The sequence below is a fragment of the Stigmatopora argus genome, chromosome 10, assembly GCF_051989625.1.
Source record: "Stigmatopora argus isolate UIUO_Sarg chromosome 10, RoL_Sarg_1.0, whole genome shotgun sequence".
Taxonomy (NCBI): Eukaryota; Metazoa; Chordata; class Actinopteri; order Syngnathiformes; family Syngnathidae; genus Stigmatopora; species Stigmatopora argus.
Genome location: NC_135396.1, coordinates 1,497,101 through 1,558,048, shown reverse-complemented (window position 1 = coordinate 1,558,048; position 60,948 = coordinate 1,497,101). Strand labels below are relative to the sequence as shown.

The following is a 60,948-nucleotide window of genomic DNA, read 5'->3' as shown; positions in this document are numbered from 1 at the left end:
TTGGGGGGAATTTAATCTACAGCTGTCAGGACGCCGGCGATGGCCGCCTTTTATCCGACGGATTCCCCCCCAGGCACCAGACACTCGTCTCTCATAGGCACGCACGTATGTGGAGAACCAATGAGAAGCGGCCGTGAAAGGATGTACGAGTGTTTGTTAGAAGAGCAAATAAAAGTCAAGAACAAAGTGGGGATTTTTTTTTTTGCAATCCTGCATTTGGACTGACTTTGTCAAGCTAGATGAAAAGGAAAATACTCGAAAAGGCTTCAATGGTGTGATGACAACATGCTTTTGTTTTTAAATGCGGTTAAAAAAAAATAAAAGACTACACAATACATGTAAGAATATCAGGGATATTGGGACTTACCGTGCATAGTGGAAGTAGTACAGCACCCCCAAAGTGAAGCAATGGGACATTCAAATTGAAGTTTTCAAGGGAGCGGCGTTTCACAACACACTAAAAATGACAAGAAATCAATCACACATTGTAACATTCCGAAAGAAAAAAATTGTCTCATCTCATTTTCTGAACTGCTTTATCCTCATTAAGGTCGCTGGGGGTGCTGGGGCCTATCCCAGTACACCCTGAATTGGTGGCCAGCCAATCGCAGGGCACGAGGAGACAGACAACCATGCACATTCGCACCCATATCTATACCCATGGGCAATTTAAGAGTGTCCAATCAGCCTACCTTGCATGTTTTTGGAATGTGGGGGAAACTAGAGTACCCGGAGGAAACCCACGAAGGCCCTGGGAGAAGATGCAAACTCCAGACAGGTGGACGTGAGCTGGATTTGAACCCAGGCTTCCGCTTACAAGTTTCAGCATGGATTTTCACAGTTAAAAAAAAAAATTATATTTTTTTTTTAATTAATAGCGGGGAAAAAAATCGCAAAGTAGTGAATTTGTGTTAAGTGAAGACTCAAAAATCGAGGAATTACTGTAGCAATGAACATACTTGAACTCCCATCTCTGAACCTCTTGGCCAATCATCTTAAAGCCTGGCTGTTAGACAAACTGTATGTCTCCTATGTTGTCATCATTTATGCTACAATCTAACATATATATATATATGTTCATTAACATGAATATAAATACGTTCATTAACGTGCTGTCCCTTATTAAATAAATCAAACTCAAACTCTTTGATTCCTGTTGCTAAAGCCTCATGAGAATTGCTTTATATTGTTAATATAGGTGACAGTTTTAAATGCTTTGAGATTTTTTCAATGCAAAAATAGGTTGGGAAACACTGAATTAGGAATGGAACGGTAAAAAACGGGATTACATCTTTTCACCAATCTAGAGTTTGACATTTTTGACAGTTTATTTCAGTCACCTGTTGCTCTCTTTTGTAGAAACGTCATTGGTTAAACGGCCTATTCTGGATGGGCTGGAACAAAAGCGGGCCTTGAGAACCACTTTGAAGACCCCTGCAATAGTCAAGAGGAATGCTTTTGAACACATCTACTGTGGCAATTAAGATAAACACAAGAGAAAAAAATAAACATATAGCTCTTTTGATGTGTTCCCACATCTGTGCTTTGGTTACTGAATACCAGCTATGTTTTAATACCAAATTTACTGTACGACAGCTGGATTAATCGTGGATTGATTGGTCATGCCTACAAAGTGTGGCGCAAGCATGACCATGAAACCTCCACTTTTGTATTATTTTATGCATTGTTTTAATTTTGCTTTTTCACATGATATCTACTTTTGGTTAACAGTTAGAGGCATACATGTTAAAAGTTCCTGTCCATATGTTAGATGGATTTACATCTTTAATGCCTATCAGCTGCATGTATTTTATATCGAGTAAGTGCATAAACCCTTCATTTTAAGTCTATCCACCACCAAATGATCCATTTTTAGGGAATAAAAAGCTTGCTTTCTCCCACATTAACTTCTAGGACTCTGGAATTAACTCGTAAAAGGTTTTAAAATCCTAATGTTTACTCTTGATTGTAGTTGTATATACATACTAAGTTTTTGGGGGATATGTTAATATAAATAAAATGACTTGAGAAAAAAATAGTGTGTCTTTATTAGAGGTTCAACTCCTCATAAATATTTTATTCATTAACTGATTGTTTTGTTTATGTTCCGACATTTATTTGTGGGGTAATTTATGACAATTATTTGCTAACTGTGTGAATGTGGTGTAGGGTAGTAACTATATACATCATAATTACACACAGGGAAAGAAAAAAATGTTTTCTCTGTTTATGAAACTGGAATAATGTGAGCCATTAAATAATCTTTACAGATTAATGATGAAATACTCAATGATTTCTGTGTTTACTTCCAAGATGATAAACTGTTGTATATTTGTGAAGGAAGATAATTATTGCTCACATAGAGCGGTGCAATACTGCCACTTGGCGGCCATGTAGGGTACGACTACATAAAATATATGATCTCCGGCCTGCACAAACATTTTTAAGTAGCTTTAAATCAGGGGTCTCGAACTCAATTTACCTGGGGGCCGCTAGAGGCCGAGTCTGGGTGAGACTGGGCCGCATCAGGATTTCCACAAGAAAAGCACTGATAAAACATTCAGTTCTATGCTGAGAGCAGCGGAGGAGTGTGCGCGCCGAGCGGAGTGATCGGCCTCACGGCTTCTCCTCCGCCCAGCTGATTGGAGGAATGAATGAATGAGTGAGCGAGGCACTGGACAGCCCGGCCGATGTCCCGCCCTCCAGAGCCGTATACCTCACCGTGATTGGTTCATTCAGCTCCGAACCAAAGTTCCCTCTAATTTTTTGTTGGTCTGAGCAGAAAGACAACCTCCCTGAGCGCACTGAGTACCAGTGTGAGCGACATCATCGGTCCTCGGATGATTCGCCTAAAGACGTTTCGCCGACGGACGTTTGACAGACGGGCAGGTCGCCGAATGGACGTTCCACCGAACGTTCATTCGGCCGAACGGAGGTTTCGCCGAAACGGGATTCGAACGCTCGCCCCGCCGGATCGTGTGTGTACAAGTTTTTCAACCTCGGCCCGCGGGCCATATACGGCCCGTTAGGATTTTTAATCCGGCCCGCCGCCGGTGTTGTCCAAATTATAGTAAAAATCAATGTTCGTCTACCATCAATGGCAGTCCGGGAATAAGCACTCTTGGGCAGGCAGATGTAGCAGAACCGAGCCGTAAAATGACAGCAATCGGGTCAAATCCATCCTAAAACAGCATTTAAGGATTAAATACAAATACTGGATGATATCGCGATGGAGGCAAAAAAACGTCTATAGACGTCCATTCGCCAAACGGCTCAAAATGCTCTCAAATTCGGTCAAATCCAGCTGAAAACAGCGTTTAATGATTAAATACAAATACTAGTATTTGTATTTAATCATTAAACTAACAAATACTAGTACGACCTGTCCGTCTGTCAAACGTCCGTCGGCGAAACATCTTTAGGCGAATCATCCGGTCACGACATCATCATTGCTCGCTATCGGCACACCAGTATCACACCTGCCACAAGCAGGTGCATGTCAATGTTCCCTCTAATTTTTCATGTAAAACATGCTGTAAAACAAGAAAAACATGAGTGGACAGAGCTACTGCCACTGGCTGCCACTTAAACGGCGCCATCATGGGGAAAGAGGTAAAAAAAAAAAAAAAAAAAAAAAAAAAAAAAAAAAAAAAAAAAATCGATCTTTCATATTAAGACGGGGGCCGCAAATTATCGTTCCGCGGGCCGCAGTTGGCCCGCGGGCCGCAAGTTTGAGACCCCTGCTTTAAATAGAGTTATTTAAGCGATCGGGAAATATACAGCACTCAACTAAAGTACAAATAACACATCTCAAGATATAGATAGCTTGTTTGAGTCCAGGGAGCTCAGAATAGAAAACAATATTGTCCACTTGTCTATTGTGTTAAACACTAGAAATGTTTGTTTGTTTAGTAGTGCAAGTAAACACACTCGATTAAAAGGAAAATAGCGCATAACGTTATCTCAATAGATCATTGAATGAACCGATTTCGGATGAAATTGCTCACCTTTCAGTTTGTGCACTAAAATATTGTTTGTTCAACACAACGAGTTAACAAACAGCTAACAGGAAGTTAGCTCAATGTGAATACATACAACTACGTATGTGCTAATTGACTGCTGTAAAAACATGGTCATTTTCTTGATTACTATTAATCTCCAGCGTGTTGTTATTTTAAATCTCCATCTTGTCGTTATTTTAAAATAAAACGATTTCCATGTTATCAAGTTAGTATACGGCGACACTGGGAGAGAGGTAAATGACATTTTACTCACCAAAACTTAGTAGATTCTTGTTTTCCAAGATGTTTGTGAAGCCATCGATCTTCGAAAAGTGATTCTAAAAAAATGGGGGGTGAAGTTTAATGTTAGCTTGACGTTTGCATCACATAATTATCTATGTTACCTCTTGATTGTTTACTAGATTTTAAAGAAAGCACTTCAATTTACTGCCAGCTGTGATCGAGTGTTAATAGGGCTTCGAATTAACATACATTTGCCATCTACCTAACATAACTGCTTTTCCGAAAACGTTTAAATTAAAAAAGCAAATGCTCTCGTTAGCGTACAGATTTAAAGTCAAGTCTTGATGTTTGTGTAAGTGTAATTGAACTGAAAGCACTAATGTCGACTGCAGTGTTGCATTAATACGCTAGAGGGCGTTACAGTACTGTGAGGGTCGCAGAGAAAGGAAGATGTAGTGTTTTTTCTACAAAAAAACAACTCGACACCTCGCTAAATTAAAAATAAATAAAATATACAACTTTTCCACTTACAAAATGAAGCTCTAGTCTGTTTTATTTTGAATGAGATTTCACAAAATATTGTACTCTTTGTTATCACCGCCAAGTGTCGCTGTAGAGTCGCATTGTGATTTATGTCACATTGGTCGTGACCGGACTCTTAATTAATTAGCATCTTGATCTCATCTCTTTTAAGATCAAACACCAGGTACCCCAAGTGGACTATTTTATCTTTCTATTTTCCATTTATTTGTGGTTATTGTCATTTACTGACGTGGAATTTCTACGATAAATAGCAAATTATCTTTCTGTTTAATGTAAAGTCACCAAGATTACTATAAGGTGTGTGTCCTGCAGATTTTCAAAATAAGAGTCGCTTGCTTCCTTAGGTAGGTATGTGTTTTACTTTACTATCAACAACAGGAAATGTATGTTTGTCAGTTTTTAGTCTTGCTCCCACCGTGTATACTACGGCGTGTGCGTAAACAGAGGGCTCTGTCTGCTCATGTTGGCAGCGAGGAGGAGCAGGGCTGACTGCGGACAACGATCCAACGGACTGTACGGACCCCCTGCCGCCGCTCGGATGACGACATGGCGTCCGAATCGACCCGGAGATTCACCAAGAACCTGCTAAAGCCCGGGAGCGCGGCCGAGATACGGCAGACAGCCTGCAACGCTGTCAGACACTCTGCAGTGGCGGTGAGTAAAACAGCCGGTGTCAATTGTCAAAACATGGTAGTAAAAACAGAAGGAAAAAAAGACATTCAAACGCAAGAACACGTGATCTTACTTTAATGGAACTATAAAGTCGAGCTGATTGCTGATTTTAGAGGGGGACATGATGATTACACATCCGAGGGCAAACCGCTGCATCCCATCCAGATGTACGAGAACTGCCATTGACATTCATCTTGCATCTTTCTATGCAGTGCAGGCATCAGTGCAGCAATGCTTCGTCTCTATTGATCCCACGGGGTGCTGGGTGGGTGGGCAGGGGGGGATCCACTGTCTTTAAATGGTTAATATGTCTCTCATGCTCTCATCTATATCCATTCAAAACCCGCACAATGGTTTACGGCGTGACCATGACGACGCAGTGTGGGGGGAAAGGTGTTTTGGAGATGAATGAAATAGTGGCTTGGTAGTAGCTTAGTCTGGAAAATGGAGGAAACATGACAGCAACCAATAGGCTTCATTTACTACCATCTTTTCTATTATGGTTCCATATTATGGGGAAGGTGAGGTTCAGTGGGCGTGCCACGCCTGGTAGATCGCGAGGAGATTTTTATTGACGTAAAGGATGAACGATGGGGAGGTCTGGGTAAATTAAAAAGAAAAAAATAAGACAAGCTGGACAATGTGAGTGGTCCGTGTTTTCGATTTGCTGGAAGGACACAATCGAGTGAGGATGGGGTTTTTTTGTGTCTGTTCTTCAGATTTGCATGAAGAAAGGTCACTTCACTCCACTATGCTCACCGCATTCTGCTCGATGGAGTGTTAGTGTGTCAGTAGGACACAGTGGCGTGCGGCGTGCATAATTGATTGCAATACATGTGTGGACGTTATGGTATTTGGGGGAGGATTTGTGGATATTGCGGTTCTAATATTTTCAGATTGTGGCAACGCCCAAGAGATCATTTAAAAAAAAAACGGCGTTACGTCTACTTACAAATTAATTCGTTCCAGAAGTAGTTTTGTAACTTGAATTTTTTGGTGAGTAGAGATGCATTCTACATGTAAAAGCTCTAATACAAGGGTGTCAGACTCGGGTTGGTTCACGGGTTGCTTTAACGTCAACTTGATGTCACGTGGGCTGGACCATTTTAGATATAATATTTAGATTTTTTATTATAAATTGATTACAAGAACTGGATTAAAAGACCTGAATATTCAGTTTTTTATAGATCTAAAACAATGTTTATTTTACCTTTTTTTTTAAATATATTTTTAGATTTTACAAAATGATTTTTGAACTAAAAACACAGAAAAAAATGGATTAAAAAAATGACAATTATTGATTTAAAAGGGGGAAAATCAGGAAATGTAAAACACATCTATACTCTCCATTTTAATTAGATTCTAAAACACAAAGTCGGCACTCATGATTTACTTTCCCGGGCCACACAAAATGATGCGGCGGGCCAGATTTGGCCCCCGGGCCGCCACTTTGACACCTGTGCTCTAATATGTTACAAAAAAACGTGTAAAAATTCTAAAAGTATACCAATGTTGTTTAAAATATGTGAGAAACACAAAAAAAGACATTTTTCAGAGGTGGAATTGCCTATATGGAGAATAAAAATGTCAATAAAATCCTATATTTCCAAAAAGTTGGTCAAATAGCACAAGCGAGGTTTCCTCTGAACCAAGTAGGCTATAAAAAGTCTACCCACCCCTCTTCAAATGTCAGGATTTGCAACATAATATATTTTTTTTCAGAAAATAATGTGAAATGTCATGAATACACACTTTCCAATTTACTTGATTTTAGTTCTTAGTTTTAGTGTCTTAAGAAGGCGTCCATGTTGACAATGAGAATGTAAAAACTCCCTCGCAAAATAGCTATTGCTCTCGCCGCTCTGCTCGCGCTGGTCCACACTGTTGCCATGACAATCTATTCTTTTGACTGCAACTGCCCAGTTACACTACTAATACTTCCCCACTGGTACGGTACCAAACAAGTTATGAAAACTAATCCTCACGAACCCAAATGATGCCAAATCTAGTACTCAACAACCTCACTTTACATTGACATCTTCTATCCACCAATGACTGCTTCCTATAACAAACCAACATGAACTTTTTCCAAGACCCTGATACTATGAAAACAGATTTTAAAATCATCTTAGAAGTCCGAGATGGTCACCGCGATCGGAATGTGGGTTAAATGTGCTGGTATGATGCCGCTACCATCCACAAGCTCAGTCTAAGCGGGCGTGTAAAATGTCCACGGGCGTTACGCATAGATGTTTTGTGTCCATGCGTTAATGCATGGGCTTTTTTTCCTGCTAGTGAAAAGAAAGCAGGTCAGCAAAAGCTGGCCCTTTGGCGTAACAGTCATTGAAGCGTGATGCTTTCATTCTCACTCTCATTGACCATCTCTTTCATTTTTGCTCATTCACTGATTTTTCGGCCTCTTCTCTTGTAATGCTACCACAAATCTCTTTCATCCTCCTATTTTTTTTTTGCTGTAAAGGCTAGGATTTCTTTATAATGCCTCTTCCTTGGCAGACCACCCATCTTCCAATGTTGGGATGTCTTTTTTGTGTGGTCTCAGATACTTGTAGGAACAACTTGACAGGTTGTAAAGTTAGGTGCCAGCCATATTAACCACACGAGCAACGGTACACGGTCGATTGGTCGCCGGAAGGTTATTGATGATTACCATTTAAATCGTTGCTCAAATTCTCTAAATACAAACTGCGAATGACTATTTAGTCATACTTAATGCCCTAGTATTTATTAGGCTAAAGAAAAGCTCCAAATTTCCCGGAATTTTATTGTTTTTTTGTTGGAGAACTTGTTAAGACCCTGACTGACGTCGCTTCTTAAAGGGACAACGCATGTACTTCCATACAAACTCTTCTACACTCACACGTCGGCTCAGTGAAACTGCTCATGGCCATTGTTGGCTTTTATTCATGCGTAGACCGTGTTGTTTTACCTTGTTTTGTCGCCGGTCTTTTGGTCGGCCGTTGTCGCGGTCGGGGCGACCAAAAGACCGGCGACCAAAAGACGGCGACCAAAAGACGGCGACCAAAAGACGGCGACCAAAAGACGGCGACCAAAAGACCGCACATGCGAGCCACAAACCCGCACTTGCATCCCATAATCTTCATGCAGCTGGGCCGCCATGACGGCTGCGCTTAGCCTACGTTTTTCTCTGTTAATTGGGATGGAACCACTCACTGCCACCGACAGGTGCATTTTTCAATATGGAGGATCTCATTTAGCTCATGTGTAAAATGTAGGTTTGTAAAACACTGTCATGATGCTAAAATGCTCATTTTTTTGTTCTTTTCTCAGGTTTTAGTTCAACCCATATTAAACCTCCTATGACAGGATTGAATTAAAATGATAGATATAGATGTATATTACATTTCCTGATTTTCCCCCCCTTTTAAATCAATATTTTCAATTTTTTAATCCATTTTTTCTGTGTTTTTAGTTCAAAAATCATAAATCATTTTGTAAAATCTAAAAATATATAAAAATATTTTCTGTTTTCCACTTTAATATGGAACATAAAGAAAAAAATGGTTTCCTTTTGAAATCAATGAAGAGATTTTTCCTTACTAAGAAAAAAAGCTCAAATAAACATTGTTTTAGATCTATAAAAAAAACTGAATATTCAAGGCTTTTGATCCAGTTCTTTTAATCCATTTATTTAAAAAAATCTAAATATTATATCTAAAATGGTCCGGCCCACATGAAATCAAGTTGACGTTAATGCGGCCCGCGAACGAACCCGAGTCTGACACCCTTGTCTTATGACGAAAGAACATAAATAGAAACACTTTTCCGCAATGTGATAAACGGCCCTTAACTTTTTGATTTGATTGACATTTACACAATAATAATACATGATCACTTGGGCAAAAAATGAAGCAACACTTTAGTGGTTTTCCTCAAACTCCAATTCCCCAAACAGTCATTTCCTTGACAAGCACTTTGAATATTTTCCCACGCCAATTCCAACCAACCAAATCTGGTAGTCTGACGGTCTCAATGTGTTAAATTCCGGTCGTGTGAAAATTTCAACATCACTCTTAAAGACCTATTTCCTTCCCTTATTTTCAGATTTTTATCAACGACCTGAAGCACACAAATAGGTCACATCTGCCCAACATGTGCGTCTATGTGTGTGTTTTTGTTTTTTCTGCTGATTCTTAAGCTTTGCCGGGTCTGTTGACGTGCAATTTATCAAGCATCTGCTTTCTGATCTTGTAAATGGACTCCTTTGGTGTTCCTTTTTAGGCTAATATTTTTTTTTTGGTTGAGCTTGAGCTTCATTTTATTCCCCCTCTTCTTAGATTGATCTAAAACAGGGGTGTCAGACTCGGGTTGGTTGGCGGGCCGCGTTAACGTCAACTCGATTTCATGTGGGCCGGACCATTTTAGATAGAATATTTAGATTTTTTTTTAATAAATGGATTAAAAGAACTGGATTAAAAGCCCTGAATATTCAGTTTTTTAAAGATCTAAAACAATGTTTATTTTAGCTTTTTTTATATATATATATTTAGATTTTTTTATATAAATGGATTAAAAGAACCAGGATTAAAAGCCCTGAATATTCAGTTTTTTATAGATCTAAAACAATGTTTATTTTAGCTTTTATATATATATATATATTTATATATATTAAGATTTTTTTTATAAATGGATTAAAAGAACTGGATTAAAATCCCTGAATATTCAGTTTTTTATAGATGTAAAACAATGTTTATTTGAGCTTTTTTATATATTTTTAGATGAAACAAAATGATTTTTGAACAAAAAACACAGAAAAAATGGATTAAAAATGACAATTATTGATTTGAAAGGGGGTAAATCAGGAAATTTAATATACAACTATATGCTTCATTTTAATTTGATCCTAAAACTGAAAGTCGGCACTCATGATTGACTTTCCCGGGCCACACAAAATGATGCAGCGGGCCAGATTTGGCCCCCGGGCCGCCACTTTGACACAATTATCTAAAATGACTGGGCTACCTGTAAGATGTCATTTTAGCGAGACAGAATTTGACCAATAGAAGGCATTTTCCATACGAATGGAGCGTATTTGGAAAGGACTTTAGCGTCAAGTCGACTCTTGGCGACTTGTCTACTCGTCCGTGGTCAACCGGGACGCTCCTCCCGCCACGTAAGAGCGACTTTTACGAGACAGACGAACGAACCGATGCTGAAAATCAATTGGCCCAGAGGAGAGGAACTGCTTATGTTAACAGTGAGCTTTGCTATCTGTGCAGCGGTTACCACGGCAACAGAGGAAGGTCAATTAAGATGGAATTCTAACAGGAAGCCCCGCCGTCACTCCTCAAGGATGTCGTTCGTTTCCTTTGTTCCGTCGTTTTATCGCACTTGTTGCAATTTCGGTTGCTTTTGCTCTTATTTCGTCTCATTGCATTTTGTAAAATTTCCATATCTTTCATATTTTGTGACCATGGTCACGCTCAGACATGCCATTAAACCGTGAAAAACAAAAACTGTTTGGAGTATAAAGGCTTGGGGTTTTCTGCCTAAGGCCTTGAAACATTTTTTATTGTGATATTTCCAGAAATACTCATATTTTTTCATATTTATTCTTGTCAATATCTCTTGTTTCTGTTACGTAAGCGTGGCGTCGTAGTTGGAAGCAATCATGGCGACCAGGACGTGGAATGCTCTCACAAAAAACTTTAAAACTTGAGGCAGGAATCTTTAGAAAATAACAAGGACTTAAAAATCAAATCGCCGCCTCGTGGTGTAGTGGTTCACTCGCCTGACTTTGGTGCGGGCTCAATTCCCGCTGGTGGCGGTATGATTGGGGTGCGGATGGTCGTTTGTCTCTCTGTGTGCCCTACGACTGCCTGGCGACCAGTCTAGGGTGTAATCTGCCTTTCGCCCAAAGACAGCTGGGTTAGTCTCCAGCAACCCCCGCAACCCTTTCGAGGATGAAAAATGAAGATGAAAGAAATCAAATCACAAAACCAAAACCCGACAGAAGACATGGCGAGACGAGAAACATGAGACATGGCGTGGTCATTTAGCATGGAGTAAACAAAGCAGACCACCCGACAATGACTCACAAACACACAGGGTTTAAATAGACACACACAAACTGATGACCAAATCACGCACAGCTGGTTAGAAGAGGAAGGGAAGGCTGGAGAGAGCACACACACACACACACACACACACACAAACACACACACACCACCCAAATCCGTAACAAGACGTGACAGTTTTAATCTAGATTGCCTCATTCAGAATTTTTTAAATTCATTTCTCCCGATGATTCAGAATGATGAAAGAAGATGAATAGTTTTTTGACGTCTTGATAACTTTCGAACCGGGAACGGCCATGATTGAGTGTATATCTTCTTCTCAATGACTCATTCACACACAGACAAAAAAACAGAAAAATATCAACGGAGAGAAGCGCAAGAAGAAACAACAACAAAGCCGGCGCTGTCCAACCATGAATCGGCCCACTGTTTGACCGCACAGTCATCGTGACCGTGCACGGCCGAATGCCTTCGCCAATATTCAACCTTCGTCCACCGACAAAGGAAAACGAGGTCACTGCGAAGTTTGGCGAAGTCGCTAATAGCTCTGGTCAGACTCAAGCTTCTCCTTTGGGCCTGGTTGTCTGCAAGGTCTCAAAGCCACCCCTAAAACCTCGCAGGATGCCACCTCGTCTCTCTTCCCAGGCCTCCGAGGAGAAAAGGGGGACGTCGGGTGGGACCACTCCACATATCTGCTCCAAGAATAGTTCGCCGACTCTCTTGTGTGTGAATTGAAGTGTTGTGTCTCACTCGGCATTCCAGAGTAGGAGGCCTGAATATGCTAGTGCCATTAGCGTCTGCCCCCTCGCTGCCTTTATTTTGCCCTGAAGCAGCAGCCATCACATGCAAACGTGGGTTTTAGGATGCTTCACTGGGAATATTGACATTAGATTGATGTGCAATAAAAATGAAGTGAGCTAAGAAAAAGTCACCAGTGTTTTTAGCTCACTTCATTTTTATTATATAGCAATCTTTTTATGACTACTTATGTGAAGTGAGCAAAATAGAAAAAAAACTGACCACTTTGGTCACTTTTTTTTAGCTCACTTCATTTTTATTGTTCACAGTAATCCCTCGTTTATCACGTCTTCACTTATCGCGATTTTTCCCCTGCTATTAATTATTCTTCACTGCTTATCCTCACTAGGGTTGTAGGGGGTGCTGCAGCCTATTCCAGCTGACTTGGCGGGGGGGACAAACTGAATTGGTGGCCAGCCAATCATAGGGCACGAGGAGACAAACAACCATTCACACTCACACTCACACTAGGGGCAATTTAGAGTGTCCAATCAGTCTAGAGCACAGGTGTCAAAGTGGCGGCCCGGGGGCCAAATCTGGCCCGCCGCATCATTTTGTGTGGCCCGGGAAAGTAAATCATGAGTGCTGACTTTCTGTTTTAGGATCAAATTAAAATGAAGAGTATAGATGTGTATTACATTTCCTGATTTTCCCCCTTTTAAATCAACAATTGTATTTTTTTTATCCATTTTCTGTGTTTTTAGTTAAAAAATCATTTTGTAAAATCTAAAACTATATTAAAAAAAGCTAAAATAAACATTGTTTTAGATCTTTAAAAAACTGAATATTCAGGGATTTTAATCCAGTTTTTTAAATCCATTTATAAACAAAAAAATCTAAATATTATATCTAAAATGGTCCGGCTCACGTGAAATCAAGTTGACGTTAAAGCGGCCTGCGAACCAACCCGAGTCTGACACCCTTCTAGAGCATATAATTATACAGCTTTTGCGTATTTTCATAGTTTCGAGACCCCAGCATAATGTTTATGACTCCAATGGCGGCCATTCTTCCTTTTATTAATGTGGTAATGAATGAAATTCGTATTGGCATTCTATATTTAGTCACTGTGTGCTAATTGTTTTGTTTTGTTAGATAGCCTCATTGCTCATTACTTCTTTTGTGAGTGAATTCAGTCACATAATACTTGTTTAGCTCACATTTGGCTCACATTCAAACTGCACCATCAATAAAAGGAATGAAGATGCGAAAAAAAAAAAACTTAGAGACCGAATATAGTTTAGTAATTCTCTTCTACGTTAAAATTATTGATCGATTTCCTTCTGAGACAGTTCTGAGACCCCAATTTTTCCTTGCCATCCCCCTGCTGCCGATGTAGCGCTTGTACAACCTCAAGCCAAGTCGGGAACTGTTAAAACAGAACCGTTAATCCCTTTTTTTTACCCCTTTAAGATACGCTTCATGTACGCTTTGATCAGTCGCATTCACTCAAGAGTAATCCCGTCCAGCCGGACCTGTCCCTTTTGACCCGAGAGCACAAGTTATAAAAAAAAAAAAGAAGCCACTGAGACGAGCTGCCATTAATAATCTTTCCAGGTCGAGGGAAAGCTTCCCTGATAAAACCATTAAGTCCATGTCAGCGGTTCAGAAAAGATGAAAGAAGAGTTGGACAAGCTGCCAACGTGTCGCACAATTGGGAAAAATAGCATCGTTAATTATCCAGTTGGGTCATTCTGCTTGCCAGACATTTTTCAGGTAATGCAAACATACAATTTTTTTTTTCTTCTTCAGTTCTGGTATATTCAGGGAGACGGATCATGTTCTTGACTAATCCCGTTAACAATTAAACTGCCAAAAAAGACATTGTTTGTGGGTGTTCTTAGACTGCGAAACTAGCCGAACAAAAGCAATTCAGTCTTTTCTACCGCGCCAAAGCTTTCGCATTTATTACTATACTATTTTAGCACACTTTTGTTTCAGAAGTTAAGGAGTGTTTAGGGCAGGGGTGTCAGACTCGGGTTGGTTCGCGGGCCGCGTTAATGTCAACTCGATTTCATGTGGGCCGGCGGACCATTTTAGATATAATATTTAGATTTTTTTTAGTAAATGGATTAAATGAACTGGATTAAAAGCCCTGAATATTCAGTTTTTATAGATCTAAAACTATGTTTATTTTAGCTTTTTTTAAATATTTTTAGATTTTACAAAATGATTTTTTTGAACTAAAAACACAGAAAAAAATGATTTAAAAAATTACAATTATTGATTTAAAAGGGGGAAAATCAGGAAATTTAATATATATCTATACTCTTCATGTGAATTTGATCCTAAAACAGAAAGTCGGCACTCATGATTTACTTTCCCGGGCCACACAAAATGATGCGGCGGGCCAGATTTGGCCCCCGGGCCGCCACTTTGACATATGTGGTTTCGGGCATGATTCACGTAACAAGTTCAGGATGAGGACAAACTTTTAAAGCTGATAGAGCAACAGGAAACGGCAATCATCGGGGACGATTTCCGAGTGACATGCTTTGGAACGAGAGGAGGGGATGTGGCTTGTTGTAGTTTGATTTGGCTCCGATACCCCCAACCACTTCACCTAGTCCGGAAACGAGCCGTGTAACTGTCTCAAGCGGAACAGATGCCGGTCGGTGTTGAGAGAGGAATTATGCTATTACATATATTCTTATTATTATTTATATACTACAATCTTGAGATTTGATGAGCAGATGAAATGAGCCCAGCAGGATGAAGTGAACCTTTCATTGCCTTTGCCGTTTCTAATTATTCCCTGATGAAAGCCACTGTTAAACGTGCACCTCTGTCTCTCATTTTCGCATTTTCGGGTTTTATTTCAGTGGACCTTTATCATGCCGCCTCATCTACTTCCAAATGTCGGAACAATACACCGGGGGGTTTCGACCAGTAGAGATTTCAAGGGTGGGATGCCATGTGGGAGAGTGAATTAATCAAGCTGCAACCATGTGACAGTAGTTATGCGTCTCTCTGCTGCTACCGCTGCTACATGCATGCAGTTTGCTGAATAGAATTTTGTCTATGGCTTTTTTTAATGGCTTTCTTGTTAAGATGCTTATTCAGGACTTGAACAGCAGGATGGCAATAGAATGCACAGTATGTTGGTGTCTTGAGGTGTGCCATTAATTAATTTCAGACGCACAAAAGAACATTTTTAATGTCGAGAGCATGGCGCTATTCAGTTTCGTGTTTAAAAAACGTGTTTTCTCGATTAATTTGACTCTGTGGAGCAGTATATGGCAAACATACGCGTATACTACTTGGACATGTTGACACGTAAACGATGCTCAGCCCACCTTTGAGTTGTCATATCAGCTGTCTATATTTGTTCAAATATCTGTTAGTTTTATAGGCACCGCATCTTCATTGCTATTCATGAGCTCACATTTGGTGTTTTGCATTGTTTGTTCATTATAAGGGAGACAAACCGTCCAGTTTTATGGCTCATTTAAATACACAGTGTCATGTTGGCTTCAGCAGGGAAGCACAGACTTCCCTGTCCCCAGCCACTTCATCCAGTTTTTCGCATGGCATTCCCGAGCCAGCCAAAAGACAGTCTCCCAGCCTTGTCCCACTGGGACATGCCCGGAACTCCTCAGCTGGGACGCCCAGACTTCCCTGTCCCCAGCCACTTCATCCAATTTTTCGCATGGCGTTCTCGAGCCAGCCGGGAGACATAGTCTCCCAGCCTTCTCCCGGTGGGACGTGCCCAGAACACCTCAGCATGGAGGCACAGACTTCCCTGTCCCCAGCCACTTCATCCAGTTTTTTGCATGGCGTTCCCTAGCCAGCCGGTAGACATAATCTCCCCAGCCTTCTCCCTGCGGTACATGCCTGGAACACCTCAGCAAGGAGGCATCCAGGGGGCATCCTAATCAGATGCCCGAGCCAACTCATCGAAGGAGCCTCTCCTCCCCGCACGACCGAGCCACATTTTACCACGTTAAATGATGAACTACACAATGGCTGCTGATTTCCCTCTCCAAATAATTTGAAGTAGGATCCTCTCCATTTGGTGCGACATTTTTAACAATATCGCCCTGTCTTCCTCACACACCCTTTCCCAGCAGTTGTTACTCACAAGTCTCCACCCGTTCTCCCACTTTCGTTCTCTCGTTCTCCAACACGTATTCCGCCGCAGGTCTTAAGTTCTCGGTTAAAGACATTTTAATAGCTTCCTTTTCTAAATAAAGCGGCTGCCAGCTCGCAGATAGCATCGCTGGCTCTCAGCGCCTCCTGCAGAGTGTTTTAAAGTGACAGCGTGCTGTGTTTCGCTCTCAGCACTAGATGGCATTGATAGGGAGTGTATGGCTTCCAGTTGCCTCCTCAATTGAAAATGACACAGTCATAAGACAGTAAATGACCAGAAAAGGTGGAAGAAACATTTATTTCAAGTTGGACTTGACACTGAGCTTTCAGGTAAAGTAGCAAGCCGTGTTTTTTTAGAGTGCATATCAACACGAGGAGGGGAGATGTGGAGAAAAAAAATATGCTGTGTTCTTTGGATCTGCTCCAAATTGTCAGGAACTCTCTCTCCATTGGCCGATGATTTGACTGGCCCCCAAAGACTTTAGATATGTATACAAAATGGCGTTCACAGATGGAGATGTAATCCAGTATTGGTTCCTTAAGAGTCAATTGGCAGTCTGGTAAAATGAGTTTTCCGACATGCCATGACCTTTTTTTACATTTGGAATGGGAACAATGGTGTTTTATTGATATCAATGAGCTCGACAAGATAAATGCAAGGACACTGTAGAGACATTTTTCTAGAAATCGAATTAATCTGTTAAAGTGCTGAGCTTTTCTGCATAGTACAATTAAGATAGAGCTGACTGTATACAATTAACATACAATGTTAATTTTTTTTGTTCCAATGTGGCATAGCCAGTTCCCAAAAGACATAATAACATTTCCTATCATTTGAAACATTACGGTAATTCCCTATTCCCGCCCATCTACAACACGACCACTATATTATTGTCCTATCATAACCACAGCATCCCATTTTGTTGCTTAATTCCACATGAAAAAGCAACAAACTATTTAAAACCATACAATAGGCAACTTTTTTACGCTTACCCTCTCTACTCCATCTTTCTCCCCGACCTCGTGCCTTAAAGTGACAGCATCCCTACTGCACCGGTCACCATGGAAACCAGAAACAGTGTTCTCATCGGGGCCCCGCGCCACATCAAACGCCACGTTAGTCCGCCGCCGCCAGCTCTTCGGGGAACCAACCATACCCCGGCGAACTGCTTACCACGGCAGTTTCCGGGACTTTTATTAGCCTCACGTCGCTCCTTCTCCTTTGAATCCTGTAAAACGACACGCATTTATCTATTGTGTAAATAGTTCCACCGCGTGGCCCACGACGCTCACGCACACCCGTAAAGGCGGTCCGCGTTGAGACAGACGGGGGATACGTAGACCGAGGCCGCACAGCTGGGAGACATTAGCCCCGCAAATTGATGGCAGCACCCTGATGATGTCATCTTTTTGACTTTGATAAACATATATATTGTGCATTTTGGAACCCTGGCCAAAAGCAACGAGGCTATTCAAAGACCCGTGTGTGCATTGGAACACACACCAATGTGTGTTAATACCTAGATAAAGAGGGGAATAAAAGAACAGCTGTTTTCATTTTACTTTTTACTGTCAAAAGAGTAATTGCTAGTTGCAGACTCAGTTGTTTTATTCATTATTTTTTTTAAGTATGACTTTAGACTAATGGTTATTGGCTGACATATTTCCTTTCCCACCCCACACAAAGAGACATACGGCGGTAGAGTGTATTACTTGTCGATCTTTAATAGTAATTGTTGCATGGATATGAACGAACAAAACTTTTATTTGATAGACCGAAGGGGGGCCATGAACTGGTCGAGGAGGACCAGAGTATTTTGGAAAAGTATAACGTCGCACTCTCACCATTTCAGTGAAAAGCTCGGAACAGGAAATTTTAATCTGGCTCAGGTTTTTCATCGTAGGATGTCGTAGGCGGGATGATGATAACTTTGTCAGCAATGTCAATACAGTGAATTGTCTCCTCTAAAACCTGGATACAATTCAGGAAACCTTACTAGTGATATATATATATATATATATATATATATATATATATATATATATATATATATATATATATATATATATATATATACATATATATACATATATACATATATACATATATACATATATATACATATACATATAGATGTATGTATTTATATATATATATATATATATATATATATATATAAACATACACACACATGCACATACACACATACACACACACACATACATACACATACATACATACACACATACACACCCATACACACGCACACATACACACATACACGCACACATGCACACATGCACACATACGCACACATACATACACACATGCACACACATGCACACACATATACATACATATACATATCATCAGTTATTTGATTCAGAGGTGTGTTTTTACTTAATACGCATTTTTTTTGCGTAGTCATGGATACAAAAGATGCAAATGAGTAAAATGACACTTTGGAATAAACCATTAAGTCTGCTTCTGTAATGCTTTCTGCAGGTGATCTTTTGTAAATACATTTACATTTGTCTTCCCAGCGGTTGCATATACCTGCTCTCTTTTGCATAAATATATCATGTATAGACACATGAAGAACAATTAGAAATAAAAATACACGTGCTAGGCAGGTGGGGTGCTTCGTCACTACTTGTCTAATTATGGCCCAAGAAGATCTCCATGGATACCTCAGCAGGAAGCTAACAGCGTGAGAGCGTGTGGCTCTCTACGCCATGTGTCACTTGCAAGAAGAAGAAAAATGAAATTTATACATTTCATGTCGAAGCTGCAAAGGAAATTCAATAGAAGAAAATTTCAACAGTGCTTTATTGCAATTTTAGACAGCACATTAGGGCTGTAGCTTCAGCACTAAATCCGCCCACTCCTTATTTTCCCTCCTCGTTCTGCTCTGTTGCTCACAAATACTTTACAACCAGCTGCCCAGAGCCTCAAACAATGTTCACATTGCCTATTTTTTTTAGTCTGGAGCCCAGTGAGCACGCTCAGAAAAAAAAACACACACTGCTAAGTTTAATATATGCACATTTCGGGGATGAAAAAAAAACCCAGCTCAGTCTGCAGTAAAAGGGCGTGTAGTGGTTCGTCACTGCGCCACCTCCTAGGCTTCCCGTGAAAGCCAGGAAAGAAATGCAGTGATTGGGAGGAGGATTCATCAAAGAAAGTGCAGCAGAATGATCAAAACCGATGTCATTTTTTGAAGGAACCGTAGCAGCTGCCGCTAGTCATCTGACGCTTATTTGCATTCTGCTGTTTGTCTGGGTGAGCTGTGATGGGCTGAACTGCACACTGATGCAGTCACTGTGTGTATTTGTGTGTCTGTGGATGGGTGGGTGTGTATGTGAGTGAGAGAGAGAGAAAAAGAGAGAGTAAGAGAGAGAGAGAGAGAGCGGTAGGGAGAGACGACACTAAGGCTGCTCGGGTGCTTTCCAGTCATAGCCACGGGAAGAACGGGAATCAGGGGGCTAGGTGCTGGCCAGAAAAGACCAGAATGGAGCCTCCAGGACTTGACAAGGCTTAAACAGGTCTTACCCCGACTCGGCTGGACCGGCGGCTTTGACCGGACTCGGCGTCCCAGTACACCAGTCCCCTGTTGACCAGTGGCTGGCACTTGCTGATTGACAAGGGCTTATTGCCCGGGGACACCCGTTCTGCTTATTATGGGCTGCTCTGCCAGCGTCGTCTTACTTCTACGCTCAGTGGGTGGGGCAGACTGCGGCCACATGTGTTCACGGCAGAACCCGCCGTCAATGGATGCTGCAACGCCCACCCTGGAAGGCTACACCACTGCCAGCTCACCTCTGACCATCATTGTCATGGTAACCGCCTCTGATGCTCCTACGCCTTATGCATGTAGTATTTTCTTGTCACACTATCTTCCTGGTCTGAGTCCATTTTTTACCTCACACAAATTCAGTTTTTGTCGTCTCATTATAGAGCAGGTGTTTAATTTTCATGATTTTTACCTCAGTTGGGTTTTGCTATAGCGCAGAATATTTCAGTTTTTAGGATACACGAACTTAGCACCAAGTGGGGTAGAAATCTAAGATCATTTTAAGAATACGTATAGTTCACCCCCCAAAGGTGGTCATGCATAGATGTGACAAGTGTTTAATTTATTAACGATCGCTTGTTGGGGATGTACAACTAGTTTGGATTGGATGTATATCGGTATTCAATTATTGATGCCTTATGCCACATGTGTCAAAGTGGTGGCCCGGGGGCCAAATCTGGCCCGCCGCATCATTTTGTGTGGCTCGGGAAAGTAAATCATGAGTGGCGACTTTCTGTTTTAGGATCAAATTAAAATGAAGAGTATAGATGTATATTACATTTCCTGATTTTCCCCCTTTTAAATCAATAATTGTCCTTTTTTAATCCATTTTTCTGTGTTTTTAGTTCAAAAATCATTTTGTAAAATCTAAAAATATATTTTAAAAAGCTAAAATAAACATTGTTTTAGATCTATAAAAAACGGAATATTCGGGGCTTTTAATCCAGTTCTTTTAATCCATTTATCAAAAAAAAATCTAAATATTACATCTACAATATCTCTCTTTTGGTGGTGGGCTCAAGCGAGAAAAAGGAACCAACGCTTCATTATCACAAAAGTTCTAACCTCACCGCAATTGCTAATTCGGTAGGTCGTTCGGGGCGTTTCGGCGTCTTTTTAAGGTACGCCCAATTTGCAGGGAGAAGGTTAATCCCCGGCAAGTCATGCAAAAAAAATGTTAAAAGATGCATTTTTCAAGCGGAACTGTCCACAATGAACCCCTGTTTACCATAGAGACCAGACAGAGGCCCAAAGAGACGAAAGGTTTATGGTGGGAAAGCAAGAAACAAACTAGCCTGTAAAATTCACCCTGTGCCAAAACCCAAACATTTTTTGCTGGACTTGCAGAAACCTGGGTCTTGCTTGGGGTGAAAAAAAAAACAAAAAACTAAATCAGGCCAGAACTGGTGGCTCCAGGCAAAGACAGATGGCTGACATATACAGCATTGTACTGGAAAGTTGTTCCTAAACAACTGCATGTCGTCCAAAAGTCATTAAGAGAGCCACTTACATTTATTGAATGATTCAGGCGGTTAAATCATCTTCGCTGCATATGTTGGGAAAGCTGGAGTTTTCCCACAGAACCCAAATTCCTCATGTATGACCCCATCGCTACCCCTCCTTCCCCCATTTCCTCCCCGTTATACCTCAGCTGTGCGGGGTCATAAGCGAAACGGAACATGCACAGGGAAAAATATATACCCTGAAAATGCGTGACCAGACTGTAGCTTGAGGAAACTCCAGTGGCAGTAGCACCGTTTGCTTACTTAATAGTCACAGTCGATAAATTCCAATGGGAATTATGGGCATAATGTGAAATTTTCATGTGGAGAATTTTAATTTGTGTCTAGAATCCATATCGAATACTGGATAGAGTCAAACTATGCACCGGTGTGTGTGTGCTAGCGTGCCGCATTCAATAAAGTGCTGGTTTAATGTGACTGAGAATGCATACCTGTCAACCTCTGCCGATAACTGCCCTTATAAATGATTATGATTCCCCTTACAAACCCCCAAAAAACCTTACAAACACCGTACGACTCGTACGGTGTTTGTAAGGTTTTTTGGGGGTTTGTAAGGGGAATCATAATCATTTATAAGGGCAGTTATCGGCAGAGGTTGACAGGTATGAGAATGTTATCTTGTCAGGTTATTTGTTAGTCGGACACGCTGGCTAACGAAGGAATCTGCATTTTGAGTGCCTGGATATTAGTGGTAGTTTTGTCGAAATTGCGTGTGTTTGTTTTGTTGTCTTTAAAGTGTACTACTAGGTGTGTCTATGTTACACCCTGCATTTTTTCTTGAAACAGGGAGAAATAATCACAATAGTGATTCGTTGTTGCGTCTTCAATCCAGCTTTACTGGTATCTTTATCAACGCAAAAACCCATAATATACAATTACACCCATATATTTATTAGCAACACTTTAGAACCCAAAACAAAATGTACAATTACACCCGTTCAATATACGGTCATAACTTGTTTTATCTTTTCTTTTTACAACTTCGAGAAGTCCTTCTCAACTATTCAACAGGGTAAACAATGAAATATCAATAACATAAATTCCTTGCTATGACCGTCATATACACTCTACAGCAAGGGTGTCAGACTCGGGTTGGTTCGCGGGCCGCATTAATGTCAACTAGATTTCATGTGGGCTGGATTTTAGATATAATATTTAAATTTTTTTAATAAATGGATTAAAAGAACTGGATACAGTCTCACACCTCGCACTGAAAGTGCCATTTTGAGAAAAATTCTCAAGCGCTAAGAACCATATCAGCTCGGTGTAAAATGGATGGCTTTCTCCAACCTTGCACCGAATAGGCGAGCGCTATAAAAAATGGCCGACACACATTTGATGTCGCGAAACCAGCGCAAAAAGATGATGTAAAGCAGATGGCTGCTAACTTTTCTCATGTGTACCTTCTTCATTCATCTGCTCAAGAAACATCTCCTAACACCTCCTTCCTCAAGACAGCCAATAATAAATACGATGTTTAACGGTTAAGACAGACCACCAGGAAAATGCATTGGCTTTCTCTCCAATGTTTCCATTCTTGGCTATCAATCTGAATCCTTACTGTTTGACCTATTCTTCAACAGTCCAATGCTCCCCTTGTTCCCAGTCCCTCGCTGGGAAATCCCTGATCGGCAAGCTGGCTCGTGTAGAGTTGCATATGTGCTCTCCTCACAGATGTACTTCATAAATGGCAACGTCATACTGGCCTAAAGGAGAACGGTTCATCTGGTATAGAGAGAATATTACATTTTACACTTATTACATTTTTACATTATATTTAGATATATTTTCTGCCTGAACAACACGATTCATGGTGGACTTGCAACATCTGCAATTTTTGAGGAATTATTTGATTTTTTTTAAAATTTGGCTTAACTGTATTAGAAAACAATAATACCTCGCCATTTTGCGCTTCAACTTTTGCGGCTTTACTACATCGCAGATATTTTTCTGGGGACATTTTTTTGTATTTTTAAATTTTTTTTTTTATTATTTGCCTGAACATCACAGTTCATGGTGGATTTGCAACATCTGCAATTTTTGAGGAATTATTTGATTTTTTTAAATTTGGCTTAACTGTATAAGAATACAGTAATACCTCGCCATTTCGCGTTTCAACTTTCGTGGCTTCACTACATCACGGATATTTTTCTGGAGACATTTTTTTGTATTTTTAAATTATTTTTTATTATTTATTATGAAAATCCACTCTTGCTACTAGGACTCAACACTGGAGATTTTTTTTTAATAGGGGTGACCCTACTTTGCTGTTTTATCGATTATCACGGCCATGTCCGGTCCACATTAACTGCGCTAATCGAGGTATTACTGTAAATGTACAGTGTAGGCTAACAACCCTGCACCAAAACTGTCTGCAATTAATGTAGCGTACTGTGTAAACTGTGGTTTGCGACCTAGAAATGTTGTTTCCTCTATAGACGGACGCTTCTGTTCTGAGGTTTTATCAAAGGAAGTAGCATTTCTGTGTACACAAATGAGACAAGTGATCGCACTTCTACATTCATGCACATATTTATATCCACCATTGTAATTCTTTTTTAGCTCATTTTTTTAATGTAGCCCTTCTTTACACTGAAAATTATCGGTCGTTTCGATGAGTATTTCCGTGCCTGTCAAACACCTGGCTTGAAATTTGATTTGCCGGGGGAAATTTGGAAGGGTGTGTGTGTGTTAACAACTTAACAGCTTCCTCTAAAACATCCACGTGCGTTGACACGCAACGTGGTGGCAGTTCTGCTTGTCTGCTTGATCAGTTGGACCTTTTTCAAGTTTGATTTCTAACATTGGGATTATTTAGCCATCACCATGAGCTTCAGGAGCAAAATCACATTCAGGAGGAAACCCAAGAATAAACGCGTCAGGTCGGATTTTGCCAGGTTGAGTGTTGTATGTATTCACTTTATATTCCTCGCTATTTTTTTCTCCTATGCTGTTGTTTATGACATTTAAAGTCTTATAAGGATGATGACCGGCGTATGAGCATTTCCAAGCCTTTTATGGTTGTCGGTTACGATGATTAGATTAGATTAGGTAACTTTATTCATCCCGTATTTGGGGAAATTTCACTGTCACAGTAGCTAGAGGGTGAGAACACATTTTTTTTAATCGGATTAAAAGAACTGCATCAAAAGCCCCAAATAGTCCGTTTTTTTTTATAATTGTAAAACTGTTTATTTGAGCTTTTTTTTCTTAGTAATGGAAAACATCTTTTAATCACGTTTTTCATTTCAAAAGGAAACTATTTTTTTAATTATGTTCAATATTAAAGTGGAAAACAGAAAATATTTGTAAATATTTATTTTTAGACTTTGAAGATTTTTTGAACTAAAAACACAAACAAATGATTAAAAAATTGCAATGATTGATTTAAAAAAGGGAAAATCAGGAAATATAATGTACATTTATACTCTTCATTTGAATTTGATCCTAAAAGAGAAAGTTGGGAAGCATGATTTACTTTCTCGGGCCGCACAAAATGATGCGTCGGGCCAGATTTGGCCCCCGGGCCGCCACTTTGACACGTGATATAAAAATTACTACTAAGTTGTCCTCAAAATCAAAACCTTCTGTTATATGTGCACTTGTGCTACTGATCCCGAGTTCAACTTTAAGGCATCTTGTGCTTAAAAATAATAACATTAACAAAAATAATAAATCATAAAGTGATACTATGTGTTTGAGTTCAAACAGATTCAGCGACCAGACTCCTGTTATGGACTCATTCATGCATTTTTCATTTTGAACAGAATTTTAATTTGTGCACGGAGACCTGTTATTTAGACTATTAAGATGAAAAGAAATGTTTTTTTCGGGTGAAAATATTCAGTCAGGATTGTATTTTCATTACAGTGTATTACATTACTGTTTCATACAAATGATGAATGACATTTAATTTAGAGTTCATGCTAGCCACATCCGCACCGGTTTATGTGGCTCTTAGTCAAAGTGAAACCTCCAAAAAAGGGAGGATTGCTAGCATCAGCTGACCGTCAATCTTAGTTCATGTTAGCAGTCTTGCCTTACGTCAGATTGGTTATTGTGTCCAAGTGCAACATGTATTTCCGTCCTGTGTGGAAATTCCAACCATGTCGATGGCTGGATAGATAAAGTACAGCAGAGCTATCATCTTGCGCCTCAGTGTCACAAAAACTTTGGGGCGTGCCCCGGCTTTCTTTCAGCTGTAATAGCCACTTGTGTACTTCCTGCCTGCTTTTTTAGCTCCAAACGATGTCATAGCACCACAAGGGAAATGTTGAGATCATGGCTTTGCCCCGCCCACAATAAGATTGAATTGTTCCATTTCCACATTTCAGTCTTATTTTTTTGTTTTATTTTTTTCCAGATAAATTATATTTGTGAAGGTTACCTCTGTCAATTATGTTTTATATTGTACCTGGGCTCCACACATAATAAAATGTGTATTTTATTGTCTTTTCTGGCAGCAAGAAAAGCCCAAGCTGATCGATCCACTTGACTACGAGGCCGTCATCTCGGAACTGGGATCAGATCTCAAGCAAGACCCTCTTAGGGAGCTTCTGCTGTTTCCTGACAATGATTTTACAGTAAGTGCGAGCATGTTTATGTTGTTCACCCGTCAACCAATCAGAGCCGAAGAAGCTTGAATCCAATCCTCGCCTGTAATGGCTTTTTTACGTCGCTCCGATGCGATGGAAATTCCACTATAGAACATCCTGGCGGAGAAAAGTCAAATGCTCTGCTCCTGGAATTCAAAAGAACATTCAGATGAGCGCCATTTTTTCTTTCCCAAGCGATTATCGTGGTAACAATGGTCCCCGTTATCCCCGCAGGTATCGGTCGTGCCGCAAGAGAGACGTACGCTCAGGTCCGCTGTTCCCGAGGGTGCTGAATTACAGGCGGAATGTCTGCTGGTCAGACAGGTCAGATGCACACACAGCATTGTATGAATATTGTCATGGCCGTCCACAGTTTTCAGGAAAATCCCAATCTATTTTCTGTCCTCTGCCCCAGGCCTGCAAGTATTACAACTCAGATCTGAACGTGGTCCAATTCAAGTATGACGATTACGCCGGAGACTACCGCCTTCTGCCAAGGTAATAATGCAGTAGTAAACGAGATCATGAAATGTCATTAGGGCGGGACAGGAGAAGAAGATGGTGGTGATTGTTGAGGGAAAGAAGGACAAAGCAATACATTATTGGTTTAGTATAAAGATGTTGACTCTGAGATGGGGCTGATCCAAAACAGTCCAACGATTGAAACCACAGGAATGTAGCCTTTTTTTCTATCCTGGTGGTTGCCACTGTCTGGTCCCATGCCCTCTGAACTCACTGGAAGTGGATAAGACATATGTTCCTTTACTGAGAATAGTACCAGAAACAAATCCCCTATTTTGCATTTCACGAGGAAAAGACAATTACTGTATTTTCACGACTATAAGGCGCACCATATTATAAGGCGCACCCTCAATGAATGACACATTTTAATTTTTTTTCTATATATAAAGCACACTGGATTATAAGGCGCCCTGTCTATTTTGGAGAAAATTTAAGACTTAAGTGTTTTTAGTCCAAAAATCATTTTGTAAAATCTAAAAATATATTTTAAAAAAGCTAAAATAAACATTGTTTTAGATCTATAAAAACGGAATATTCAGGACTTTTAATGCAGTTCTTTTAATCCATTTTTAATTTAAAGAAATCTAAATATTATATCTAAAATGGTTAGGCCCGCATGAAATCAAGTTGACGTTAATGTGGCCCGCAAACCAACCCGAGTTTGACACCCTTGGTCTAATGTATTCCACTTCATCATCTCTTAAAGTAATATGATCCAGAACCTCCTATTTTGGACTACACAATATTACCTGAAATACCTTGAGTACTCCATTTTAAAGGCAATAATTCTGTAATGAAAGCGAACCCATTGTGAATTTCTTCTTCCTGACCATTCCCGACAATAATACATTCAAATCCCCTTAAAGTCAACACAAGCAATTGCAGCGACACCCGCATTGCCTGTACAAAAACAAACTGCCTGCACAAAAAGCAAACTTGAATAGAAAAATATACAAACACAACCCCGAATCAAAGCTATTCTCTTCAAGCCCAAGTGAAACATCCACTGTTTCCACAGCAGGATTATGCAGCTACCGTACGCATGCATGTGGTGGTTTACGGCTCCATTTTCACTGCAGCCACGTCCATCGGCCAATGGAGGAGCATTCCTGGGCCAGTCCACAACAGCCACTAATGCTCCGGCTGCGGCAGTTATTTTCGACAGCTTTTACCACCATGTGACCTTTAGCAAAGCGTCTTTCCGGCAACGGCGTCGTGAGCTGCAAAGTCTGCCCTGCGTTTTATCCCCTCACAAAAAAATCTAACCAATGGAGGAAGGTCTTATCTACTCCCGGCGACTCTTTTGAGCCAGAGTCTCACTCAGAGCTAATTAATTACCATATTTTCTCACATATACGCTGTATTTGTCGCTAAATAAATCATGACTGAATCAAGAGTACGGCTTATATGCGGATAAATTTGACTTGACGTGCACAAAACTGCAAGGTCACAAAGACAAAACACCATAACAAGCAAAACAATGCGGCCGATACGTTAATATACCGTATTTTCACGACTATAAGGTGCACTTAAAAGTCTTAAATTGTCTCCAAAATAGACAGGGCGCCTTATAATCCAGTGTGCTTTATATATGGAAAAAAATTAAAATGTGTCATTCATTGAGGGTGCGCCTTATAATGCAGTGCGCCTTATAGTCGTGAAAATACGGTATTTAAAAATTGAAAAAAGATAAACTGATAAAACGCTAAACAAAATTAATTTTGTCGTCTATGAATGAAATGCAAGAAAAAAAACGTATCTTGCATAAAAGGTGAAAAAACTCACTCACTTGTGCCTGTCATTGCTTGATTTGACCTTTTACCGGAGACTCGGACACACTTCCTGGTTGTACTGGTCACATGACTTCCTTTTTTAATTCGCCCACGTGCAGGCAACACCCTTTCGGAATGTGCAATCCAGCAGACGATCCTTTTGATTCATACACTATCTCAGAAATAGCACGTGCAATGATTTTTCTTAATATTTTCCCTTCAAACTAACATAAAACCATGAATACGGAGGTGAAAATTGTGAATCGGGATGTCTTATACGAGAGAAATCGTCAAATTCAACCATTTTAAGGTAATTCTAACAGCACGGCTTATACGCAGAGACGGTCAATATGCGAGAAAAAACCCGTTTTCCTCTTTGCATACTTTATCGTCCTAATCTCTCCTCCTCCCCAATATATTCTCTTCTTTTGCCATGTTCTAGGAAATTATACAAAGCGGAGAAGCTGCCCCCCCATTCGTTTGAGATCGACTACGAGGACGTGGACAAAGATGAGGTGGGTAATGGCCTTTTCTGAGCAACGCATTAACATCCTGGGCTTCAGACCCAAATCAGTTTATCCCCAAGCAGTTAAACGATCGTCCAATGGACAGGCCGGCTCATCATTTTTTTTGACAAACGGCCCAGTCCAAGATGTCTCCTTCTCTACGATCGATCCGCGTGATGAGCGGTCCCACTTTACGGGGGCGTGTTTGTCTTTCTAGGACACCACCTCCCTGTCCTCTTCCAAAGGAGGAGGCGGGGGAGGCGGAGGGGGAGGAATCGGCGTCTTTCGCTCGGGCTGGCTCTACAAGGGCAACTTTAACAGCACCGTCAACAATAGCATCACTGTTCGGGTGAGGACTGACATTTATCACATCCATTTCATTTATCTTGTTATTTTCCAGCATTCTGGTCAAACAGTTGATGGTCTTGTACTCGTGCAAGTTGAAAGTATTAACAAAAATGGACGAAAAGAAAAAAAAAACACAAACACCGATTGGATCTGGGGTTACAATAGGAAATCTTAAATTAGCTTTGACTAAGTGACTAGGAAATGTTGGAATTTTTATTGTGATTCAAGCAGGGGAAAAATATATAAAATAAAATATCTATCTATACATGTATTTATGTGTATGTATATGTTTTTACATGAATATTTTGCTAAACATGCAAATCATTTTATATTTGACTTGTAAGTTAATAATTTTAAATGACAATATGATCCCTGTATTAGAGAGAATTATCAACGTGACAAAACCTTGGGTATTTTAACCAACTTTACCCTAACATTCCCAACATAATCAGGCCTTAAAGGGACAGATACTTGAACAAAAATGGTGGGGCAAAGCATGTCTACATATAAAATACAGCAAATATATAGTATGTATATGAGTTTGATTTATTTAATAAGGGACAGCACATATTAGTGAACATCTTCATATTCATGTTAGTGAACATACATATATGTAAATAGTAAGATTAGCCAAGGGCTAATTTCCATCTTTAGCCCCTTGTGAAGGTTGAAGATAAACAATTACACACACATGCACACACACAAACACACACGCACGCACAAACACACACACATTGTGTATAATTCTCTATCCTCTTAAAAAAATGACTGTTAACATAACATATTCATGACCTGAAAACGTCTTTCTCATTCCGCCCAAATTGGTCAATACGTGCGAATTAGAAGAAAACGTGCCATTTAAATTGAAACAGAAATGTGGCGAGAACTTCCTTTTTAATTTCTCATCATTGCGCAGTCCTTCAAGAGGAGATATTTCCAGCTCACCCAGTTGACGGACAACTCCTACATCATGAACTTCTACAAAGACGAGAAGATCTCCAAGGAACCCAAAGGTTGCATCTTTCTCGACTCGTGCACAGGCGTGGTGCAGGTACGTTCTGAACCGGGTTCGATTCCACGTCACCCCTATTAGAACGCCCTTTCCACCATGTGGCCCACGTAGAATAACCGCTTGAGGAAGCACGCCTTTGAATTGAAAATGAACGAGGTCACCTACTTCGTGCTGGCCGCGGAGAACGAGCAGGACATGGAGGAGTGGATCAGCACCTTGACGCGCATCTTGCAGATCACGCCGCACGACGGACCGGCTCCGGACCGCAAGAGTCTGGATCTGTCCGACCATCGGCAGGGTGAGATTCGCCATTTTAATTCGGTGTGCAAAAAAAAAAAACCTTCATGACGTGGTGTTTTTTGTTTCTGTTTTTTTTATTCCTCCAGATGTATTCGACATGTCGTTAAGCGACGGTTGTTTGCAGGAGAATGAGGAAACCGCAGAAAATGGCATCAACCCTGAGCTAGCTAAGGTTGGAAATATTAATATTTTTATTTATTTAATGCTGTTACATTAATATTTCTACTAACAAATTAATCTTTAGACCGGTACATTATTTGGAAGTTTGTTGAAGGAAAACACGGGAATTCCAATCTATTTTATGACATAACTTACAATTATTGTTAAAGTAATACTTTATGAATACAAAATTTGTCACATAAATATGCACCATATTTACCTACCATATGTATTTTTCCATCATGTTCCTTGTAATCAATTCCCCAGCAATATAGTATAATTTTTTATATGTTTAAATTCCTTAGACTGACAATTATTTTGCTTAAAACTACAGCATGAGCCCAATAATTTTTATTTTTTATTTTTTGAATCATTAAAATCAGCTTTATCTTCTCAGTCTTCTGACTTTGTATAACAATTTTAACTCATTTTCAGTATAGCACTTATATGGCTTTAGATATTTACAGATACAATTTAATCAGCTAGATATTCTATAGATATCTTGTACTGTATATTCACAAAAAAAGAAAAATTGAGAGTTTTGCTGCGAGAGTGGAAATGTGTCTTTACTTTTTAATTGTATTTCACACTATTACATAAAAACGTCATCAAACAAGACAGCTGAGTACTATATATAAGATTGCAGTGCATTAAACAATCCACCATTAGGGATGTCAAATAATAGAAGTAAAAATCCTGACATTAGTGCTCGAATGCGAACTGACTGTCACCAACCACGTCTGTGAAATGATCATAATTGTCAATAAGCGGCTCCGTGTGGAGATTTCAGGAGCTGGCGTCTATTTTCAGCATGTGGTTATGCCTTCTTTAGCCACATGTAATTATCATTTGTCGTCTTCTTTCCCGCAGTACATCTCAGAGACGGACGAGGGAATCCGTAGCGCCCGGAGGGAGGAGAGGTTGAATCTCTTCTCGCTTGACCCCGACACCCCGGTATGTATCACTCTGCCTCTAACTGTACGGGCCGCAGATGTTTTCACGTTATTTATAACGGCACATCTGCTCACTTCCGATTTCGATACCGCAGCGTGAGGTCGGATAAGCAACGAACCGTTTGGATTATTAGAATAATAATAATCCGGAGACTAACACAATATTGATTGCAGGTGTGCCTAATGTATCGGCCTGCGGATAATCTCCATTTTTGAATGGAATTAAAATGAATTGAATTCTTATATTGTCATTATACAAGTATAATGAGATTTCAAAGTGCACATTTGTAGTCACATAAGTAGTCATAATTCAATTCAATTCAATTCAATTTATTTGGCAAGAAAAACATAAATAAGTGGAGAAGTGCACAAATACCAACAAGAAACAATCAAATCAAATCAAAAGCCTTTAATGTCATTATACAACAGCTGCGTATAACAAAATTAGTGGTGCTACTCCACAAAGTGCGTGTTTCCCAGTAAAAACATAAATAAGTCATTTAAAAAGTCACATCCGGGCAAGGTAATTCTAAAATATTGCATAATAAATAAATAAAAAAACATAAATAAATAAATTGATGAATAGATAAATAAATAAGTAAATAAATAGATGAATAAATGTATAAATAAATGAATAAATAAATACATGAATAGATAAATAAATGAATAGATAAATAAATGAATGCATTAATAAATAAATAACTGAATGGATGAATGAATGAATAAACTAAAACAAAACAAAAAATAAATAAATAATCGACATAGATAAATAGTCAACATGGATAAGTATCTTAAAATTGAATAAGTGGTCAATCTTGCCTTCCTACTTGAAATGAGAAAAGTTGTCATAATAATAATAAATAATTGCTCTTATGCTTAGGACCCAGTTGGTGATATTTTGGGCTTGTGTGGATCTTTTTGTCAACCGTAGGTCCTCAGGAGCCCCAGATCGGAGCACTCGTCGGGTGAAAACACAGTGCGTCCTTTCGAGGAGAAACTCGGCAGGAGGTTCATGGTGACCTGTCGATCGCTCAACTTGGTGCTGCAGGGCTGCGTCAACGAGAATGAAACCGTACCCGTCACTAATGTAAGGAGTTGCGATCGGCCAGACGCGTTTCCGTTCGATGGCGTACCCCAAAAAAACATTTTTTCGTCTTGCGCGTTCCACCAGATCGAGCCTTTCTTTGTGTCCTTGTCCCTGTTGGACGTCCGAGACGGCAGGAAGGTTTCCGCCGACTTCCACGTGGACCTCAACCACGAGGCCGTGCGTCAAATGCTGGGCGGGATCGCTTCCGGAGCGCAAGAGAACGGCGTGTGCTCCACCGGGGAGAAGAATTCAGGAGATGCTCAATCCAGCTTGGACCTGGAACACTGGTTATGCTTTCCCAAACAGGTATCAACTACCATTTCACGGTTATGTTTCCACATATAAACAATTTTCCTCTCCAGGCCATATTCTCCGTGACCAACCCGCATGCGGACATAGTGATGGTGGCCAGGGTCGAGAAGGTACTGATGGGAAATATTACTTGCGGGACCGAGCCATACATCAAAAACACAGACTCCGGCAAGGTCAGAAAGTACTTTTTTGTGTTTTGTGTAAGCACATATGTTAAAACATAATTTTTACATCAACGGCTTGGACACTACCAACTGTCCTTTTTTTGTCCTTCTTCTTCATGTCTCCAGATTGTCCAGAAGATATTAAAATCCAACAAACAGTTCTGTGCTAAACTGGGAAAGTACCGAATGCCATTTGCGTGGTCCGTCAGGTCAGAAGCCAAAAACGGTCTTTCCGTCTCCCTTTTTTTGCATAATTATATTTTTTGACTACTTATACTTCTGTTTGCCAGGTCAATTTTCAAAGACAACCAGGGGGCGCTGGATCGAGACTCCCGTTTCTCCCCGCTCTTCAAGCAGGAGAGCAACAAGATTTCCACCGAAGACTTGATCAAACTCGTGTCAGAGTACCGAAGGTCAGCATTAAAGTCGATCCTCTCCTCAAACAACGTCAACTAACCTCGTTCCTAAAACCAGGGCCGAGAAGACCAGCAAGTTGCAGACTATTCCTGGGACTCTGGACTTGACGGTGGACTACGTTCCCCTGGAGCTCCCAAGTACGCTTAAACATCGAAGAGCACTTCTGCCATGCTCGGCGCCAACCTCTCCTGAGGACTTTGTTTTTGTGGTTGATTTTTCCAGACTGCGTGACGTCCTCTTACATCCCCGTGAAGCCCTTTGAAGATGTGAGTAAACAGCAGCCCACGGTGGAGGTGGAAGAGTTTGTCCAGGACTGCACCAAGTTCACTCAGCCCTACCGCGTCTACAGAAATCACATCTACATTTACCCCAAGCATCTCAAATACGACAGCCAGAAGAGTTTTGCCAAGGTAAAGTAGTAGCTGTCGTCAAACATTGTTAATGCTGACCTAAGGTTTTTCTACAAAACCAAAATTTTCCCATCACCAATCCATATACTGTAACCATGTAATTTTTATTTTTTTATTTTTTTAAACTCCTTTGTTATGTTGTGAACACTATTTAAATAGCTGTAGTCACGATTAAACCTCCATAGAGCAAGTGACTTTTTTGCTAATAAAAAAAAAGACAAACAAATCCAGACCTGCCGTCCACATGCAAGGATCTCACATATCACATTATCTATTTACTGTTTTCATATTCATTCATATCACATTTATATATCAAATCTGACATTAAGTGGGACCTTATATGACCCAGATTGTCCACTTTTTTACATCAGATTTTTTTTAATATCTATAAAACCAGAACAACACTGAGATTATGACTCCCAATAACACTTCATTTTTCCATTTTGTTGTTGTTGCTGGTGACAACGACAGACGTACAAAAATTTAATCATTAATAGTTAGCTCATTATTAACGTTAACCGTGCTCTTTTTGTGCATAGGCTCGCAATCTGGCGGTCTACGTGGAGTTCCGCAGCTCAGACGAAGAATCCGCCAAACCTTTAAAGGTAACGCCGCCTCCACAACAAGTGGCCATTTTTTTAGTTGCCACCAAAAGCGAAAAATCCCACCCGTCTAGTGCATTTACGGCAAGCCGGGGGGCCCGATCCTCACCACTGCAGCGTGTTCCACTGTCCTGCATCACTCTCAGAACCCGGACTTTTACGACGAGGTGGGTTCACTGCACCAATTGTCACGAAATGCTTTCCAAAGTCCCACTTTCTTTCTTTCCTTCACGCCAATGCAGGTGAAGATTGAGCTCCCTACCCAGCTTCAGGAAAAACATCATTTGCTCTTCTCCTTTTACCACGTGACGTGCGACATTAACGCCAAGACCAACGTGAAGAGGAAAGAAGCCCTGGAGACCCCTGGTGAGATTCTTTAGCGTGCAGTGTTTACACTTGGAGCCTTTTTTTCCTTTTTTTAACATGAATGCATTCCTTTTTGAACTTTTAGTGGGTTACTCTTGGTTGCCCGTCCTCAAAGAAGGACGTCTATCTTCCCAAGAGTTCAGCATCTCTGTTTCCAGTAACTTGCCTCCTGGTTATCTTGGCCTCAAAGAGGCCAACAACACCAAAGTAAGATTGACTTTTAATCACGGAGATGTTTAACATTGGCTATAGTCTGATAATTCAAATTTTTATTGGATGTGATTTCTTGACAGAATGGAGCTGATGTAAAATGGGTGGACGGGGCAAAGGCCATCTTCAAAGTTTCAACTAATGTCGTGTCAACTGTATACACCCAGGTAAAATTATTCCGTCCAATCAAGCTTTTGCCATTGAAATGTACAGATATGACATGTTTAGAGCTACTTAAACTTGGGCCAAGTGATCATTTTTGGTCATTGAAACAAATCTAATTGAACCCGATCCCCTAAAACTAACCCCATAGAGAATGGATGTCCACATTTGAAGTATTTGCCATATACCAAATGCTGTTTTTTGTGGCCTACACAAACGTGGACGCCAGATTGTTAGGGGCTTTAACTTCTTTTTAACTACCAATAATATGTAGAAGGCATGTCTCAGTTTATATGGGTTTTCATGCATCAAGAAAATGAAAATAATTATAAACAGGAATACAATCTGGGTATAACACTTTTCTCAGTTTATTGGTTTTCCCCTTAACATTGAAGTGGTAGCCTGCCATTGACAATGTTGAACGTCCAAGTTACTTAAATGGGGAGGCCTGCCTGTGAGATTTCAAGTTTCAGAACCATTGATGCCATGAGTAGACCAAAGTCAAAAAGGATTGCAGCCAATGAGTGCCCTCCAAAGGGTTAAAAAAAAGAGCGAATGCAGCATCTGACTTGGAATTTGTTTCTATTCTCTGGGATTCCTTTCGGGCCGGCGCCAGGACCCCCACCTGAACCGCTTCTTTCAGCAGTGCCAGAAAAGAGAGCTGGACCTCTCGCTGCCTCCTACCTCCAACTTCCTCAACTGCCTGAAGGTTAGAGAAAGAAAGAAAAAAAAAAGCTCTTCCAATTCCCCTTTAATTGAAAAAGAAGGCCAAACAGTTCCACGTCCAATCAGTCAAACATCCCAGTCTGTCGGACTTTTAATTTTCTTTCCGGCCCCGAGCGCTTTGTGAGCCATATTTATTTTTCTTTCTCTCCTCCTCCTCTTCCTCCTCCTCTTCCTCTTCTTCCTACTCCTCCTTTTCCACCCTCTTCCAGGGTCTTCTCAGCATGGAGAAAATTCCAGTGATCATCCGATTTTTGCCGGTGCTTTTCAACCAGCTCTTCAAGGTTCTCACCCAGAATGACAACGATGAGGTCACTACTGCCACCACCAGGTTGGTACAAAAACCACAGGCTTCCTTTTTCCCAATGAATTCAGTTCCATGATTCCTTATCTTCGCCAGGGCGACCTATTCAAGCCTATTGAATTGAATGCTCTTATTGTCATTATGCAAGTTTAATGAGATTTAAATCTTCACCGAGTGCACAAATAACAATAACAAACAAACAGACAAATATATCATCAATAAATAATAACAATAAATAAGTAGTCATAAGTCAAAAAGATCCCTATCTGCCTGTAACAGTTACCATTATTTTTCATGAATATGATCAGATGAGTAATCAGATGTAGACTGTCTAAAAAAATGATTTCGCTCTCCAAATAGTTGCAGATGCATTTGAACATGTTGTCGATTAGTCGTTGGCAGCCCTATTTTGCAGCTATAAGAAAAGCTTAACTCCAGTTTAGACCAAAGTGGGCAACATTTTGGGGAACAAAGCTTGGCACAAAAACCACAGGCCTCCTTTTTCCCAATGAATTCAGTTTGTTGATTCCTTATCTTCGCCAGGGCGACCTATTGAAGCGTATTAAATTGAATTCATTGAATTTAATGCTCTTATTGTCGTTACAAATTTAATGAGATTTAAATCTTGACCGAGTGCACAAATAAAAATAACAAACAAACAGACAAATATATCATCAATAAATAATAACAATAAATAAGTAGTCATAAGTCAAAAAGATCCCTATCTGCCTGTAACAGTTACCATTATTTTTCATGAATATGATCAGATGAGTAATCAGATGTAGACTGTCTAAAAAAATGATTTCGCTCTCCAAATAGTTGCAGATGCATTTGAACATGTTGTCGATTAGTCGTTGGCAGCCCTATTTTGCAGCTATAAGAAAAGCTTAACTCCAGTTTAGACCAAAGTGGGCAACATTTTGGGGAACAAAGCTTGGCACAAAAACCACAGGCCTCCTTTTTCCCAATGAATTCAGTTTGTTGATTCCTTATCTTCGCCAGGGCGACCTATTGAAGCGTATTAAATTGAATTCATTGAATTTAATGCTCTTATTGTCGTTACAAATTTAATGAGATTTAAATCTTGACCGAGTGCACAAATAAAAATAACAAACAAACAGACAAATATATCATCAATAAATAATAACAATAAATAAGTAGTCATAAGTCAAAAAGATAACTATCTGCCTGTAACAGTTACCATTATTTTTCATGAATAAGATCAGATGAGTAATCAGATGTAGACTGTCTAAAAAAAATGATTTCGCTCTCCAAATATTTGCAGATGCATTTCAACATGTTGTCGATTAGTCGCTGGCAGCCCTATTTTGCAGCTATAAGAAAAATATAACTCCAGTGTAGCCCAAAGTGGGCAACATTTTTGGGGAACAAAGCTCAAATGTTGTCTCCTTGTCATGTATGTACTCTGCTTTCAGTGCAAATTTGCTGAAATACAATCGCGGCTATTTAAGTTAACACCGTTGCAAGGTCGTAGAACATTTTTTTTTCCCGTGCACACGACCTTGTTTCTAGGCAGGATTTTTCTTCACATACCTTCATCATGAATGCATGATTGTTATACACACACACACACGGAATAAACCAATAGAATTCCATCAATGTCCTGTTTTGAGTTTGAAATGAAACAATAGTTTTGCAACGGAATCACATCTGGCTATTCATATTTTTATTCATTTTTCAGAGTGCTGGTCCACATTGTTTCCAAGTGCCACGAGGAAAACCTTGATCACTATCTGCATTCCTATATTAAGGTACGTTTCCTTCTCGGATCTGGTCTGCGTGGGATGCGTTTAATGAGCCGTGGGAACAGGTGGGCCTCAAATCGGAAGAAATTTTGTCTTCACACATGATTTAATTTACCGAGGATAAAACTAAACAAACAGAAAAAGGCACGCGCAGACATTTGGCTTGGGTTTTGCTGGCGACCAGAAACGCAAACACGGATTGGGAAAACGTGGAGGACGAAGAAGAGGCTCTAATTGAGAGCGATATCGAGCCATTTTAAAGCGATACGCCAGGCCCATTTGTTTTTGAACTGAGGCAGGATCAGAAAGACAATTAGCCAGGAGACCACCAGGAACCACAAGGCTCGTTTCACGCGGGCCGCCGTGTCGTAAAAGCGCTGCGGAACTCGGACGAGCCCGTCCGTGGCAGAGACGAATGACGGGAGGGCTGGCGGCGCTAAATGGAACTGCCGTTGCCGTGGTAACAGATTGGCACGGCATTCGCTTCTCTGCCAGTGAAAAGAAAGATGGAGAGGAAATTAATTCAGTGTAGCACAAATGACACACTTTTCCGATCACCCTTTGGAATAACTGACAGGTATTCATTAGCTTGATTGTTTTTATTGCCAATGAGCGTCGTCATGAAATAAAATGGTCGCTTAGTGTGCGGAATTGTTGATTAACCTGTTTGGGGCTTTTCATTAACACATCGGCTGCAATTCAGGGTGCCAGACAGCCAATCTGCTTTGACTGGGAGGGCTGGCAGCCACCCATTGGCTGAGATCCGCTCCTAATTTAAATGCATGGGACGTGTAATGCTGTCAATGGGGAAATAAATCACAGCATTCAGCGAGTCCTCCCAGATGAAATGAATTGGACGTTTAGTGTTGTGAATGAATTAAATGAATGAAATACATTGAAATTGTCGGGGGGGAAATTTTGAAATGTGTTTTTATGACCAGTAACTAGAGTGTCTGAGAGCGTTTCTGTTTTATTCATTTTAAAATGATTAGTAATATTCCTTAACACATTTTAAAGTAGGTCTGTTCAAATACTTAAGACTGAATTATTATTGTTGGCTCGCCACGTGTGTCCAGATTTCATCAAAAATCGCGTTTGTGCATCTTTTCTTTATGCAGTACGTGTTTAAGTCGGAGGCTCACGGCTTCAGGACAGTTCACGAGGAGTTGGCGAAAGGCATGACCTTTGACCTGAAGAGTAACGAGCAAGCGACCGTCAGGAACGCCTTGAAGGTTCTCGTCTCGTGGCGTTAGCGAGCGTTGAATTGTCAGGTCGAGTCGGACTCGTGAATGATGGTGACGTCCCTTCACAGTTCTCCTGGTTCTTTTTTGAACTCATCGTAAAGTCCATGGCCCAACATTTGGTGGACGCAGACAAAGTGAAGGTAAGAAAAGGTAGATGTACCGCGTTAAATGACCTTTGACCCACACTAAGAGTTGCGTTTGGTCCGTTCACGACAGCTCCCCAGGCCGCAGCGTTTCCCGTCATCCTACCAGAGCCGCGTGGAGACCTTGGTGCAAACTGTGTCCGACCACATCTTCTGGAAGAACAAGGACCTGGCGGAGGAGTCGCGCAGTGCCAACTCAGCCGTGGCGGTTTTTGTCAAGGTGCGCCATGGTCTTTTTCCTCCGTTCTGCCCCCACACGTCAATTGATTTTACCTTTGCTTGTGGTAAACTGTGGATTGGTCTATAATCCTTAGAAAACGTGATTTACGGGTGTGTGTATGTTAAGAATCGCTCGCTACGTTTGTCCAAACCGTGCAACGTAGACAGTTGAATTTTTTTATGGTGGCCAGAAATGGCTGTCGGATTCTAATTGACGTATGCTAATTGCTATTAGGTTCCAGATATGTGAGGCACGGACAGAGAAGGTGCTTTGGCTAATTTAGGACTCTTTTTTAAGGGTGATACACAGTCACCTCTAGAGCCAGCCCTTGTTGATGTGTTGGATTTTTTTTGTAGAAAGGCTTGCAGTGGAGGAGGGGTTTTGTGTTGGAAGATTTTGTAGACTAAGGTGGCATCTGTATATTTTACAGTATTGTTCCAGTTCAGGCGCTTGTGTTTTTTAAATACTAGACTTACTGGATGCAAGTTTGTAGTGGTCCACTTGCCTGACCTGGTTTGGATGAGATTGGAATGGGTTCTCTGTATGTCCCCACTGATTGACTCTTAAGCAATCAAAAAAAAAATCTTGCTGTTGCTGTCTAGCATCTCATTAATTTGCACTCACGTTCTAGTTTTACTGAGTAATTTGCTTTGACGACACGCAGCGTTGCTTCACTCTGATGGACCGAGGTTTCACCTTCAAACTGATCAGCAACTACATCAACATGATCACCGCCACTGACAATAAGGTAGACCGACACGCCCACATCCTCATCAAAATCAACTGGCGTGACCAACGTAAAATGGTCTTACGTTTTTGCAGGTCTTGTGCGAGTTAAAGTTTGAGTTTTTGAGAGAGGTGTGCAACCACGAGCACTACATCCCCCTCAGCCTGCCGTTGCCGTCTGCTCGCATCACAGGTAACCGACCGACTGCCCCAGTTTTCATTTTTATTCATAATCACGCCCTCACTGCCATTTGTCTTTCACGGTAATGAGTTGTCCCTTTCTCTCCCTCCCCTGTCCTGTCCTGTCCTGTCCTATCACTCCTTTCCATATCAGACCATGCATCCCCAGAACCACAAAGCATTCATGGTAAATATATGCCCACTTGTCAGTATGCCCACCTCATGACACAAAAATGCAATTGCGGGGAACATTATTTACCGTATTTTCTCGCATATTAGCCGCATCCGCGTATAAGCCTCACCCTTAAAATTGCCTTAAAATCGTTGAATTTTACAATTTCTCTGGTATAAGACACACCGATTCACAATTTTCACCTCAAATTTCATGGTTTTAATGGGGAGTACAAATGGGTTACTTCAAATCTTAAGAAAAATCATCGCACATGGTATTTCTGAGATACTTTAAAAATCGATAGCTACATTGCACATTCCTAAAGGGTGTTGCCTGCTCATAGACAAATTCAAAAAGGAAGTCACGTGACCAGTACAACCAGGAAGTGTGTCCGTAGCGCTCTAGTTTGTAAGATGGCGGCGCCCTGAGCGAGCAATGCTAGGCACAAGTAAGTGAGTTTTTTGTCGTTTTATGCAAGATACGGCTTTTTTTTCTTGAATTACATTTGTAGACGTCAAAATACATTTTCTTTAGCTTTTTCTCTGTTTATCTTTTCTCTATTTTGAAATAAATGACCGTATCTGCCGCATTGTCTTGCGTTATGGCGTTTCATGTCTAGTCTAATTTGTGCGCATATAAGCCATACTCTCCATTCAGTCATCGTTTTTTTGCGACAAATACGGCATATATGCGAGAAAATACATAGGGTACTTCTTCGAATGAGGTGTTAGTGCTATGAAAGAAAATATTTGTGCTTTATTGTAGCCTTGGTGCCCGAGTACAACCTGACAGGAGAATTCTGCAGGAAGCACTTCCTTACAGGCCTGTTATTACGAGAACTGGGGCTGGCCTTGCAGGACGAGCAGGACCTCAGGCATCTGGCCTTGGCCACTTTGAAGACCCTCATGGCCAAACACTCCCTGGATGCACGCTACGCTACCAAGGTACGTCTAGATAACGCAAGACGTTAGCCAAAGTTGTTGAAGAGAGTCTGGGAAATCCCCATTCAGTTCCAAAGTAAAGTCCCTCATTTTGAAATGATTATACGACTTTGTTGTGGAAGGTTGAAACAAAACCATGACCTCAACATCATCAAACAATTTGGGGAATAAACATTACCCGGCATTTTCCGACCACACGAATGCCATTCTGGGCATCACATTCCCAACCGTTTCCCAGACTCTCATCCATATATTAATTCCGTCTTATTAAGGTAATGGCCTTTTTTCCTAAATGCTTTTTCCCCCACACACATTGTCTAGTATGTCCAAATCAGATCTAACCAACAGAAAACAGATGCTCAGGTAAAAGTAGTCCACTTGACAAGTTTGAGCATCATGGATGTCCTTGATGATATTTTCATACATTTTCAAGCATTTTAGTCCAATAACACAGAAGCAGTGCCACTTACTACAGCACCCACTTGGGGAAGAGGAATAGAAAAACAACCTTTTTGCGGGTGTAATTCCTTTATGTTATTTCATAAATTATTCGCTGCCATTGAGGGCAATCGTGCAATCGATGTAGTCCTTCTCGGTCAAAATAGATTGGACACCTATCGTCGAAATATGACCACCACAGTTCAGAATTTTGCTGTCAAAGGCAGTGAATGATTGACTTTGGCAACATGAATTAAGTTAAAAAAAAGATTATATCTGTTACATGTTGTTACTGGACAGACATTTATTAATTCTGGTTACATTTTTTCCCATCGAATCACTGAACGGGGCTCATCAAAATGAAGTGCGCTCCAATCAAATGAAACTTAATACAACAAAGATCACTTGCAGTTAGAAATCACGCTACATTAGACTAGACAATCGCTCGTCTATTCCCAATGACGGCCTTCCAAAAAAAGCGTAGCAATTTGACTGTTGCGCAATCAGGAACCATCAAGATGTCTTTTTTTATTATCCTCATTTTCAGGAAAAGCAGGCCAGAATCGCATCGCTCTACCTGCCTCTGTACGGCCTGATCCTGGACAACATGCCTCGCTTCTTCCTCAGGGACCTTTTCCCCATTTACTTGACCTCCAGCGATCAGGTAAAGTCGTAAGAAGAATGCACGTATGGTCGTTACAAAGGCGGGAACTCAGGTTGCTTTTCCACCGCTGAAACTCAGGGCTCTCGGGACGACCTCAGCGTCGGGGGAGGCATGGTCGTAGCCACGCTGCCCGTTCCCCGCCACGGCAACTCGGTGGATGCATCCTTCTCCAAAGAGGTGCTCAACTCTATCACAGGTAGCGAGTGCCTTGTGGTTTCTTTTCCTTGAAGTTGGAAAACAAAAAAACAAAAAATGGGGCTTGTCTTCTTTCTTCAAATAGCTTTCTCGTCGTTAGCAGTAGCAACAGGTCACCAAACCGACTCTCGGGGCTCCTTGATCAGCGTGGACTCCAACCCCAGCAACAGTGACCGGAACAGTGACAAGATGGATGGTTGCGAGAAGGTGGGTTATTTTTAGTGGACCATCTGATGTTTTTCTACTACGACTAGCCAATGGCAGATCAGATTTTCCAAGGCCAAGGGTGTCAGACTCGGGTTGGTTTGCGGGCCGCTTTAACGTCAACTTGATTTCACGTGGGCCGGACCATTTTAGATATAATATCAAAAAATTATTGATTTAAAAGGGGGAAAAATCAGGAAATTTAATATACATCTACACTCTTCATTTTAATTTGATCCTAAAACAGAAAGTCAGCACTTTTAATATAAAAATATATTTTAAAAAAGCTAAAATAAACATTGTTTTCGATCTATAAAAAACTGAATATACAGGGCTTTTAATCCAGATCTTTTAATCCATTTATTTAAAAAAATCTAAATATTATATCTAAAATCGTCCGGCCCACATAAAATCAAGTTGACGTTAAAGCGGCCCGCGAACCAACTTGAGTCTGACACCCTTGGGTTAGAGTGTCCAATCAGCTTACCATGCATGTTTTTTGGGGTGGAAGTGTGGGAGGAAACCGGAGTACCTGGAAAAAACCCACGCAGGCCCGGGGCGAATATGCAAACTCCACACTGGTGGACCGACTTGGATTTGAACCCAGGTTTATTTGAATATATCAACATTTCCATCAAGACAAATATCCTGGATTTATTCCTTTCAAATGGGGAAAAAATGAGAGATTGTGAATGTTAGGTTTGACTGTTTACTTTGAATACATTTGTGTATTTGTGGTCAGTTTGCACGGCCTCAGTCGCTCATCGGCTACGGGTCTCGCTGCGACAAGCTGGACCAGGCGGAGACGCGCAGCCTTCTCATGTGCTTCCTGCACATCATGAAAACAATATCTGAAGGTAAGCATCAAGTCAGCGCAAATTATTCTAACAGATAATATACTATTATTTTTGCATTTTGACTGTTTGGCTTTTATATTACAATATTAGCCTATTAATGTTATATAATGAATGTTTCTCATATTTTAGCTTCTACCTTATTCAATTAGATACACATCAATTTTGTATTGTTTTAATATTGATACACATGTACGTGTATTTTATCCTAAATTCTTTCGTTGCTGCATTGTATTTTCATACAGCCTCATTTCTCAAGACATAAAATTGTATTTCTACATGCGGAAGCTAAACACTCCGATCATCTGCAACATCATATTCGGACTCATCTGTTATGTGAAAAAATGCAAATATTTACTTTGGTTTACATGAGGATGATGGTCTACGCCTTGTTTTATTTCATGTAAACATATTTTATTATCCTCTTCACAGATGTACTGGTTTCCTACTGGCACCGGGCCATTCACCAAGAGATTTCAGACTTCTTTAAAATATTAGAGTAAGTGCTACTCTTTTACTTCATTGTATACATCAGGGGTGTCAGACTCGGGTTGGTTCGCGGGCCGCTTTAACGTCAACTTGATTTCACGTGGGCCGGACCATTTTAGATATAATATTTAGATTTTTTTAAATAAATGGATTAAAAGAACTGGATAAAAAGCCCTGAATATCCCGCTTTTTATAGATCTAAAAAAATGTTTATTTTAGCTTTTTTTAAATATATTTTTAGATTTTACAAAATGATTTTTGAACTAAAAACACAGAAAAAATGGATCAAAAAATGACAATTATTGATTTAAAAGGGGGAAAAATCAGGAAATTTAATATACATCTATACTCTTCATTTTGATTTGATCCTAAAACAGAAAGTCGGCACTCATGATTGACTTTCCCGGGCCACACAAAATGATGCGGCGGGCTAGATTTGGCCCCCGGGCCGCCACTTCGACACATGTGGTATACGTACTCCAAGACTACGATTATGCAGCCGCAGTGAGAAAATGGCCAATTGAGAAGATGTAAATGAGCAATTTGAGGCTGCTAAGGAATGCACGCAATGAACTCGTGTTTTCAGCTCAGTTATTTGGGCCACGTTTTCATTTTTTTAAATGTGTTATCCCTCTTTCAGGCTCTGTCTGCAGCACTTCAGGTTCATGGGAAAACGCCACATCGCCAGGTAAGCGCCGAAAAAGAGGCGGGCCTTTTCCTTTTTTTAAATTATAGCACCACCGCGCCACGCCATTGTCTTCTGAAGGCGATTGTGTGGAAAGCACAGCCAGATTCAGATTCCGCCATGTAGTATTTGGCAAGCACACCACTATGTGCGTTTATAAGACCACTGGCGGCGCTTCCTCCATCTTCTGTTTCCGCGCCGGCTAATTAAATTAGCTGGCCGCGCTCAGAGATACCTTGCCGGTCCAGAGAAGACGCGGCTTATGCGCTCGCTCGCGAGCATTAAGAGATGTGGCCAAGCCCGTCTGGGGTGCCGTGAGCTACTTAACATTCCATTGTGATAGCGGGCCAAGGGGGATACACGCCCCCTTTGATGCTCGACTGACTGGGTGCGCCAAGTGGCCGCGGGATGATTTATGCTGCCAGTGTTCCCAGACACATTATCTATCTGTTCACCAGAGGGATATTTAGTCAACCATTGACCAGTTTGCCGTTTATTCATGTTCTGTACATGTTCCACCTGCACGCCTTGTGAGTGCATTGATTGGGTTTCTCCACATATTTTATCTCCATTTACACGTATGTATTATACACTAATTGGCCATAACCACTGTAAGACCATATAGGGGAGAATGAGGTTTTTGCCCAAAAGCTAAGTTAAGTTAATCGCTGGCAAGAAACTGGCTTGAGATAGAATACGAATGAAAACTGTACCGTATTTTGTCGTTTGATATACCCGGGTATATTAAATGATTTTTGCTCATTTGAGCCTCCCGTTTGTGTGCCATTTAATATACCCCTGCCGTTTAATATATCGGGTATATTAAACGTCAACTCTGCTTTTTTGGCAAGATTTGTATGGAGTTCATGGGGGCAAAATTATAGATACTTAAGTTCATTAAAATTCCAAGTCAGACTTTATTCAGCAGTAAGTAGTTTTAACCTGAGCAGTAAGTCGTTTTAATCTGCAAAACGTTGATGCACCCCGTCACGGCAAAAAGAGTGCGTAGTGGATCGTACCTTCCTGTTTGTGCGCCATTTAATATACCCGGGTATATTAAATGGGGGGGGGGGTATATTAAATAGCAAAATACGGTACTTTTGTTCTCATACTTTTTTAACCACCCTTTGAATTTTGACATAATTGCCTTCTACCTCAAGGTAAAGAAAATGCAGCTTTTTAATTAGCGCCATTCTGACCATCTCCACACTGTCCTGAGGTGGTCGAGTTCTATCAATCTTGACAACCAACCTGCCTGGCAAGCAACCCCATTCTCCCCAAAGTTATTACTCCTTCAAGGGAGTGTAGTATTAAATCCAGGTGTACCCACTGTTTTGGCCACTGTAGTATGTGTTCTCTCATGTTCTCCCCTACCTCATTGCGTGCTCACTCTATTTGTCTTTCCATTCATTTGTCTTTCCAAGGCCATTTTCCCTTTTACACAAGTCTGCTTCATTCAGGCACGGAGCAGCGCCACCGTACAGTTTAAACATCTGTTTGTCGGGATCCAGTTACGAAGCTCTGTTCTACAGTTTAACCGGAATCACCCTTCCCCTGCCGTTGCCATGTGTTAATGTCATTTTCGGGCCTCTCATCACCTCTTTACGCACTCAAAAGAGACACTATAACAATGCACACTCATGGCAGTAAAACCACGGGTCAGAAAAGTGGACCTTCATGTGATTCTATACCCCATTTGCACCACATAGATGTTTTACACGTTGAGCAGGAAGGACACTTTACTCAGCCCGTCTAATGTTAGCTGTACTGTGATTGGCCCATGAACAGGAAGCTAGCAGCGGCGCTAAAGCTGGCCCAGTCCACCCACAGCAATGGCACCCTGAAGGTCCCTAACCATCACACCCAGCCCTCAAGTCTCCTCCCACAATGGTAATCAGCCTCCTATCGCTTGTTGTAACATTACATACGGTCGTATTCCGGGTGTCCTTAAAGCCACAAGGTCACGGAATGGAAATAAGAGCTAAAAATAGACATTATTATCGATTGACTCATCCGTGATGTGATCGTCGCATACTATATTCGTGCATGCTTCCATCTCTTTGTGCGATTTATTGTTTTCACCATGACTGGCTATTCCAAAGGTTGTCGATCAGTCAAATCCAATCCATTTCTCTACCAGGATGGCTTCTTCTGGAGGAGAGGGTCACCGCCAGGCTCGTTCCCAAACCATGCCCATCATCCGGGGGAAGAACGCCCTCACCAACCCCAAACTGCTCCAGATGATGGAGAGCGGTAGGACATTTTAAATGATTGGGAAAATGTCGATTCCATTGATAAATTCTGCTCTTTGTGTCTGACTTCCAGATGGGAATATTCCAGATGGGGACAATCTGAGTCCCACTGATGTTGAGGCGAATTTGTCCACTGAGGTGGCACTCACTGTGCTTGATGTGCTTGAGCTTTTTGTTCACCATCACAAGGTTAATAAAAATACACACCACGAAGCCCTTCAGGCACCTACAAAAAAAAAAGTTCATTTCAAATTCATTGTTTCGTGGCAGAAAATGCCTCAAAATAAATCGCTAATGACCGTATGAATACATTGAAAATATTTATGTACACTGCCTGCTTCCATCTAATAATGCATGGGAATATCCTATCAAGGCAAATAGAAATTCTAAATAAATGGAATGGTAATTGAATTTTATGAGAAGACAAATGCTGTTTTAAAACCTCAGTCAATTTAACTGTATATTGTTCTCGAAGATATGAGTTTTATTTAGATTCACTAACTCCCTCTAGTGGTTTTGCCTCATTCCAACCATCTTGATGGCAAAAAAAAATCTCCTCACATGTCATTCCAGAAGCAGTTGCTATTGGACGATGGCCAGAATGCTCTGATGAAGAAGGTGCTGGACACCTACTTGCTCTTCTTTCAGATCAACCAATCCACCGCCACCCTTCGTCACGTTTTTGCCGCGCTCCGGCTCTTCGTACAAAAGGTCTACGACACAAGTACAGTACGTACGTAGTTCCATTCAAAGAGACTGGAGGTGACTTTTTTCGGGTTTTTTTCTTCCCTCCCTTCCTGTTAGTTCCCCAGTTCTTTCTTCCAAGGCAAGGCGGACCTCTGCGGATGCCTCTGCTACGAGATCCTCAAATGCTGCAACCATCGCTCCAGCTCCACCCAGACAGAAGCAGCGGCGCTACTCTATTTTGTCATGAGGAAAAACTTTGAGTTCACCAAGGGGAAGTCAATAGTACGATCGCATCTTCAAGTAAGTGCAGCGGAAATGGCTTTCGAGTTCCATTCATTTCTGCCGGCCTGAAATATTGTGTTTTTCCCCCGACGCGCTTTAGGTGATTAAAGCCGTCAGCCAGTTAATCGCCGATGCTGGCATTGGAGGCTCCAGATTTCAGCAGTCACTAGCGATTGTTAATAATTTTGCCAATGGCGATGCTCCGCTCAAGGTGAATATTGTGGCGCTATTCAAAAGAATCACTCATAGTTTGGTTTTCTCGCATACATGCCGTATTTGTAACAAAAAAAAATGATGACGGAATCAAGGGTGCGGCTTATATCCGCACAAATTTGACTTGACATGCACGTAAATGCATGGTGACAAAGACCAAACGCCATAACGCAAGACAATGCGGCCGATATGGTCATTTATTTCAAGATAAAATGCGAGAGAAATTGTGAAATTCAACGATTTTAAAGCCATTTTAAGGGTACATCTTATACACGGACGCAGCTCATATGCGAGAAAATACTGAAAATACTAAAAATGATGACTAAATCGAGGGTACGGCTTATATGCGCACAAATTAGACTAGACATGCACAAAACGCCATAATGCAAGACAATTCGGCAGATACGGACATTTATTTCAAAATAGAGAAAAAACAAACAGAGAAAAGGCTAAAGGAAATTCATTTTGACGTCTACTAAAATTCAACAGCAATTTTAAGGGTGCGACTTATACATGGAGGCGGCTAATATGCGAGAAAATACAGTAAATAATGTTCCCCGCAATTGCATTTTCGTGTCATGAGGTGGGCATACTGACAAGTGGGCACATATTTACCATGAGTGCTTTGTGGTTCTGGGGATGCATGGTATGATATGGACACAGATACATCAGGCTTATACGTGGATGCGGCTAATATGCGAGAAAATACAGTATGCATGAACTGTGCAGTTATGTGTGGTCCGTTTTGCATTACGTCTTGTACGGTCTTTTTACTGAAATTTAGAACGTTGTTTTCCATCTTTGGTCTTGCCGTAGAATTCTCCTTTTCCAGCTGAGGTTAAAGATCTGACCAAGCGGGTGAGGACGGTCTTGATGGCCACGGCGCAAATGAAGGAGCACGAGAAGGACCCGGAGATGCTGATCGACCTTCAATACAGTTTGGCCAATTCGTACGCCAGCACGCCCGAACTGCGACGCACTTGGCTGGAGAGCATGGCAAAGGTTCACGTCCGTAACGGAGATCTTTCAGAGGTACTCAACGTGATTATTTAAATGGAATTGAAATGAAAAATCACGATTGAAACATCTTTAGCACCATTGATGGATTAATTATTAATACAATTTAATTAACATGGAAGACATCTTTGAACATACACTGGTTACAACTTGCAAGGAGAAATCACTCATAACTCGTCTTCGTTCAAGAGGATTCTGACGAGCGGCATACTCTTCTCTCCATTTAGTCGTGACATGCTCAAAACATTTAATGTAATCTGATTCAAAACAATTGCATAAGCTAACCGAATAACACCATTAAGGTCAAAAAACAACTGCTCGTATTAGATCGAAACCAAAACACCTGCGTAAGAATTTGCAGTATAAGCATAATAATTTCTTTATCAACATCAATGATATTATCCAGAATAACCCCAACAACCATTTTTTCCCCCCGCAGGCCGCCATGTGCTACATCCACATCTCTGCTCTGATTGCCGAGTCGCTAAAGAGGAGAGGTAAGCGCCCTCACTCGCCAACTAACTCCCTCGCGGCATGGTTTCCTCACGTATGCTTTATAGCACCATACGGACAAAAGTATCAGGACACCAAACAGGAAGTTTTGGAAATTTTTGATGGGGTTGAGGTCAGGGTAGCCCAGCACTTCTGTATCAAAGTCAATTATCTTTCCGTAGTTCTGTTCTTATGGTGTTTCCATCACTCTGGATCTGGTCACTTCTAACTTAGAAGTCATAATCAATCATTCTTTATTAACACGGTCACTGCAAGGTCACACAATGGTATCATTGTCGAAGAAAGACGAGTGGTGCCGTGTACGTGTTTGGAGTGAATGGACGCCATAGAGAATGGCCATGAATTCTCTTACTGTCAGTAAAGTTCTGTCATTCCTGCAGCTGACTTCCTGTTAAAAAACTAACACTCCCTATTGCACGTTGCCTCTTCTGCATGTCCGTTCTTATTCTTTTTTTTTTGTTTTAAACCTTGTTTCTGTCTGCCATAGTTTGCATTCCCTGTACGCGTACGATAAAAACCAGCTGCCTACCTGCTTGTGGACATAAAAATGTGTAAACCTCCTCCTCCTCCTCCCCATCCTCCTCGTCCTCCTCCTCCCTTCCGACCAAACAGGCTACTGGAGAGCAGACAAGGCCCGGGTATCCAGCGTGTCCCCCGAAGACAGTCCCGTCTTTAAATGTAGCTCCTTACTAACTACCTCCCGAGACCAAGACAGTGAGTGTGTGCGCCTGGGGAATGTCAGAACTTCATCATCAGGAAGCTAGAGATTGGTTAGAGGTTGATGGGTGGGAGAAAGGGAGATTTTTCTATATCTTTTCAAATAGACTTTACTTTCTACAGGGGACCAAGCATTGAATCCACTCATTTTTATGAGGAAAGATGATTTATGAATTCAATTTGTCGCAAGGAACATATGCATAAGAGGTTCTTTGATGACATATTTTCAATGCATGCACAGTTGGTTGGATGACGGGTCACAATCGTAATAGTAGAATATGCAAACAACAGTACAGGGCAAAAATTGGATATAAATTGGAGGAGATTTGGAGGTAAAATCTAAGTGAATTGCAACCTACAGTCATAAATTTTTTAATCTCTAAATGACAAATAAGCAATTATTTGAATCGACTACGAACAAAGTGGGCCTCACTAATATTTTGGTATGAGTAGCTAATCTTTTGAATATACAAATGAGCATACAAGAGGGTGTCAAATTAGCATACTTTGTCAGAATGGCCTCCTTCACGTTGCTCAAAAATACTTAATATAGTACAAATGATAACCAAGGACGTCATATTTACCATTTTAGCAGCTCGGCAACTTATAAAATAGAATAATTTGTTCTAATAGAGTTGTCCTTTGATAAGCTATTTTTTTTTCCATTATTTTCACAACCCTAGCATCATTTTCTCTGGGCTGGGCGGCCTTTATGTGCATAAGCCCAAACGTCAAAGAGGAGGGAGCCATGAAGGAGGATGCGGGTACGCAAGACACCCCGTACACGGAGGTGGGTGTTTTCTCGAAGTCCCATCATGGCCACCACGAGCGCCGGCCCGCTCTTGACGGACCCTCACTGTGATGCAGGACACTTTGGTGGAACAGCTGGAACTGTGCGTGGACTACTTGTGGAAGTCGGAAAGACACGAGCTCATTGCCGACATCAACAAGCCCGTCATTGTTGTTTTCGAGAAAAGGAGAGACTTTAAGGTATCGGAATAGAACTGCTGGCTTTTCACGATCTTTTTTTCTGTTTACTTACGCTACTCTTTTTTTGCAGAGACTGTCCGAGCTGTACTACGACATCCATCGCTCTTACTTGAAGGTGACGGAGGTGGTGAACTCGGAGAAACGCCTATTCGGACGCTACTATCGCGTGGCCTTCTACGGACAGGTGAGGGCTCGACCAATCGCAGCCAGTGCCTAAATTGCAGTCACATACAAGTAGAAAAAGACAAACGTGTCACAATAGACGTAGCAAATTGAAGAGAAACTTGCAAAAAAAAGGGAATATTAGTGCAAGGTGTATTAATTCTTATTGTTATCAAACAGTCAGGTTCCTATTTTTAATATGAAAAATATACTGTATACCACTTGTCAAAATGGCGGCCTGGGGGCCAAATCTGGCCCGCCGCATCATTTTGTGTGGCCCGGGAAAGTCAATCATGAGTGCCGACTTTCTGTTTTAGGATCAAATTAAAATGAAGAGTATAGATGTATATTAAATTTCCTGATTTTCCCCCTTTTAAATCAATAATTGTCATTTTTTAATCCATTTTTTCTGTGTTTTTAGTTCAAAAATCATTTTGTAAAATCTAAAAATATATTTTAAAAAAAGCTAAAATAAACATTGTTTTAGATCTATAAAAAAAACTGAATATCCAGGGCTTTCAATCCAGTTCTTTTAATCCATTTATTAAAAAAATATCTAAATATTATACCTAAAATGGTCCGGCCCACGTGAAATCGAGTTGACGTTAAAGCGGCCCACGAACCAACCCGAGTCTGACACCCCTGCTGTATACAGTGTGTCCTGTTTAAAGAGTGGATTCATAAGGGGCTCAAAAGAATGAGTGTCCTTAATTTCTCTTTGCTCTTTTCTTCCTTTTTTGTTGTTAAAAAAATGTATATTCTTTATCAAGATTGCGGTAAGTGTTCCAAGCTTTTTATTTGTTGGTTTGCTAACAAATATGCTCCTCTCCTCTCCGTTTCCACTATTAACTCTACGAAACTTACCCTTTTAGAAGGTTTGTTAAAAAAAAGCTTGCTGTGCTCCATTTGACTCCCATTTAATCCAAAAATTGATGTTTGCAGACTGGAAGTTACGATCAATAAATCTTATTCACTTTTTGGAACTTAACACTTGGCCACGTTTACTTACAGCCAATATAAAGATTTAAGCTACCTTTATGTGAATGTGTTTATCCATGCAAATATTGACCCCAAAGTCAAAGAAATGCCGGCTTTTCCACAAAAATAAAGAAATACAATTTTTACCTATTTGTTCAATTCATTAACATTTTTTTTCCAATGCAGAAGATCCATCAGATATTAAGATTGCGCGTTAGATATTCCGATTAGAAGTGGGTTCACCCAGGGGAATTTTTTTTAGAAGCTAGCATAAATTTGGGCTTCTGAATGTATTTATATGGCCTTGCATAACCTGGTTTCAGCCAAAAACACTGTTATAAAGATGATTATTGACTGCATGTAAATATGGCCACTGGGTTGTTGTTGTTTTTTTTATTTATTTTTTTTTACCTTAACCCTAGAATGGTAACCCTCTATTTCAGGGGTTACCTTTCACGCTTCTGAAATAGAGGGTTAACATGGTTACCGGGGGAAAAAAATGGGTCCTAAGCAAGACAGTGCAATGAAGGGTACCCATTTTTCCCCCCGGTAACCATGGTAACCCTCTATTTCTGAAATCAAATCAAAAGCCTTTATTGTCATCATACACAGCTGCGTATAACGAAATTGGTGGTGCTACTCCAAGCTTTTCAGTGTGTTTTCCCAGGAAAAAAACAAACATAAATAGTAGTATAAAAGTATAAAAAGTCACATCCCAGCTAGGTGAATTCTAAAATATTGCACAGAATTCTAAAATATTGCACAGATTCTGAAATATTGCACAAATTCTAAAATATTGCACAGAATTCAAAAATATTGCAGATTCTAAAATATTGCACAGAATTCTAAAATATTGCACAGATTCTGAAATATTGCACATATTCTAAAATATTGCACAGATTCTAAAATATTGCACAGAATTCTAAAATATTGCACAGATTCTGAAATATTGCACAGAATTCTAAAATATTGCACAGAATTCTAAAATATTGCACAGATTCTGAAATACTGCACAGATTCTAAAATATTGCACAGAATTCTAAAATATTGCACAGAATTCTAAAATATTGCACAGATTCTAAAATATTGCACAGAATTCTAAAATATTGCACAGAATTCTAAGATATTGCACAGAATTCTAAAATATTGCACATATTTCTAAGATATTGCACATTGTTATTGCACAGAAGGGATTGTGTGTCATGCTAAGAGTGAAAGTTAACCCCTGAAATAGAGGGTTACCATTCTAGGGTTAACACAATATGAAAAATGTTGTGTACCATGCATGTTATGATATAACTTTGTGGTTTGTGCATAAATTAATAGGGTTTCTTTGAGGAAGAGGAGAGCAAGGAGTTCATCTACAAGGAGCCCAAGCTGACCGGTCTGTCGGAAATCTCCCAGAGATTGCTTAAACTCTACTCCGACAAATTTGGAGCGGATAACGTGAAAATGATCCAGGATTCCAATCGGGTTAGTGAGTTGGATTCTTTGCCACAGCCTTGGAAAGATCTTCATCTTCATTTTTTTTTCTTGGACGTTAGGTCAATCCCAAAGACTTGGACGCAAAGTTCGCCTACATTCAGGTGACGTACGTCTTGCCTTATTTCGACGAGAAGGAACAGCAGGACAAAAGGACGGATTTTGAACGGCATCATAACATCAAGCGCTTCGTCTTCGAGACGCCTTTCACTCTCTCTGGGAAGAAACATGGTGACGTGGAGGAGCAGTGCAAGAGGCGGACTATTTTAACAAGTAAGCTTTTTAATAACATTTATGCAAATTTTCTCAGGGGGACTGGCTTTGGTAGTTTCAGATTGTTATACTGATTAAAGGTTCATTGGCATGCTCATTCTAATATTGCAGTCATTTTTATTTTGGTGGTGCTTCATAATATTGGCAAAAAATCAGGGCATTTGTAAATCAATGACCTCTACGAAGTCATTGTATTGTTGTTACAGTTTCACTTTTTATTTTTTATTGGATTGGATAACTTTATTCATCCCGTTTTCGGGAAATTTCATTGTCACAATAGCAAGAGGGTGAGAAGGCAGATACAGGAAAATACATTTTAGACATAAATAAATAGTAATAAATAAGTTAATAAATAAAAAATATATATAAATAAATAAATAAATATAAAGATAAATATATAAATAAATATAAAGGTAAATATAAAAATAAATATATAAATAAGTAAACAAGCGTGTTGCTGATATATATATATATATACCGTATATAGCAGGGGTAAGGAACCTATGGCTCGGTAGCCAAACGTGTTGATTAGCAAAAGAATTCAGGGAGTTTTCTACCTTAAAAGTCGTGAAATGACAAAAAATGGCACACATTTCCTTGTATTTATGCTTTGAAATCCTGAGTATGGCTCTCAAGGAATAACATTTGAAAATATGAATTATTCATGGCTCTCTCTGTCATAAGGTTCCCTAATCGTATATAAAGCGTGTTTCTTACCCTGCCTTATTTTTTTTTTTTTTTTTTTAGCAAGTTCTAGCTTCCCATACCTGAAAAAGCGCATCCAGGTAGTGGAGCAGCAGAGTACAGAAATGAACCCCATCGAAGTGGCCATCGACGAGATGTCCCGCAAAGTGTCCGAGCTCAACCAGCTTTGCAACATGGAGGAAGTGGACATGATCAGGCTGCAGCTCAAACTGCAGGGGAGCGTCAGCGCCAAAGTGCGTCTTCTACGCCTCATCAAATTCATGCACGTATATCGTGCGATTTAGATTTTTTGTAGCTAAGGCATTATCTTTTCTCTCCAGGTGAATGCAGGCCCGATGGCTTACGCCAGGGCATTTTTAGAGGAAAAAAATGCTAAGAAGTATCCGGACAACCAGGTTAAACTACTGAAGGAGATTTTCAGGTAAGATTTTGAAAGTAATAGATGTACTTTGGGTGTTTTGTGGGCCTTCTATAGGGAAACTAAACTTAAGTACAGTCTGCTGCTGTATTTATTGAACTGAATTGAATTGAATGTTTTATTGTCATTATCATACCTGTCAATTTATACGTTTTTTTTATCATTTCAAATTGTGTATGCCGTATAATAATGATAAAAATTAGCATTAAGTCTTGATTACGGCCTCGCAGGTACAGAACTTGAGTGGAATATGGCGACGGCTATTGGGAAAAAACTGTCCTTGAGTCTGTTTGTCTTGGCTGTTATGGCCCTGTAGCGGTTGAAGCGGTACTAAACGCAGTACTTTTCTGGGTTGCCATTCTCCCGCGCAGGCAATTCGCAGAAGCGTGCGGCCAGGCGTTGGACGTGAACGAGCGTCTGATCAAGGAGGACCAGCTGGAGTACCAGGAAGAGATGCGAGCTCACTACAGGGACATGCTGAGCGAACTCTGCGCCATCATGAACGAGCAGGTGGAAGCAGCGCCCGTGCCGCCGTGCGGCCATTCGCGTCACGCCACGTCTCTCATGCCATTTTTATCATCATCGCTGTATTTGTGCTTCTCGTTTCCGGACTGGCAGCTGCAAAAATGCGCTCTCGCCTCCAACGCCACTTCTCTCTCTAACAGCTCTCTTTCCACTCTTTCTAAGACGGGTACGTTATCACGCTCGGGTACGTTATCACACTGGTACGTTATCACACTGGGGTACGTTATCACACTCGGGTACGTTATCACACTCGGGTACGTTATCACACTCGGGTACGTTATCACACTCGGGTACGTCATCACACTCGGGTACGTCATCACACTCGGGTACGTCATCACACTCGGGTACGTCATCACACTCGGGTACGTCATCACGCTCGGGTACGTCATCACGCTCGGGTACGTTATCACGCTCGGGTACGTTATCACACTCTGGTACGTTATCACACTCGGGTACGTTATCACACTCGGGTACGTTATCACGGTCGGGCACGTTATCACGCTCGGGTACGTTATCACGCTCGGGTACGTTATCACGCTCGGGTACGTTATCACGCTCGGGTATGTTATCACGCTCCCCACATTCCATCCCCTTTTCACTGGCATTTTTTGGGGGGTGGGGGAGCTGGAACAATAGCGTTTGTAGAACTGAAACCCGAAATGCTAACGTCAAATCCATCTTCCCAATTCTTCTGCTCTACCCAGATTCCTCATTCAAGGCAGCCGGGAACGGAGCGCCACAGCGGCTTCTGAACGGCTAGACGACCCGACAGGAAGTCGACGCCCCGCCCCGGGGAAAAATCCCGTGTTCGCCGTGAGCCCGGCAAGCGGTCGTGAGAAGAATAAGACGATGGAATAAGAAGTGTGTAGACCGTACTCGTGCTAGTCTGTGGTCCCGTCGTTGAAACGTCGCATTAGCCGATGCGCCGGTAGGTGGTTTGTTTTGGTTCTAGCGAGAAAAAGGCAAGCAAAAACACGTCACTTAAACGCAACACACACGCGCCTTCAACTCCCTCAGCCTTGACCTTTTAGATCCAGTGACCTTACCGAGCTGGAGGTGTGTTCACGTTTTATTTTTCAACGTTTTGGAGCATGATTTTCAGCACCCTCAAAACAAAAAAAATGAAAAAATGGACACAAAATATGTTTTTTGAGAAGCTGGACGCACCTCCGCTCTATGTTAGAATGTAGAGCCGCTCCACAGTGCTAATTTTTACCCTGGCTAACATTTCCCCGAATATCAGCACCCCCATTTTCAAGCAGAACCGATTCCCCCCCAAAAAACAAAACAAAAGAAAGTTATGTTTTGTACCATTTTTAAAGGCATTGTTACTGTTATTATTTCCTGTTTTGAATTGTATATAAGAAATATTAATATTTAAAACATTTGAAATGTTCCCTTTTTTAAGAAAATATGCCTATAAATATTTGTTTAGCTGGCTTAAAAAGAAAACTAAAGTTTTATGTAAAACATTTAAATAAAATTTTGTTAATGTTGGAAAAAGTCAACATTGTGTTTTGGCACTGATTTCAATGTTTAACATTTTTGCTGGTCAAAGGAACTTCATTTTTTTCAGGATGTTTAATGTTTCATTTCACTTAATTATTGACCGTCTAACCAGCGTTATCGTCATCATCATCATCTTCATCGAGGTGGCGTGCCGAATGGGTTTATTTCAGTAGTCCGCAGAAGGTCTTACGTGTGCCCGTCCTTCAGAACAGGTAATCTTACCAATTCGGGTGTCTGTTCCAGACCCAAACACTATAAAATGTGAAAATCTATGTCATGAGGTGAGCCTTAAATTCAATTTCCAAACAAAAACATTATCATGTGCATCACGGTACAAAAAAATTCATTTCTCTTGTGTTTAAACATTGTTATCTGACTTCATTCACAATTATGTACTTCAATATTTTGAGCCTGGCCCTTGCACTCAGTAAAGCGTCTGTTATCACTCTTTCATAAAAATGGAAATTATATTAGGTTGCTAAATTTGATCAAATATGAATCTATAAAAATGGAAGTGGTGTTTTTTTGATACCTTTAATTTTAAATAAATGGTCACTACATTGCCATCAGTGTGCTTATTAGGCACTTGTGCACTGTTAAAAAAACAACTTTAAGAAACTCCGTTGTGAATTAAAATTGCAAAACGTTACTGTCATATTAAAGACAAAGCAGCATAAATAGAACTAGATTTTGACTGCTGTTTAACTTTTTTTTAAGCGTACTCTTTGTCCTATTTGCTCTTTATTGTGCATTGTCACTGTGGCAGTCAAGCATGCTAACTGCTGAGCTAATGTTAGCCTAGCTTTTTTTTATTTTGCACTATCCCCAAAGTCAACCTCTATTTTTTACCAAATATTTTTTGGGATGTCATGTGCAACAATGCACATTCCACAGCACCATGAGAATGTAATTTCCCTCTTTTGAATTCAGAACCACAAAGCCTTCTGTAAGCACGCAAGGCCCCTGCGTCGTTTTCCAGAAACTAGACCCGGGTGCTGATGAATAAAACATCCTCCCCGTGGGTGACTGGCCCGACGCGTTCCTCGGCGACAGATCCGCCGGCGAACCAACTTTTATCCCATCGAGAGTGTCTGTCCACATGTGACTGAGGGATAGGCACCATGCTAAATGCCAGGCAGCACCGTGAACCCGAGGCCATGGTCCTGAACGACTCGCATCCAAAACCTCCGGCCCTTTTCGGGAAGCCTTGGTTTTGGCAGCGCGGTAGCAGCGACCTGGAGGGGACTCGCGGCCTGGCCCGGGTCATTCTGGAGATGCGGGAGGAAATCCGCAAGCTGGAGGCTCACCACAGAATGGATGGAGAGAAAGTATTGGACCGAGAGCGAGAGCGAAGGAGCGAAATATTCGGGAAGGACGAGCGCGAAAAGCCATGTGGGAATCTCAGGAAGAATGCATCTGCTCCAATTCTAAAGGGACCATTTGACCAATCTAAAGGTATATCCCCTATATTTATTCTGCTGTATGTGTATGCCCAATTTCATATTTTTCACTTCCAAAAAAAGAGATCGAACCAATTGAATACAGCTATCGATTGGGTCTGTGGGCAGAAAAAACGTCAATATTTTGTGGGGGAAAAAAATCATTGGGGTCAATGCTTCATTTATCAGGCTGAATTTTCAGATGATTATTTTCACTGTTCACATTCAAGCCCGCTGCAATTGGCTGGACACCGATTCAGGGTGCCCATAATTGGCTGGGATAAGCGGTTTTCCGAAAACGAATGAGAAAAAAGCTACATTTTTTCAAGGCACTGCATATCTACAGTAAATATTATGTATTTATATATATGTCATGTTGAAATGTCCCAGACAACGTGGTGATGACGGTGCGAAGGTACCCCATGAACTCGAGCTCACCTGAGGCGCCACGGAACCAACAATTGGCTCACTTTGGGGTACGACTGAGCCACTTCGGATGGGGACGTATACAGGAGGCGGTCCGGACTCCAAACGACCAACTGGATCCATCTGCCACCAGTAATGTGGTCCCGCTCAATAGCCAAGAGTCCATTCAGGAATATTGCTACAAGACTAGGTAAGGTGTTCTCGTTGATATATTTAAAAAATATATATTACTACATGTATATAATGGTTGCTTCTGCAATGGCCTGCCGTATTTTACGCACTAAAAGTCTTACATTTTCTAAAAAGACGACAGTGCGCCTTGTATGTGGATCAATATTGGCTAATCATGGTTCAACATTCCCTTTTGTGCAGCTTCATCTATTGCACAGGTGTCAAAGTGGCGGCCTGTGGGCCAAATCTGGCCCACCGCATCATTTTGTGTGGCCCAAAAAAGTAAATGATGAGTGCCAACTTTCTGTTTTATGATGAAATCCAAATGAAGATTGTAGGTTTTTTCCTATGTTTCCTCATTTTAAATCAATAATTGCAAACAATTTGTACTAATTTGTATGTCCAAAAATGATCTATCGATTAGCACGATCAAGAAAGCTGTCAATTTATTAATCGATTAATTTTGGCAGGCTAGTTGGAAGACATAACGGCCCTCCGGATGTAATCGAAACTACCATGTGGCCCGCGACAAAAAATGAGTTTGACACCCCTGATCTATTGGATGCATAACATAACCCTCCCAACCACTACTTTTAATGCGCCCTATATATGGAAACCGTTTTAAAATGGGTTCTGCCTTGTATTCCGGTGCGTCTTATTGTGCAGAAAATACGGCAAACTCCTGAAGATCTGTGTTTGATGAAAAAGATATGATCTGGTCTTTTGTTAAGTTTTAATAGCTTGAATTTAGGAGCTTTTGTGCCTTTTTTTGTCCCAGCAGACCCAAAGTTAAAACGGTCAGCTTCCTTCTGCCGGTGGACGACATCTACACCAACAAACCCGT

The 60,948-nt window shown here is 40.7% G+C and overlaps 1 protein-coding gene and 1 long non-coding RNA gene across 4 annotated transcripts; one reads left to right on the top strand and one right to left on the bottom strand.

The window, feature by feature from the left end:
* Positions 1–367: 367 nt before the first annotated feature.
* On the bottom strand, positions 368–4,597 carry LOC144083425 (uncharacterized). Its single transcript, XR_013303546.1, has 4 exons — positions 4,406–4,597; positions 4,276–4,339; positions 1,341–1,434; positions 368–457 (listed from the first exon to the last, which is right to left on the bottom strand). It is a non-coding gene; the product is annotated as an uncharacterized LOC144083425 (long non-coding RNA).
* A 14,917-nt stretch (positions 4,598–19,514) lies between these two features.
* dock10 (dedicator of cytokinesis 10) lies at positions 19,515–58,067 on the top strand. 3 transcript variants are annotated; one of them, XM_077611259.1, is made up of 57 exons: positions 19,515–20,242; positions 25,964–26,083; positions 26,330–26,419; positions 26,511–26,593; positions 28,832–28,904; positions 29,113–29,244; positions 30,160–30,294; positions 30,367–30,553; positions 30,642–30,727; positions 31,585–31,668; positions 32,599–32,754; positions 32,839–33,060; positions 33,117–33,239; positions 33,357–33,439; positions 33,521–33,643; positions 33,705–33,784; positions 33,870–34,057; positions 34,597–34,662; positions 34,734–34,826; positions 34,902–35,025; positions 35,111–35,232; positions 35,319–35,402; positions 36,014–36,106; positions 36,333–36,451; positions 38,127–38,196; positions 39,309–39,422; positions 39,503–39,574; positions 39,651–39,797; positions 40,462–40,545; positions 40,620–40,716; positions 40,858–40,890; positions 41,641–41,819; positions 42,802–42,918; positions 42,997–43,114; positions 43,199–43,320; positions 44,060–44,174; positions 44,604–44,670; positions 45,301–45,348; positions 47,134–47,235; positions 47,486–47,598; positions 47,671–47,786; positions 48,171–48,308; positions 48,402–48,584; positions 48,667–48,777; positions 49,596–49,811; positions 50,236–50,293; positions 50,922–51,023; positions 51,710–51,816; positions 51,894–52,016; positions 52,087–52,200; positions 54,483–54,629; positions 54,701–54,911; positions 55,659–55,849; positions 55,937–56,037; positions 56,406–56,544; positions 56,653–56,725; positions 57,264–58,067. In XM_077611259.1, the coding sequence occupies exons 1-57, from the start codon at positions 20,084–20,086 to the stop codon at positions 57,317–57,319; spliced, it is 6,609 nt and encodes a 2,202-aa protein (XP_077467385.1). In that variant the 5' UTR covers positions 19,515–20,083; the 3' UTR covers positions 57,320–58,067. The 3 variants fall into 3 exon arrangements, with proteins under 3 accessions (XP_077467385.1, XP_077467387.1, XP_077467386.1); XM_077611260.1 differs by lacking the exon at positions 56,653–56,725 and having other exon boundaries at positions 19,517–20,242; XM_077611261.1 differs by lacking the exons at positions 40,858–40,890; positions 50,922–51,023.
* Positions 58,068–60,948: the final 2,881 nt, after the last annotated feature.

Excerpts from the sequence above, each read along its gene's own strand:
- dock10 (XM_077611259.1), top strand. The coding sequence starts at position 20,084 with ATGGGCTGCTCTGCCAGCGTCGTCTTACTTCTACGCTCAGTGGGTGGG. Across the intron at positions 35,403-36,013 it reads TGTCAACTGTATACACCCAG|GACCCCCACCTGAACCGCTT; the intron begins GTAAAATTATTC and ends GGCCGGCGCCAG. Across the intron at positions 54,630-54,700 it reads TGATCCAGGATTCCAATCGG|GTCAATCCCAAAGACTTGGA; the intron begins GTTAGTGAGTTG and ends CTTGGACGTTAG.